Genomic DNA, 72,089 nt, shown 5'->3' on the forward strand with positions numbered 1-72,089 from the left:
CCTTATGATCCAATAACCCCCTTCACAGGAGTAGGAAATGATTTAGCTGTCGCTCCTCTTGATAAATACATACCGGTACTGTACTAAAACGAGGGGGTGGAGGAGGTGGGGGGTTGGGGGGTATGAGACACCTGAAGCAGTGCAACCGAGGAGACAGGTCGACTTGGCGATGCCTCACGTAGCACCTCGTTTATCTGTGCGGAAGTGAGGACAGATCAATCTCAGTTTTTTATGGTGACTCTATCATCGGGAGCAGGAGACAGAGTGATGAATACTATCCCCTATCGCCTGGAACTGGGACCATGGAGTATGGTAGTTACATTTGACCGCTTAGCCACCTCACATTATCCATCAAGAACCAGATATGAAAAGGCTTTGAGTTTAAGAAAATGGAATGTAACTCAGGCTTATCAATAAAATATGCAAAGGGTTCAAATGGTCTTCCATTGCAGATATGCGAGGTCTACAAAAGCCTTAATGTAGAGGAAAGACCAGACTGTGGTGCCCCACAGGGGATGATGCAGTCCAGAATCTTTATTCACCATACAAAAAAGGATAAGATCACAGAGAGTCCTTACAGTAAATCATGATTGATTCATACAGGTCAACCAGGGGGAAGGGAAGACATGGGACCATGTCCATATACTGTAGATAGAGTCCTGTGGCAGCTGCTGAGGGCAGGCTCCCAAAACGTAATTGGACGTGCTAGACAACTGTTATCTGAATTTGCGTAAAACAGAGTGAAAATGAAACATTGTTGCTCTTCTAAATTCGCACACTTTAGCTTGAGAGAAAGGTTGGTTGGAGAATGAGAGAGGTACTTATTCAATTATCAGCCCAAGGCAAGCGCCAAACACAAGGCTAGGCAGTACATCACCATGCAGACTCCAGTTCCTACCTCCAGGCAAACACTGAACGTGCACTATGTCAGCCAGCCTACCTGCACCACTGACAGCTTTAGTGCTGTTAGATATAGTAGTATCTTTCTTAGTTTCCCTGATTAAGATATTACAGATCCCACAAATAACACTGATAACATCGAAACTATCGGAATGATCAGAAACGTATCTTAGATAAAGGACATGTTAGGGGACAAAAGTTGGTAATAACATTGACATTAAAATATGAGACAAAGTGTACATTGTTCACACCTACTACTTGATTCAAATTCAGTGGCAGGTAGTGACTCTTCATACCAACTCCGAAACATGCCAAGATGGGTCTGGATGAAGAAGAGTGGAAGAAGGGTTGTCCATGTGCAGACTGAAGTGACAATCAATAACTGAGTTTGTTTTTAAACATCACTCAACACAAAGGCAAGAGTTCTGAATTTCCCTACAACATGGAACTACCAAGACAATGGAGAGAGAAACCTCTCCTAACCTTTAAAACCTGGCACCAGAACCTGTACCCAAAGCCACACATCACTCAAGACCCATTAAAACAACAACTTCTCTATGTGATGAAATCTTTCTGGCAGAGGCAATGCAGCAGCAGATAACATATTTCATCTCCGATTGTCAGTGATAATTTGATGAATGGATCAGACTTTTTATCAGTTTGCAGTATGTATGCCAGTAAAGTCCTCCGTTTTGATAGGTATCGCTGATAAGAAGAGTTTAAAAACAACAGCCTATAATACTAAATTGTAATTATTTTGTACTATGGCCTATTTATTGCCTTACCTCCATAACTTACTACATTTGCACACACTGTATATAGATTTTCTATTTTCTATTGTGTTATTGACTGTACATTTTTGTTTATTCCATGTAACTCTGTGTTGTTGTTGTTTTTATCGCACTGCTTTGCTTTATCTTGGCCAGGTCGCAGTTGCAAATGAGAACTTGTTCTCAACTGGCTGACCTGGTTAAATAAAGGTGAAATAGATAAATAAAGTGGTGATGTCAGGCATATCCTTCAATGGGAATATTTGATTTTTTCAAGAACAAAACTGGACATAAGCCATTCGGTATAGGAAGTAATAATAATTTAGATGATTTTGAATAAATACTTTCAAATAACTGAATATTCATTTTAACGACGTCGACACATCATCTCACATTTGCAACAGAAGAACACAAACTAATCCAAAAGGACAATTGCGAACGGTGAATGGCGATTGGCCCCATGTTCATCTGATCGGTCCGATGAGACAAGTAATAAAGTGTGGTGAGTGCAGGAAGAGATGATAGCAGGTTCGCTAGGTCGCCTGCCTCTTCCTTCTTCCACAGCAGCAGCTGTCAGCCCCGCATGGCTCATGGTTCTCTTCTCTAGGACAGGGGTTGTCCAGCTGTGGACCCTCCCCCTGTCCCCCCTAGCCCCTGACACAGCAGATGTGGTTGGGGATAAGGACCACCGCGGCGGTGAGGGCCCAATGGCCACATCTGGGTCTGATTACACTCAGACAATCCAGCTTTATCAGACAGCTAGATCCACCATCCACACCACTGGCTGTTCCACTCAGTCCCCCACAGTCAAAATCAAATCAAATCAAACTTTATTTGTCACATGCGCATCGTACAACAATACTTACAGTGTGTCAGACACAGAGCTGCTTTGATGGTGACACATTCTACATTCACTAATACCAGGTTAAGATTATGCTTTACTTTTTACTCAGCCCCGCATGGTTCGTGGTACAGGTTCAGGCTTAATCACCCAACATCAGTGCCCGACCTCACAAATGCTCTTGTGGCTGAATGGAAGCAAGTCCCCGCAGCAATGTTCCAACATCCAGTGGAAAGCCTTCCCAGAAGAGTGGAGGCTGTTATAGCAGCAAAGGGTGGACCAACTCCATATTAATGCCCATGATTTTGGAATGAGATGTTTGATGAGCAGGTGTCCACATACTTTTGGTAATGTGGTGTATTAATATATGTACATTAAATCATTTGAAACCACTTCACTACTGTATAATAGCATGCAATTTGGGTTTACTTTATGTACTATGTTAACTCCAGAGATATAGACATATTTCCCTCCCTCCCTCTGCCTCTTTATTTTGACTGACTCTCTCCTCCAGGGAGAGAGATAAATCCCTGTTTGTCAAAAACATATAATGACAGTCTTAATGATATACTGCAGCTACTTTAACTATGTCCCTGAGGACGACTGGCAAACCTCCATCAGGTGTTTCGCAGGGAACAAAACCAATGTGTGTGTGTGTACACATGTAGACTATGTGTGTGTATGTGTGCATATTGAAACAAAGAAGCCTGTTACAGTATCTGCTTACACAATTACCAGAACATACAATTGCTCTTAGCTCTGCATACGACCACCTAAATTCTTTCTGCAATACACACTTTCACAGTTTATGGGAAAAATGTGGCAGTTGCAGATAAAAATCCTAACATCTATAAACAGGGGAGTTTGAGGAAGGATTACTCTGCACACAAGGATCATTCATCGCAGTTTATTTTCCCAGAGTGCCTCTGGTGTTGTCGTCATCCTACCTAGCCAATGAAATCCCCTTGACACTCTGCGCTCTCGACTCCTGTAGTTACATTAGGATTTCTGCAATCACTTCACACAAACAGATACCAGCAGAGGTGGAATTTCACAAATTAACTCCAAGTCCCCTCTTGAATAACAGATATACAGTACCAGTCAAAAGTTTGGACACACCTACTCATTCAAGGATTTTACTTTATTTTTACGATTTTCTTCATTGTAGAATAATAGTGAAGACATCAAAACTATGAAATAACACATATGGAATCATGGAGTAACCAAAAAAGTGTTAAACAAATCAAATTATATTTTATATTTGAAATTCTTCAAAGTAGCCACCCTTTGCCTTGATGACAGCTTTGCACACTCTTGGCATTCTCTCAACCAGCTGTTACTGTAGGCCTAGATTAAATCAGATCAAGCTTTAAACGGTGATAGCCGATAACTGCATAGCTGATGTTTTGGTGGTGTCAGATGTTTAACTGCGTTGGTGCTGTAAAATTGGTGAGCAGCTACTTTTGTGATCATCACAAAGCCACACCCGTCCCACTCGCGTTAGAAGTTCAGAACGACAAAGCGTAGGCCTAGGCTATAAAAGTAATGACGCTCAAATTGATCAAGATGTAGGCCTAGATTACATCACACATTCCAGTGTTCGAACTTGTAAACACGGCTGCATGAGATTCCTACTAATGCGACTCTGTCCAGCAAATGGCAATGTCCACGATAGCTCTCCCGGTAGCCGTTTGTGGATTTGACAGCTCTAATGGGGTTCCTCCGACACCGCCAAACACCTGCTATGCGGGTGTCCCTTTGATCTATGTGGACCAGCCAATCATATTTCTCTGTTTATATTCTTGTATTATAATCTGATATTTCCCTTTTCAGGGGGATCTGGAAAATTGACTTTTATCTTGCTAAATGTAATGTGAGTGAAAAGGAAAAACTTAGCATGGAAAGCAACAAATACGCCGACATTTACCCCAAACTCCCTTTCCCGATTGCAGCAAAATAATAGTATTAGCCAGAGACAAGTGACAATGTCCCTTAGCTTATCATTTGGGACTAGCCTGTTTGACCTCTAGCCATGGTTCTGAGCTATGTCCCTCAACATTTGCCCTGTGGCTGTGTAGGCCCGCCATGCCATGCTGCTCATCGGATGTGGTCTGGCTGGCTGAGGGTCACTACTATCAGCCCCAGGAGGAAGTGGGCAGGGCCTTCTGTCTGGAGCTGTGTGAGAAGTAAATAAACAGATGTAAATGGCAGCAGATGAGCTCCACACTGCCTCCCATCAACAGTGATAGAGGCTTCTTAGGGGGGAGAGGTCGGGGAGGAGGGGAGGATAGCCTCACCTCTGGTTATTGGCAGTGAAGTGATAACAGACCCAAATGTCATTCCTCACACCAACAGCTCCAAGCCAATAAGCATTGGGGTGTTATTCACTTTATTCACGCTATTTCACACTTCTGCCCAATGCTACAACATGATCTAAGAAGATTCAAGTTTGTTGTTGTGTTAACTGATTAGCATTAGTGATCTAACACAAAAATAACTAAGGTGAATATGTTAATTAGCTTTGATACCAGCAACAGGTTTTTCACTCTGCTTTGAAGGATTAGATAAACTAATGGGGGCTTTCACTTTCAACGCTCACAGATACTGCCAAGGACTTTCACCAGAAGGGTCAATCTCTTCCCAATCTCACACACACACTGTCTGTTGCTTATTGCCCAGTATCATTATAGATTAACCTATCAGTGCTTTACATTTGCATGCCCTGATGAAGTGAAGTGATAACTTATGGAGATGTGAGAGGTGCTCTGCAGATCATTCTCAGAACTAAAAAGTTGAGCAGAACATAAATCCAACCTGTAGCTCCTCATCTCTGTAACGGTATTCTAATGTATTCTAATGGACCAGGGCCTGTAACCTCTCAGAGTAGGAGTGCTGATCTAAAATGAACAACAACCAGGCAAGTTTCACAATGAACAATACTTTATTTGAAAAGGTAGGAAATGTCTCTTCAAAATTGGTAGTCCAAAAATGTGCAATGTCTCTCCTCAAAAAAAGCAACTCCTCTTTAAAAAAAGGCCTCTAGCGTAAAATCCATGAATCAACATTTATCTTTATTTCCAACAGTCAATACTCATCCACATGTAGCCTCTGTAGCTGAGTCTACTTGTGGCATCAGTTCCTCCACTTTTAGTTAAGCCTTTTATCCTTAGCTCTCAATTGAAATTCTTTCCCTCCACAGGTTCCAGTCTCCGTGAAGGTAGGGTTCAGGGCCCGGTTTCCCAAAAGCATCTTAAGGCTAAGTTCATTGTTAGAAACATTAAGCTCAATGGTTCTAACGATGAACTTAGCCTTTAGATAATTTTGGGAAATCGGGCCCTGGTCCGTACTCTGGAAGAAGAAGGCAGTGTCAGTATCTGAGTCAGGTAGGTATCAGTTTCCCAGTATGAATTCCCTTTTACTTCTATATATTCAGCACAATGTTAGCTCACGTCCTGCATAATCATAACTTATCCACAGTGCACGAATTACAGAAGATACATTGACCCTTAGATGATAACTTCGAGGGCGAGAGGAAAAGAGTACAAAACTTTAGTTAGTCATTTATTTGTGTTTGGAGCAACGAATGTTCAGAGACAGGGGTGGATATGGGCTCTGTGCATCTTAGGAGCAGGCAGCCATTGGCGAGCTGTGTGTCCCACCGTCGGATGCGAAGAGAGAGGAATTTGTGGAATTTCTTTCCTTCTTAATGCATTTGAGACAATCAGTTATGTTGTGACAAGGTAAGGGTGGTATGCAGAAGATAGCTCTTTTTGGTAAAAGACCAAGTCCATATTATGGCAAGAACAGCTCAAATAAACAAAGAGAAATGACAGTCCATCATTACTTTAAGACATGAAGGTCAGTCAATCCAGAAAATTTCAAGGAAAGTTTCTACAAGTGCAGTCGCAAAAATCATCAAGTGCTATGATGAAACTGGCTCTCATGAGGACCGCTACAGGAGTTACCTCTGCTGCAGATGATAAGTTCATTAGAGTTAACTGCACCTCAGATTGCAGCCTAAATAAATGCTTCACAGAGTTCAAGTAACAGACACATCTGTCACGTTCGTCGTATCGAGTAGACCAAGGCGCAGCGTGTTGAGCGAACATACTTTATTTAATTAAAGTGCACACACGAATAACAAAACAACAAACGATACCGTGACGTCCTAAGTCTAAACACAACCAACTGGAACAAGATCCCACAAACACTAAGGGAAAACCGACAGTTTAAATATGGCTCCCAATCAGAGACAACCAGCCACAGCTGACACTCGTTGCCTCTGATTGGGAGTCACTCAGGCCAACAAAGAAATAAACAAACTAGAACTCCCAACAAAGAAATACAACACATAGAATGAACACACCCTGGCTCAACATATAGAGTCCCAGAGCCAGGGTGTGACAGTACCCCCCCCCCTAAAGGCGCGGACTGCAACCGCGCCTCAACCAGAGCAAAACAGGGGAGGGCTGGGTGGGCATTCCTCCTCGGCGGCGGTTCTGGCTCCGGGCTTGCCCACCACCCTCCAATAATCCCCCCATAGCGCCCCTGGTCCGTTCTGGCCCCGCTGGCTGGAGCTGAACTGGACGTAGCAGGAGCGGTTAGCTTCAGCTCCGTTGTGGAGCAGTTGACCGGTACCTGATTAGGCACCCGTGACCCAGGCACGGGTTGTGCCGGACTGACGACGCGCACCCCTGGCTTGGTGCGTGGAGCAGCAACGGGCTGGATCGGGCTGACGATACGCACCCTGGCGGTGGGCAGAGGCCACACCTGGCTTGGTGCGTAGAGCAGGAACGGGCCTTACCAGGCTGACGACTCGCACCCCTGGCTTGCGCGTGGAGCAGCAACGGGCCGGACCGGCTGACGATGCGCACCCCTGGCTTGGTGCGTGAGCCGAACGGGCCTCACCGACTGACGACTCGCACCCCTGGCTTGGTGCGTGAGCAGCAACGGGCCGGACCGGCTGACGATGCGCACCCCTGGCTGGTGCGTGGGCCGAACGGGCCTCACCGACTGACGACCGCACCCTGGCTTGGTGCGTGGAGCAGCAACGGGCCGACCGGGCTGACGATCGCACGCCGTGGGCCAAGGGCCTCACCGGACTGCCTCGCACCCCTGGCTTGGTGCGTGGAGCAGCAACGGGCTGGACCGGGCTGACGATGCGCACCCCTGGCTTGGTGCGTGGAGCCGGAATGGGCCTTACCGGGCTGACGACTCGCACCCCTGGCTTGGTGCGTGGAGCCGGAACGGGCTTTACCGGGCTGACGACTCGCACTCCTGGCTTGGTGCGTGGAGCAGCAACGGGCTTTACCAGGCTGAAGACTCGCACCCCTGGCTTGGTGCGAGTAGCAGGAACGGGCTGGACCAGGCTGACGACTCGCACCCCTTGCTTGGTGCGAGTGGCAGGAACAGGCCGGGCCGGGCTGGCGACGCGCACCGTAGGCTTGGTGCGAGTGGCAGGAACAGGCCGGGCCGGGCTGGCGACGCGCACCGTAGGCTTGGTGCGAGGGGCAGGAACAGGCCGGGCCGGGCTGGCGACGCACACCGTAGGCTTGGTGCGAGGGGCAGGAACAGGCCGGGCCGGGCTGGCGACGCACACCGTAGGCTTGGTGCGAGGGGCAGGAACAGGCTGGGCCGGGCTGGCGACGCGCACCGTAGGCTTGGTGCGAGTGGCAGGAACAGGCCGGGCCGGGCTGGCGACGCGCACCGTAGGCTTGGTGCGAGGGGCAGGAACAGGCCGGGCCGGGCTGGCGACGCGCACCGTAGGCTTGGTGCGAGTGGCAGGAACAGGCCGGGCCGGGCTGGCGACGCGCACCGTAGGCTTGGTGCGAGTGGCAGGAACAGGCCGGGCCGGGCTGGCGACGCGCACCGTAGGCTTGGTGCGAGTGGCAGGAACAGGCCGGGCCGGACTGGCGACGCACACCTTAGGCTTGGTGCGAGGGGCAGGAACAGGCCGGGCCGGGCTGGCGACGCGCACCGTAGGCTTGGTGCGAGTGGCAGGAACAGGCCGGGCCGGGCTGGCGACGCGCACCGTAGGCTTGGTGCGAGGGGCAGGAACAGGCCGGGCCGGGCTGGCGACACGCACCGTAGGCTTGGTGCGAGTGGCAGGAACAGGCCGGGCCGGGCTGGCGACGCGCACCGTAGGCTTGGTGCGAGGGGCAGGAACAGGCCGGGCCGGGCTGGCGACGCGCACCGTACACTTAGTGCGGGAAGCAGGAACGGGCCGGACCGGACTGGTGACGCACACCACTTGCTTGGTGTGAGGAGCGGGACTGGGTTTCGTCATAACCCTCCGCTCCCTCAGCTGCCTACCGAGTTCCTCTCGCCGTGCCTCAATTCTCACCCTCTCCCTAATCGCCTCCAATAGCTCCACCCTCTGCAACACTAACTCCTGCTCCCTCTGCGCCAATAGCCCCCTTAACCTGGTGGCCTCCTCCATACGCCCCTTTTCTGCCTCCGTCAGCCCCGTCGTCCATGCCCTGTGCCCCCCCCAAAAAATTTTTTGGGGTTGCCTCTCGTCCGTCCGACGCCGACACTGATTACGCCGTTGCTCCTCTCTCCGTCGCGCTTCTACCGTCTCCTTTCCCGGCGCTTCCTCCCATGTTGTGACAAGGTAAGGGTGGTATGCAGAAGATAGCTCTTTTTGGTAAAAGACCAAGTCCATATTATGGCAAGAACAGCTCAAATAAACAAAGAGAAATGACAGTCCATCATTACTTTAAGACATGAAGGTCAGTCAATCCAGAAAATTTCAAGGAAAGTTTCTACAAGTGCAGTCGCAAAAATCATCAAGTGCTATGATGAAACTGGCTCTCATGAGGACCGCTACAGGAGTTACCTCTGCTGCAGATGATAAGTTCATTAGAGTTAACTGCACCTCAGATTGCAGCCTAAATAAATGCTTCACAGAGTTCAAGTAACAGACACATCTGTCACGTTCGTCGATCGAGTAGACCAAGGCGCAGCGTGTTGAGCGAACATACTTTATTTAATTAAAGTGCACACACGAATAACAAAACAACAAACGATACCGTGACGTCCTAAGTCTAAACACAACCAACTGGAACAAGATCCCACAAACACTAAGGGAAAACCGACAGTTTAAATATGGCTCCCAATCAGAGACAACCAGCCACAGCTGACACTCGTTGCCTCTGATTGGGAGTCACTCAGGCCAACAAAGAAATAAACAAACTAGAACTCCCAACAAAGAAATACAACACATACAATGAACACACCCTGGCTCAACATATAGAGTCCCAGAGCCAGGGTGTGACAGTACCCCCCCCCTAAAGGCGCGGACTGCAACCGCGCCTCAACCAGAGCAAAACAGGGGAGGGCTGGGTGGGCATTCCTCCTCGGCGGCGGTTCTGGCTCCGGGCTTGCCCACCACCCTCCAATAATCCCCCCATAGCGCCCCTGGTCCGTTCTGGCCCCGCTGGCTGGAGCTGAACTGGACGTAGCAGGAGCGGTTAGCTTCAGCTCCGTTGTGGAGCAGTTGACCGGTACCTGATTAGGCACCCGTGACCCAGGCACGGGTTGTGCCGGACTGACGACGCGCACCCCTGGCTTGGTGCGTGGAGCAGCAACGGGCCGGATCGGGCTGACGATACGCACCCCTGGCTTGGTGCGTGGAGCAGGAACGGACCGGACCGGGCTGACGATACGCACACCTGGCTTGGTGCGTAGAGCAGGAACGGGCCTTACCAGGCTGACGACTCGCACCCCTGGCTTGGTGCGTGGAGCAGCAACGGGCCGGACCGGGCTGACGATGCGCACCCCTGGCTTGGTGCGTGGAGCCGGAACGGGCCTCACCGGACTGACGACTCGCACCCCTGGCTTGGTGCGTGGAGCAGCAACGGGCCGGACCGGGCTGACGATGCGCACCCTTGGCTTGGTGCGTGGAGCCGGACGGGCCTCACCGGACTGGACGACTCGCACCCCTGGCTTGTGCGTGGAGCAGCAACGGGCCGGACCGGGCTGACGATGCGCACCCTGGCTTGGTGCGTGGAGCCGGAATGGGCCTTACCGGGCTGACAACTCGCACCCCTGGCTTGGTGCGTGGAGCCGGAACGGGCTTTACCGGGCTGACGACTCGCACTCCTGGCTTGGTGCGTGGAGCAGCAACGGGCTTTACCAGGCTGAAGACTCGCACCCCTGGCTTGGTGCGAGTAGCAGGAACGGGCTGGACCAGGCTGACGACTCGCACCCCTTGCTTGGTGCGAGTGGCAGGAACAGGCCGGGCCGGGCTGGCGACGCGCACCGTAGGCTTGGTGCGAGTGGCAGGAACAGGCCGGGCCGGGCTGGCGACGCGCACCGTAGGCTTGGTGCGAGGGGCAGGAACAGGCCGGGCCGGGCTGGCGACGCACACCGTAGGCTTGGTGCGAGGGGCAGGAACAGGCCGGGCCGGGCTGGCGACGCACACCGTAGGCTTGGTGCGAGGGGCAGGAACAGGCCGGGCCGGGCTGGCGACGCGCACCGTAGGCTTGGTGCGAGGGGCAGGAACAGGCCGGGCCGGGCTGGCGACGCGCACCGTAGGCTTGGTGCGAGTGGCAGGAACAGGCCGGGCCGGGCTGGCGACGCGCACCGTAGGCTTGGTGCGAGTGGCAGGAACGGGCCGGGCTGGCGACGCGCACCGTAGGCTTGGTGCGAGTGGCAGGAACAGGCCGGGCCGGACTGGCGACGCACACCTTAGGCTTGGTGCGAGGGGCAGGAACAGGCCGGGCCGGGCTGGCGACGCGCACCGTAGGCTTGGTGCGAGTGGCAGGAACAGGCCGGGCCGGGCTGGCGACGCGCACCGTAGGCTTGGTGCGAGGGGCAGGAACAGGCCGGGCCGGGCTGGCGACGCGCACCGTACACTTAGTGCGGGAAGCAGGAACGGGCCGGACCGGACTGGTGACGCACACCACTTGCTTGGTGTGAGGAGCGGGACTGGGTTGTGGGATCCCACAAACACTAAGGGAAAACAGACAGTTTAAATATGGCTCCCAATCAGAGACAACCAGCCACAGCTGACACTCGTTGCCTCTGATTGGGAGTCACTCAGGTGGCGAATCGCATCTCTGCATGTCTGGCAGACATATCAGTATGGATGACGGATCACCACCTCAAGCTGAACCCTGGCAAGACGGAGCTGCTCTTCCTCCCGGGGAAGGACTGCCCGTTCCATGATCTCGCCATCACGGTTGACAACTCCGTTGTGTCCTCCTCCCAGAGTGCGAAGAGCCTTGGCATGACCCTGGACAACACCCTGTCGTTCTCCGCTAACATCAAGGCGGTGACCCGATCCTGCAGGTTCATGCTCTACAACATTCGGAGAGTACGACCCTGCCTTACACAGGAAGCGGCACAGGTCCTAATCCAGGCACTTGTCATCTCCCGTCTGGATTACTGCAACTCGCTGTTGGCTGGCCTCCCTGCCTGTGCCATTAAACCCCTACAACTCATCCAGAATGCCGCAGCCCGTCTGGTGTTCAACCTTCCCAAGTTCTCTCGTCACCCCCCTCCTCCGCACACTCCACTGGCTTCCAGTTGAGGCTCGCATCCGTTACAAGACCATGGTGCTTGCCTATGGAGCAGTGAGGGGAACGGCACCTCCGTACCTTCGGGCTCTGATCAGTCCCTACACCCAAACGAGGGCATTGCGTTCATCCACCTCTGGCCTGCTGGCTCCCTTCCTCTGCGGAAGCATAGTTCCCGCTCAGCCCAGTCAAAACTGTTCGCTGCTCTGGCACCCCAATGGTGGAACAAGCTCCCTCACGACGCCAGGACAGCGGAGTCACTCACCACCTTCCGGAAACATTTGAAACCCCACCTCTTTAAAGAATACCTGGGATAGGATAAAGTAATCCTTCCACCACCCCCCCCCAAAAAAAAAAAAAAAAAAAAGTGTAAAGTGGTTATCCCACTGGCTATAGGTTGAATGCACCAATTTGTAAGTCGCTCTGGATAAGAGCGTCTGCTAAATGACGTAAATGTGCCCTTGAGCAAGGCACTTAACCCTAATTGCTCCTGTAAGTCGCTCTGGATAAGAGCGTCTGCTAAATGACTAAAATGTAAATGTAAATGTAAACAAAGAAATAAACAAACTAGAACTCCCAACAAAGAAATACAACACATAGAATGAACACACCCTGGCTCAACATATAGAATCCCAGAGCCAGGGTGTGACAACATCTCAACATCAACTGTTCAGAGAAGACTACATGAATCAGGCATTCATGGTCGAATTGCTGCAAAGAATCCACTTTTAAAGTACACCAATAAGAAGAGACTTGCTTGGGTTAAGAAACAAGAACAATGGACATTAGGCCGGTGGAAATCTGTCCTTTGGTCTGATGAGTCCAAATTTGAGATTTTTGGTTCCAAGCGCCATGTCTTTGTGAGACGCAAGGTGAACAGATGATCTCCGCATGTGTGGTTCCCACCGTGAAGCATGAAGGAGGAGGTGTGATGTTGTGGGGGTGCTTTGCTGGTGATACTGTCAGTGATTTATTTAGAATTAAAGGCACAATTAACCAGCATAGCTACCATAGCATTCTGCAGCGATAAGCCATCCCAGCTGGTTTGCACTTAGTGGGACAATTACATGTTTTTCAATAGGACAATGACCCAAAACACACATCCAGGCTGTGTAAGGGCTATTTAACCAAGGAGAGTGATGGAGTACTGCATCAGATGACCTGGTCTCCACAATCACCCGATCTCAACCCAATTGAGATGGTTTGGGATGAGTTGGACCGCAGAGTGAAGGAAAAGCAGCCAACAAGTGCTCAGCACATGTAGGAACTCCTTCAAGACTGTTGGAAAAGCATTCCTCATGAAGCTGGTTGAGAAAATGCCAAGAGTGTGCAAAGCTGTCGTCAAGGCAAATAGTGGCTACTTTGAAGAATCTAAAATCTAAAATATATTTGGATTTGTTTAACACTTTTTTGGTTACTACATGATTCCATATGTGTTATTTCATAGTTTTGATGTCTTCACTATCATTATACAAGGTAGAAAATAGTACAAATAAAGAAAAACCCTTGAATGAGTAGGTGTGTCCAAGAATTTGACTGGTACTGTATATCATCTTATTCATTACATCTAAAAAGTAAAACTGATTTTAGACTAGCACTCTTACTCTGAGATGCTTTATGAGTCCCGGCTCTGGGCCCGGTTTCTCAAAAGCACCTTAAGGCTAAGTTAATCGTTAGAACATTCGTAGATTTTTGATGTACCGATTCCATGGCATATTGTTTATGAACTGATACACAAAACGACGCCGGATTCAAAACTTAGAATTTTTCAATGTAAATTATTATACAAAATTCTTGCTACCAATATAATGTTATTTATGTGGGGGATACAATCTTCCCAGCTCTGAAGATTTTGCTGCGAAGAGACAGAATCATTAGATCATTTGTTTTGGTACTGTCCAATTGTAGCTTGTTTTTGGTCACAGGTCCAGGAATGGCTGAAGGATTGCAATATTTACCTGGAGCTAACCCTGCAGATAGCACTACTGGGTGATCTGAAAAGTCATAGTCAATCGATCAATAATATAATAACACTTTTAGCAAAAATGTTTATTTTCAATTTACAATCTGTAGAAACAATGAGAATAGAAGGGTTCAGAACCTTTGTGAAACATCACAGCACAGTAAAAAAATATATGGCAAATAAAAATCCAATATGGATGGTGTTAAGAGAAAGATGGGAGGTGTTGAATGGAGCTGAATGATGGGACTAATAACAACTAACAACAACTAATAACAACAAGATAACTAATGTAAAGCATATTGTGTCCATAATAAGTATATAGGTTATAGGTTGAACGCTTTTGTGAAAGAGCACAGTTAGAAAGATATGGCATATAGAAGCAAACCGGATGGATATCATGAAAATGATTGGAGAGGTTGAGGGTAGAGGAAGTTCAGGAGTAAAAACAAACAAAATGTAACTATTGTAAAATTGACTGTGTCCATAAAATATATAAGCTGGAAGTCGATGTCTAAGCGTTGTTGTTCACTAGTTTACTCCAATTAGGGAAGGGGTGGTGGGGTTGGAAAGTAATAAAGGGAAATATATATTTTTTAAAGGATATATATATATATATATATATATATATATATATATATATATATATATATATATATATATATATATATGTATATGTATTTATATGTATGTGTATATGTATGTGTATGTATGTATATGTAATTTATTTGCGAGAAAAAAATAACATATGGGGGATTGGAAGTGATGCAGACAATCACATTGATGGAAGTTACAATCTATCTGTAATATTAAAGCTGATCTACCACCCAACCAAAAAAGAAAAACATTAGTAGGAGCATCGTTAAATCTCCAAGCTGTTTCCTAAAACCATTGTTATTAGCGAAGTGCATCGTTAGATGTAGAAGTATTCAGACCCCTTGACTTTTTCCACATTTTCTTCTGTTACAGCCTTTTTTCTAAAATTGATTAAATAGTTTTTTTCCCCTCATCAATCTACACACAATACCCCATAATGACAAAGCAAAAACAGGTTTCTAGACATTTTTGAAAAGGTATTAAAAATAAAACACTGAAATATTACATTTACATAAGTATTCAGACCCTTTACTCAGTACTTTGTTGAAGCACCTTTGGCAGCGATTACAGCCTTGAGTCTTCTCGGATATGACGCTACAAGTTTGGCACACGTGTTTTTGGGGAGTTTCTGAAATTCTTCTCTGCAAATCCTATCAAGCTCTGTTAGGTTGGACTGCACAGCTTTTTTCAGGTCTCTCCAGAGATGTTAGATCGGGTTGAAGTCCGGGCTCTGGCTGGGCCACTCAAGGACATTCAAAGACTTGTCCCGAAGCCACTCATGTGTTGTCTTGGCTGTGTGCTTTGGGTCGTGTTGGAAGGTGAACCTTCACCCCAGTCTGAGGTCCTGAGCGCTCTGGAGCAGGTTTTCATCAAGAATCTCTCTGTACTTTGCTCCGTTCATCTTTCCTTAGATCCTGACTAGTCTCCCTGCCGCTGAAAAACATCCCCACAGCATGATGCTGCCACCGCCATGCTTCACGGTAGGGATGGTGCCAGGTTTCCTCCAGATGTGACTCTTGGCATTCAGGTTAAAGAGTTCAATCTTGGTTTCATCAGACCAGAGAATCTTGTTTCTTATGGTCAGAGTCCTTTAGGTGCTTTTTGGCAAACTCGAAGCGGGCTGTCATGAGCCTTATACAGAGGAGTGGCTTCCGTCTGGCCACTCTACCATACAGGCCTGATTGGTGGAGTGCTGCAGAGATGGTTGTCCTTCTGGAAGGTTCTCCCATCTCCACAGAGGAACTCTGGAGCTCTGTCAGAGTGACCATCAGATACTTGGTCACCTCCCTGACCAAGGACCTTCTCCCCCGATTGCTCAGTTTGGCCAGGCGGCCAGCTCTAGAAAGACTCTTGGTGGTTCCAAACTTCTTCCATTTAAGAATGATGGAGGCCACAGTGTTCTTGGGGACCTTCAATGCTGCAGAAATTGTTTGGTTCCCTTCCCCAGATCTGTGCCTCGAAAAACGATCCTGTCTCGGAGCTCTACGGACAATTCCTTCGACCTCATGGCTTGTTTTTTGCACATGCACTGTCAACTGTGGGACCTTATATAGACAGGTGTGTGCCTTTCCAAATTATGTCCAATCAATTGAATTTACCACAGGTGGACTCCAATCAAGTTGTAGATACATCTCAAGGATGATCAATGGAAACAGGATGCACCTGAGCTCAATTTCGAGTCTCATAGCAAAGGGTCTGAATACTTATGTAAATAAGGTATTTCTGTTTGATATTTATAATATATTAGCAAAAATGTCAAAAACCTGTTTTCGCTTTGACATTATGGGGTATTGTGTGTAGATTGATGAGGAAAAAAATTAATTGAATCAATTTTACAATAAGGCTGTAACGTAACAAAATGTGGGAAAATGGAAGGGGTCTGAATACTTTCCGAATGCACTGTATACACAAGATCACTGTTAAACATAGAATCACATGGTTCGTCCATCTCTCTGTGACCATCACTAACTTTAGAACAAAGTTGACTACAAATACAAAGTTGCCAATGTCTTTGCAATTGATTCAAACAAGCAAAGTATAAATATATGCTTCAAATGAAAACCAAGCTGACTGCATTAAATTATAAACAGTAAGCTACAAGCCTATTTAACTCAAATACATTTTATATTTAATTAATTGGTTTCAATTTTGCTACTTGTAGGCTACTGTCTGTAATTTGTCTCAACATATTTCATGATGTGTAGCCTAACATGTGCACAATGAACTCGTGATTTAGTGCAATTTCATTGGATAAGCATTTGAATAAGACACCTTAATATTTGCAACCATAGGTGGTAATATCTCTCTAGGAGCTGATCCGTCATTAGTATTGTGAAATAATTATAATGTTAAGGAAAGATTTGAATGGAGAAAGCTGATCCGAGAGCAGCACTCCTATCAGTATCGACAGATGCTCCAACGACTCACTAAGCATGTTACATCTTTGGCTGTTGTAGGAAAGATTCATCCTTAAAACACTCCTAAGCCTAAATTCCATCGCTATTGGGAAACTGGGCCCTGGTCATTTCTACTAAAGCAAACAGATTAGAATAATTCACTCTCTAGACAGGTGAGAATAATTCATCAGGACCTGCTGCTGCCAATTGGCCACTGTAGTCGCTTCTTCACTTCTAAATTTTATCACCAAGGCAACCCAGTTGGTCAGGTTAGCCCTCCCTTCAACATGTTTGTGAGTGTTGTAATAAGGGGGCGGAGTGGTGGAGTTAGGTGTCTGTGGGGGGCAGAGTGAGGAGGTGAGGGGTCTGGGTTGGGGTGTGGTGGGGGGCTAATTAGAAGCCATTCTTCAACTCCAGGGCCAAATGGAGCAATTATCTGGCCCACCTCCTACAGTACCTTCAGAAAGTATTCACACCCCTTGACCTTTTTTTGTGTCACTGGCCTACACACAATACCCCATAATGTCAAAGTGGAATTATGTTTAGAGACTTTTTTACAAATTAATTAAACATGAAAAGCTGAAATGTCTTGAGTCAATAAGTATTCAACCCCTTTGTTATGCCAAGCCTAAATAAGTTCAGGAGTAAAAATGTGCTTAACAAGTCACAGCATTTTCATGGACTCACTCTGTGTGCAATAATAGTGTACCCCACACATACAATTATCTGTAAGATCCCTCAGTCAAGCAGTTAATTTCAAACACAGTTTCAACCACAAAGACCAGGGAGGTTTCCAATGCCTTGCAAAGGGCACCTATTGGTAAATGGGTAAACATTTAAAAAGCTGATGTTGAATATCCCTTTAAGCATGGTGAAGTTATTAAGTACACTTTGGATGGTGTATCAATACACCCAGTCACTACAAAGATACAGGCGTCCTTCCTAACTCAGCTTTTTTTATGATAAAAATAAATGGAATAGAGCTAAGCACAGGCAAAATCCTGAAGGAAAACCTGTTTGTCTGCTTTCCAACAGACACTGGAAGACAAATTTACCTTTCAGCAGGACAATAATCTAAAACACAAGGCCAAATATACACTGGAGTTGCTTACCAAGACAACATTAAATGTTCCTGAGTGGCCTAGTTACAGTTTTGACTTAAATCGGTTTGAAAATCTATGGCAAGACTTGTAAATGGCTGTCTAGTAATGATCAACAACCAACTCGACAGAGCTTGAATAATTTTTTATAGAATGATGTACAAATATTGTACAATGCACGTGTGCAAAGCTGTTAGAGACTTACCCAGAAAGACTCACAGCTGTAATCGCTCCCAATGGTGATACTAACATCTATTGACTCAGGGGTGTGAATACTTATGTAAATGAGATATTTCTGTATTTCATATTCAATAAATTTGCAAAAATTTATAAAAACATGTTTTCACTTTCTCAGTATGTGTATTGTGTGTAGATGGATGATATTTTTTTTAGTTAATCCTTTTTTTATTCAGGCTGTAACGCAACAAAATGTAGAATAAGTAAAGGGGTATAAATACTTTCTGAAGGTGCTGTAGATAGTTCCCCCCATTCATCTTTCACTGTCAGGGTCTCACTCCCAGCCCACCAGGCAGCTAGTCCACCACTGTGGGCTGTGTGGGCTGGTTGAGGTCTGGGGGCTTACACCCCCAACACACACACACAAGTGCGTAACTCACACACAAACACACACACACCACTCTCCTACTCCCTCTCCCTGTGGGCTACTCCCTCCCCATGGTCTCCTAGCAACGACCAACATGGTGGATCACCTGGTCGGGTGGGTGATAACTTCTCCCGTGGCCCACTGACCGTCACATACCGATGCCTCAATGCCTACCAAGACCTTGATTTATGAGCACCAAACTCCAGCTTCAGCTAATGAGTATGTCTGCCTGTAGTGGTGGGAATGATTAATGCCATGGCAAGATAAGTCTCGTAAATGTGCCCCATACCTAAGACTGAAAAAATGTGCTGCAACACACTGTATGGACGGGATGAGCTGAATGAATGAGCTAAACTTGGAGTATCCTGAATATAGATCTAAGTAAAGGAGACAGCTAAATTCATATGAGACTAACAGCATATGCAGGCACCCCTCAGAGTCTGCAAGCCAAGAGTACAGTCCCCCAATATGCATCAGTGCGAAAACACCAGAATAAGTTAATATTTTGGAACGCAATGTGACAGAATGGTGGACTAATGTTTTCTGCACTTATGAAAGGGCATACATGTGTCCAGTCTTATCACATTCCAGTCAACATCCACGGTTGGCGAGAAGTGGCCATTCAGTACAGGTAGACCTCTCGGGGAAGGACCGATCCAGAGAGGGCATCCTTTCAACAGCTCTACCGTGTGTGGAAGTGTGGCGTAAAGAGGACCAAAAGGTACTGTGATGTCACGAGAGGCTGTGTCCTGGAGGGACGTTACATCCCCCTGAGGTGGCTGCAAACCCAGACAGCTATGGCTCCATCTGCTGGTATGGTCGGGAACTCCACCCCTCTATGGCCAATCTTCCCACGCAGCTGAAACAAATGAGGAGCTGATGAGCTGAAGGTTTGGGAAGGGAAGAGACACAGTCTCCAACCTGGGCTCTCGGGAGGACAAGAGTGCTGCACGTCCACTTCCATGAGGAATATAAGGATTTGGAGATACTTACCTTTGGGAAATACTCACCTTTGGATATATGCACCTGTGGAAATACGTGAGAGACATTTGGAAGGACTTTTTGCTGGGTTGGCCACTAGCTGCAACGTGGACTACAGTAAGGCTGGGGAAAAGTTATCTGAGCGAGTGAGAATTATGATTTTGGATGTGGAAGAGACATCCCTGAACTGTTAACCCTTAAAGAGCCACAAGAGAACAGAATTTTGTTATATTTTCGTTAATTTCCCAAGACCTATAATAAAATCCTTGTTTTGTTTGAACCTTGTCTCCTTGCACTACTTGAGCAATCCCGCTGAAAGCTGTGTAGCCTCTCGTGACGTCACAGATGGTGGAGAATACGGGCACGCTCAAGCGTTAATAGTGCATGTCAGAGGAGGATACCGAAGGTTTGATCACCCAGTTTTCCAAGTTGGCCGTAGGCTCCCCGCCGACTGAAATGGAGGACATATTGAAAGCCCTTGTTGCTGGCCAGCAAGCCCAGATGCAAGCAAACGTGGCTCTCTTGGAGGAGCAAAAGAAAGCCAACCTTCTGAAGGCAGAGGAATTGCAGTTGAGAGACAGAGGGTGGTCCAAAATACCCGCCCAATAAAGGCAAGTGACTTTATATCTAAGAAGGGGAGCTACCGATGACATTGAGGCATACCTGCATGCATTTGAGGCCACGGCCACTAGGGAAGCCTGGCCCAAGCAACAGTGGGTTGGTCTGTTAGCCCCCTTTCTAACCGGGGAATCGCTGAATGCTGTCCGGGACCTGGGCCCTGACCAGGTTACTGACTATGATGCCCTGAAGTCTGAGATCCTCAGCAGATATGGACTCACAAAGTTTGGTATGGCCCAGCGCTTTCACAGCTGGACCTTCCAACCAGACCAACCTCCTCGGGCGCAGATGCATGAACTTGTTCGAATCGCAAGGAAATGGCTGGATCCGCAGAGGAATACAGCAGCGGCGGTGGTGGAGGCCGTTGTGGTGGATCGTTACCTCACGCGCCCTGCCTTATGAGGCAAAACGGTTCATCAGTCAACAGGCCTTGACCACGGCTGATCTGACCGTGGAAGCTGTGGAAAAGTACCAGGCCACAGCGGAGATGCTGAATGCTTCCCGAAAAGACCCCAGGAGTGCGGCCCCACCACAAATGGGAAGAACCCGTCCAAAGGACCCCAAGGTCTCGAACCCAGCCACGTCAGGACTTATCCCGGCTCCAGGGGGAGCCAGAAACCAGGCGGGTCCAAGAAGAGTACACCAGGAGGGGGAAACTTCGACAGTGTTACCGGTGTGGGGAGATGGGACATATCTCCTGGCAGTGTGGGAAACCAGCCGAGGAACCTATGCCCACTGCGGAGTCCTCCAGCTCAGCACCCACACACCGTTTTGCCTCGCTCTTGGGAGTCGTAGATGGCGGCCCAGATCGACCCCCCACCTGCCCGGTAACTGTGAATCACCATGATGTGGAGGCCTTACTGGATTCTGGTAGCCGGGCCACCCTGGTGCGTAAGGATTTGGTGGGCCCAACGTGTCTGACCCCGGGGAAAGTCCTCCCAGTTTCCTGTGTCCATGGGGACACCAGAGAATACCCCATTACTGAACTTACAATGACCAGCACACGGGGAACCATACACACGACGGCGGGGTGGTTGATTCCCTCCCCGTCCCTGTCCTAATTGGACGAGACTGCCCAGCCTTTTACCCACTCTGGAGAGAGTCTCAGGAGAGGATAACCCGAGTACCTCGGAAACGGAGAGGCAAGACTCATCCTGGGAAGGCTCCGGTGCAATCCTCCGAGTTACTCACTCCCGCCCGGGCTCTGATAGGGATGGCAGGTGCCCAGACCGACACAGAGACGGAGCTACAGAATCTGGACAAAGAACTGTCTGGTCTGAAGGGGACCGCTGAGAGGTATCGTTTGTTAAAGCAACAGTTAGACATGAAGACAGAAGAGTTAGATATCCTCCAGGCTAAACTCCAACAGAGCTCCTTCCCTAAGCAACAGGAGGAGCTGGAGAGGCTGCGCAGGACCATCGAGGAGTGTGAGGAGACCCTGCGCAGTAGTAAGGAGGTCCAGAAGAAGGCAGAGGAGAAGTACAAGGTGTTGGAGAACAAGATGAAGAATGCGGAGGCAGAGAGAGAGAAGGAACTGAAAGCTGCTCAACAGAAGCTAAACTCTGCTAAAACCAAGGCTGATGCGTTCAGTAAGAAACTCAAGGAGAGACAACAGGAGGCTGAGTCCCTGGTCCTAGAGTTGGAGGAGTTGAAGAGAGAGCAGTCTGGCAAGCACCACGGCAATGCGGACGCCCTCTCCCGGCGTGATGCCTTCTTCGCTGCCTTTACCCGACGAGGACGTCGGTCCCGAGGAGGGGGATGTGTGATGTCACGAGAGGCTGTGTCCTGGAGGGACGTTACATCCCCTGAGGTGGCTGCAAACCCAGACAGCTATGGCTCCATCTGCTGGTATGGTCGGGAACTCCACCCCTCTATGGCCAATCTTCCCACGCAGCTGAAACAAATGAGGAGCTGATGAGCTGAAGGTTTGGGAAGGGAAGAGACACAGTCTCCAACCTGGGCTCTCGGGAGGACAAGAGTGCTGCACGTCCACTTCCATGAGGAATATAAGGATTTGGAGATACTTACCTTTGGGAAATACTCACCTTTGGATATATGCACCTGTGGAAATACGTGAGAGACATTTGGAAGGACTTTTTGCTGGGTTGGCCACTAGCTGCAACGTGGACTACAGTAAGGCTGGGGAAAAGTTATCTGAGCGAGTGAGAATTATGATTTTGGATGTGGAAGAGACATCCCTGAACTGTTAACCCTTAAAGAGCCACAAGAGAACAGAATTTTGTTATATTTTCGTTAATTTCCCAAGACCTATAATAAAATCCTTGTTTTGTTTGAACCTTGTCTCCTTGCACTACTTGAGCAATCCCGCTGAAAGCTGTGTAGCCTCTCGTGACGTCACAGTACCAAGACTGAAAGTGAAAAAAAGAAAGACATTGCTGTATAGTGCTGTACTTGTGTGTGTGTGCCATGCGTACCTGCACGTGTGTGTGTGTGTGTGTGTGCCGTGGATGGAAGCCTGCCGGTATGGGCATAACACGTTGACATAAAAGTTTAAATATTCTGTATTTTCCTGTTCTTTAATATCTTACTTATTGTGCATCCTGGTTTTACCTGTCTGAAGAAATTGTGTATTCCTTACCATTTGATCTAATCTAATCAAAATGGCTTGCAGTGCTGTACAAGACACAGGCCAATTTACTCATGCTACGGTATTTGTCATGGCTTAATGTAGATGGGCCAGAAAAAGTGCTTTTGACATAGATCTTTATCCACACCTAAAGCTTTGGGATTCCCCACGACTTAGTCCTGTTTGCCCATAACAACAGCTTCAGGAGGAACCACAAATGCACTGTCAACAGTTCCTTTACTAAAGGTAAATTATATTGCAATGGCCACGTCAACATACACATTATCCTACAAATATAGCCTGAATATATAGGTTCCCATATTGTACACAATATAGTCTGTGACACAGGAGAGCTGGTGAAGGGGGGCCTTGCTTGGAGATTTAGACTGGATGATGACTGGGCTGGAGTAGGCAGATGCCAGGGTACAGCAGGCTAACTTCAGGCTAAATTTGTCCATTACTCATGTTAGGGGGAATGTGGATGCAGGACACATGCAGTCTGCCAGACATCAGTCTGTTGATAAGGCTAAACCCTGGTTTAATTGAACAGACGTGATGAGTCAGAGGGAAGAGTGAGTGTGGCGCTGTTACTAAACCGTAACCCCGAAACCGAGAAGGAGAGGGAGTGTGTGTGTGCAAAACAGATAGAAACAGAAAGAGAAAGAGAAGAGAGACAGAGACAGAGAGAAATGTAGTTTACGAAAGTTCAGTCAGGAAGGCTGGTCTGAATGCTCGCTTAACTTCATCCAGTAAGCATAAAATAATTAACTTTGTTTTCTATTCTACGGGCATAGTGGGAATGAATGCAAACCTATCATCATCAGCATACAGTGCCTTGCAAAAGTATTCATCCCCCTTGGCATTTTTCCTATTTTGTTGCATTACAACCTGTAATTTAAATGGATTTTTATTTGAATTTCATGTAATGGACATACACAAAATAATCCAAATTGGTGAAGTGAAATGAAAAAAATAACTTCTTTCAAAAAATTCTACAAAATAAATAACGGAAAAGTGGTGCGTGCATATGTATTCACCCCCTTTGCTATGAAGCACCTAAATAAGATCTGGTGCAACCAATTACCTTCAGAAGTCACATAATTAGTTAAATAAAGTCCCCCTGTGTGCAATCTAAGTGTCACATGATCTGTCACATTATCTCAGTATATATACACCTGTTCTGAAAGGCCCCAGAGTCTGCAACACCACTAAGCAAGGGGCACCACCAAGCAAGCGGCACCATGAAGACCAAGGAGCTTTCCAAACAGGTCAGGGAAAAAGTTGTGGAGAAGTACAGATCAGGGTTGGGTTATAAAAATATATATCCGAAATGTTGAACATCCCAAGGAGCACCATTAAATCCATTATTAAAAAATTGAAAGAATATGGCACCACAACAAACCTGCCAAGAGAGGGCTACCCACCAAACCCACGGACCAGGCAAGGAGAGCATTAATCACAGAGGCAACAAAGAGACCAAAGATAACCCTGAAGGAGCTGCAAAGCTCCTCAGCGGAGATTGGAGTATCTATCCATAGGACCACTTTAAGCCGTACACTCCACAGAGCTGGTTTTTACAGAAGATTGGCCAGAAAAAAGCCATTGCTTAAATAAAAAAATAAGCAAACACGTTTTGTGTTCGCGAAAAAGGTATGTGGGACACTCCCCAAACATATGGAAGAAGGTACTCTGGTCAGATGAGACTAAAATTGAGCTTTTTGGCCATCAAGGAAAACGCTATGTCTGGCGCAAACCCAACTCCTCTCATCACCCCGAGAACACCATCCCCACAGTCATGCATGGTGGTGGCAGCATCATGCTGTGGGGATGTTTTTCATCGGCAGGGACTGGGAAACTGGTCAGAATTGAAGGAATGATGAATAGCGCTAAATACAGGGAAATTCTTGACAGAAACCTGTTTCAGTCTTCCAGAGATTTGAGACTGGGACGGACGTTCACCTTCACAACACAACAATTTTAGTCTCAATACTAAGTTACCTGCTACTTCCTATTCTACAGCCTTGCTCGCATCGCAGCCTTCAAACAATGTGGTTTTCCTCTGCATTGATGTTTTTTGCAAGGCTTTTTATTGGTTGTCCTTGGTTTCCTTCTAATGGTGAGTTCACAACTCCTATCACTTTTATGCCTTCATGTGATTTAGGTTTTTCTGATCTGGTCTTTTCACACTAAACACTATAGCATCACTCTTAAGCATTCTAAATCGGGTTCCTTGGGTACTATCATAATAGCTTGCACTTACACTCAATATTACATTCAATCCTGTCTTATACCTGTATATATATCCACAATTGACCCTGCTCTGCTCCTCATTCTCTTTTCATTCTTCCTCTTCAATCCAAATTCTGTTTCACTTCTCTCCTTTCTTAAGTAATATAAAGGTGTTATCTTTTGCCTCAACGCTACACTGGTCACTCGTTCAGAACTGTAGCTGCAACAGCAACAACCAAACCAGGTATAATTCCACCCTCACTCTTCAGTAACTAGGTCACTGGTCATGCTCTGCCTACACCTCATAGGTTAGGCCCATTCAATTGTTCATCCTCTCAGCTCAATGGTCCTTTTACCATAGCTATCAATCGCTACATTAGTTGGTGAGTATTCAATTACACTCATAGCGGTGGTGGTCATCCGTTATTACACCTTCTCATATGAAAGAATGTGAGGCACTCAGCAGGCCAGCATTGGGTCAGACACTCTTTGGCACATGTCCCTATTGCTTCATATTACCGCATGCATGACTGGGTTCGATGCAAAGCAAACGTCTCATTGTATCATACAAATCGCATTATAGTATGTGTGGTTGGGTTATACGTACGCTTGAAAAAGAAAAGGAGAGCCTCATGCTCTAGGAACTCAGAGGCAAAAATTAGGTTATACGTACAAGCATACATAGCATTTCACCTAAACACATCAGCAAATGTTTGATTCTGGAGTTAAGTCACCATGCTTTCTTATTGAAAGATATCGTATAATACTTTCCATTAGAGCATAATCTCACTTTTGTTCAATTCCTTAGCATGCATCTCTTTTACATCTAATTAATAATTGTTTTCAACCTTTAGATCCAATTGTTGCTTCATCGCGTCCCTTCTCCCTGGTAAGTAACTTATATTACTAGCATCCTCGCATAGGGCTACCTGCCATTATATAATCTGGCTCCGAGGATCTTCCCTCAGAGACTAGGCCATTCCCCAATTGATTTAATAAGATTCTGGTCACACTTTATTTGGATAGTCCGGATCATCTGTAGATGCTCTACAGATGGTCATACTATCAACAAACTATCTGTTGATAAGCAACTGCTTGCTAAGGTTATGGTTAAGGTTTAGAATAAAGGTTAGGGTAAGGGTTAAGTTTAGGGCTAGGGTTAGGGTAAGGGTTAAGTTTAGTGTTAGGGTAAGGGTTAAGGTATCATTTCCCAAACTCGGTCCTGGGGACAACATGGGGTGCACATTTTAGTTTTTGCCCTAGCACTACACAGCTGATTCAAATAATCAACGCTTGATGATTAGTTGATTATTTTAACTGTGGAGTGTCAGGGCAAAAAACGAAACGTGCACCCCTTTGGATCACCAGGACCGAGTTTGGGAAACTTTGGGTTAAGGTGAGGCTTAGGTCTAGGGTTAGGGTTAGTTTACAGTTAGTTGAAAAGTTACTGATAGTCTGTAGAGCATCTACAAATGGACTATCCAAATAAAGTGTTACCAAATCTCCATATCTTTGTTGTTCATTTAGTTAAGCCTGTACTCGATTGAAATGTAGTTTACTAAAGATCAATCAGAAAGGCTGGTCTGAATGCACATTTAACTTCATCCAGTAAGAATAACTTTGTTTCCTATTCTATGGGAAAAGTGGCAGGTAGCCTTGCGGTTAAGAGCATTGGGCCAGTAACTGAAAGGTTGCTGGTTTGAATCCCTGAGCTGACTAGGTGAAAAATCTGTCAATGTATCCTTGAGCAAAGCACTTGACCCTAATTGCTCCTGTAAATCACAGATAAGAGTTAGCCTGTAAGTTAGCGGATACGTTTCTACAGAAATGAATACAAACATATCATCCTGTGTCTTCTCCTCTTTCCTATTAGCCATGTGCAGAATGTCATTCACCTATTTACCTTATAGCCTATAAGTATGGCACAATAATGCACATTCGTCACGCTTGCTGTCCTTAAGAGTCCATTGACGCACTCATCCAAAAAAAACTTAAATATTTTCTGATATTTCTTATATCTCCTAGATATAGGACAGACACTTCAAAACCTTATTCCTTATGATTTATTTTTTGACTGTCTTTTTTGTTATTCAATGCGTTTCTATGGGCTATAGTAGTAAAGACCAAATTCAATATTGTATCAAATTATTTTTATATATTTTGGGGGGGATACCTAAAGGGGTCCCCCAAAATTTTGGGATGTATTTATATGTCAATTTACCCATGTTCTCTCACTTGCTGTTTTTCAGCAACAGTTTTCGACAACCATCCACCTCCCCACCACCACCAGCTACAATAACCTTAAGGCCCGTCATTGGAACTCCTTTCCCCTCAGTTAAGCCTGTATTCAACTGAACTAACTGCTGGTTTTAATGGATACTGACTCTGACATGGGCACCACACTTGGTCTTACCACAGTTGACAGGGTCACACCACAGTATGGCCTCTGGCCTCAGATCAGTTTGGAGCTGGTCACAAAATCCTCCAGCAGTGACTGCTGCTGTCCGTCTACAAGCCTGGGGTTAGTTCTAGCTGGCCGTCATGGGAGCTGTGGGGATATAATAGGGAGGGGTCCTGTCAGATCCACTGAAGCTGAACTCCAATTCCTCACATGACAGCTTGATGCATCTTGGATATAGATTAGATATACTGTAGCCTTGACTATTTATGTGCCATGTCCAGCACTTTTTACCAAAAATAAGCAAAACGTAATGCTAGGGAGAACTCCCCAGAGAAACAGAGTGGAAAAGGAAGTGCGCTTTTTTGTTTCTAAACCAAACTTGTCTGGTTCCCTGTTTGGCTGAAAGCTAGCTAGCTATTGTTATTGCTAGCAAGCTCACAATGCTCAGATGAAACCTCCAAAGATAAAATCAACACTCACTAGCAATGGTTAAATATTGTATCCTCGCTATATGGCCCACGTTACAATTCCCACCAAGTGGGTTAACCCTATTGGTGCGATGCCTCGGGTGTTTGCCTTTCATGCCAGCGACCTGGGTTTGCTTACCTGCCCCACTGTTTGCTACACTGGTGTCAGAAGTGGGATGCTGGCTGTGACCCCATCGGAACGCACAGCCTGGACTTGCGAGGGGGCCGAGTCATTGAAGCACGAGGACATGCCTTCCTGTTCGGAGGGGCCAGTGCAGTGATCCTCGCTATATGAGCCACGTTACAATTCCTACCAAGTGGCTTAACCCTATTGATGCGATGCATAGGGTATTTGCCTTTCATGCCAGTGACCCGGGTTAATAAATTAAACTAGCTAAGCTAGCTAACTCAACTACAGGTTGCCTAGCCTGCTTAATGACTGATCAGCTTTAGCTATCTTGTGATTGGTTACTGACCACTGATGACACCAGCAAATTTACCCTCCTAATTTCAATGTAGGTTATAGTGCCCTCCATAAGTATCTGGCCACAGTTAGATTAAAGTTGTTATTTTTGCTATATGCTACTCCAGGAACTTGGGCATGTCCATGGTTGGCCAGCAGCATACCACCCTGAATCCCACTGCTGGCTTGCCTCTGAACATAAGCAGGGTTGGTCCCTGAATGGGAGACCAGATGCTGCTGGAAGTGTTGTTGGAAGGCAAGTAGGAGACACTCTTTGCTCTGGTCTTAAACAATATCCCAAGGCAGTGATTGGGAATTGCCCTGTGTAGTCTTTTGGACGGGACATTAAACGAGTGTCCTGACTCTGTGGTCACTAAAGAGCCCATGGCACTTATTGTAAGAATAGGGGTGTTAACCCCGGTGTCCTGGCAAAATGTCCAATCTGGCCATCATGGCCATCTAACCATCCCCAGCTTCCAGTTGGCTCATTCATCCTTTCCCCTGTAACTAATCCCCAGGTAGTTGATGTAAATGAGAATGTGTTGTCAGTCAACTTACCTGGTTAAATAAACAAAATATATACAGTTGAAGTCGGAAGTTTACATACACTTTAGCCAAATTAATTAAAACTCAGTTTTTCACAATTCCTGACATTTAATCCTAGTAAGAATTCTCTGTTTTAGGTCAGTTAGGATCACCACTTTATTTTAAGAATGTGAAATGTCAGAATAATAGTAGAGATAATGATTTATTTCAGCTTTTATTTCTTTCATCACATTCCCAGTGGGTCAGAAGTTTACATACACTCAATTAGTATTTGGTAGCATTGCTTTTAAATTGTTTAACTTGGGTCAAACATTTCGGGTAGCCTTCTACAAGCTTCCCACAATAAGTTGGGTGCATTTTGGCCCATTCCTCCTGACAGAGCTGGTGTAACTGAGTCAGGTTTGTAGGCCTCCTTGCTCGCACACACTTTTTCAGTTCTGCCCACACATTTTCTATAGGATTGAGGTCAGGGCTTTGTGATGGCCACTCCAATACCTTGACGTTGTTGTCCTTAAGCCATTTTGCCACAACTTTGGAAGTGTGCTTGGGGTCATTGTCCATTTGGGAGACTCATTTGCGAGCAAGCTTTAACTTCCTGACTGATGTCTTGAGATGTTGCTTCAATATATCCACATAATTTTCCTTCGTCATGATGCCATGCATTTTGTGTAGGGCACCAGTCCCTCCTGCAGCAAAGCACCCCCACAGCATGATGCTGCCACCCCCATGCTTCACGGTTGGGATGGTGTTCTTCGGCTTGTAAGCACCCCCTTTTTCCTCCAAACATAACGATGGTCATTATGGCCAAACAGTTCTATTTCTGTTTCATCAGACCAGAGGACATTTCTCCAAAAAGTACCATCTTTGTCCCCATGTGCAGTTGCAAACCGTAGTCTGGCTTTTTTATGGCGGTTTTGGAGCAGTGGCTTCTTCCTTGTTGAGTGGCCTTTCAGGTTATGTCGATATAGGATTCGTTTTACTGTGGATATAGATACTTTTGTACCTGATTCCTCCAGCATCTTCACAATCCGATTTGCCAAAACTATAGTTTGTTAACAAGAAATGTGTGGAGTGGTTGAAAAACAAGTTTTAATGATTCCAACCTAAGTGTATGTAAACTTCCGACTTCAACTGTATATATGGTTGACCTATGGTTTGAAAAGCACCTCCTGTTGACACAGCCCCTTCTTGACAAGGTATGTTTCCTATCCATCGCTATGCCAATTGCAGTGTAGTAGCAAATAATAAGTGAATAATAGTCTCTCTCTCTATATATACAGTATATATTCATAAATGTTACATTGATGCCAATAAAACATATTCATGGAGGGATGAAGGCTGCATTGCATTTGGATTGGGGGATCAAATTAGCATAGGACAAATTATGCTGTGACAATAAAATACAAACTTCCTGAAAACAAAACAGAGCACGTGCGGGACTCACCTTCTCTGGCCTCACAGGGTGATGATGCACTCTATAAGCCCCCTCTGTGTGTGTGTGTGTGTTTGAGTAAGAGTTGTTATTTACTATCAGTAACTCTAAAACAGGCAGGATTACACTCAGTCCTCTGCCAGTAAGGCCTGCAGGAAGCCTTACAAAGGGTGGAAATGCCTCACCAGCAGACACTAATAAATAGATACAATGATTTGCTACATAAGGAATCAATTCAGTTTTGGTTGTTTGTACGGTCAGTTTCGACCGGACCTCCATTCCAAGTAGACCTTTGTAGCTCTCTGCTTCAGTCTTTGCAATAAAACATTGTAAATTGGAACAAATATAGTGAAATAGCAGTATGTGACATGAGCTAGGTTTCAATCCAATTGGCGACAGATTTTCATGCGAATATTCTAAAATACACATAAAAACAATACGCACATTTTCCAATGATGTATATAAACCCTGGATTGCTGATGCTATTTATTGGCCATTGAGAGGCTTTGAAGCCACTGATCAGCCATATTGGCACTCCCCAGTAGGAGCAGTCCTCCATAGGAATGAATGGAATTCGATAGTATTTCAATTAAATGTTTCAAGGACAGAATTACATGCCTTTAAGTATTTTTTTGTTGTACTGGGGACAGTAACATTAGTAATCTAAAAAAATAAAGATAATAATGTTAGATTTTTATTTTTAGCTCACATATTATAATTGAAAAATATGCATTAAGGTGTCTGTAATGGAATAAATGTGGCCAAAACTAATTTAGACATAAATCCATTTCTTTAGCTTCCAAAATATTTTTCAATGGTGAGGGAGTGCCAAGATGGAGGCATGGTGGCTTCAACACAGCGCCCCCTATTAGTAATCTAGTGTATATATATATATATATATATATATATATATATATATATATATATATATATATATATATATAATTGGCATTTTCCACTCAGAGATGTGTTGCCATCAAATTGACTTGTTGCAGTTAAAAGGCTGTGCGTGATGACATAGTGCACATAAAAACAACTTTTGCAGATCAATTCCCATGTACTGAATAAAAGATACAAGTTAAATAGGGTTCCATCACATTTTCAACTGATGGTTTTGTCATCAAAAAATTTGCATTATCTAGCAAATGTGTCCACTCTGGTATTAGCACGTGCTCTCTAGCCAACAGCTCAGATACAGTGAGGGTATAGTCTACATGAGGAGATTGTTATGGATAGACCGAGATTATTTTAATTTGTCAAACGGCAGCCAAGCATCAATCATCATGTCACCAGAATAAGACCCTCAATATTTATTGTAAAGGAGCATCAAGCTCATCACCATGCACTTTCACCACCCTGTGAAGTTCATCATAGCTTATTTAATGTGTAGCGTATTAAACTACAAGCTTTCCCGAGTGGTAGTCGGAGGACCACACAACATGTCATTGCGTCACTCCAAGGTTACTTCAATATGATGGTTATTATAAGAATATTTGTGCATAAAGGCGCTTCAACTGCCATTTCTCGCATAATTTATTTTACAGACTCAAATAGATCTCACCTTGTCTAGCAAATTTTGTTTTGTTGACATTTGGAAAGTTAACGGAAAATGTGCTGTTTCCATCAGGCCTGTCAAGCAATTTTTATATGTACTTTACTGGCATAAAAAGGTTGGATGGAAACCTGGTTATGGTGACTATTGTGCTAGCAAACTGTTTTTTCTTGACCACTCAAAAGCGAAGAGGTATCTGACTATAACAAGGTTATATGTTGCATGACTCCTTGTGACTTTTCTCACACCGGTCTAAATAAAACATCTATTTTGGGTGAGAGCCTCCCTGTCTGTCTCAGGTGGATTGTCCCGGGAACCAGTTAATAGAGGTCATGTGACCTCCTCCGCTGTGTGCTGGGCTTCTGCCACCTGAGAGGGGTCACTGGGAGAGAGAAGTTTAGGAATGTCTGCTGCTGGGCACTACACTGATTAAATACACTATCACCAGAGATGGTGAGAACACAATAGAGCACAGAGCTTCCCACCATTTCAAATACAGTACATTCTCCATCACACTTCTGTGATCTACACTTACAAAACTTTGAGATCTGTCAGGTAATGTAGCATCTCAGCTGGCCCTCTTGTGTCTTGTGTCTGTGTGACTAGAGCTGCTTTTTGAAGCTTTCACATGATGCTTGTCCCCTCTCCCCCCGCTCTTGTCTCCTCTCCCCCTCTCTCTCTCCCTTTCTCTATCCCTCTCCCCCCTCTTGCTCTCTATCTCCAACTCTTCCTACCTTTGTGGCCCAAGAAGGGGAGATGGAGTGAGAGAGAAGAGGGACGGAGACATCCACATGACCTTGGAATTAGTGGAGCTCCTGGGACCAGGCTTGCTGGGTGGGACAACATTGGCAGCTGCTGGATTTTCCCCCTCCCGGGTGTGTAAGATTAATGTGTGTTCTGGGAGTGTCGAGGAGGAGGGGGTTGAGTGTTGGGGAGCAAGGGGAATGAGGCAGAGGGCAGGGGAGCAAGGGGCAGTGGTAGACCCCCCCAATAGTAGCCACAGTACAGTACGTCTAGCCAGGAGAGGTCCGCCTGTGTGTTTCCCTCTGACCGTGGTCGTCCATGTATACATATATTATGGAGGCTCAGGAGGTTGGGGACTGGACAGAGGGATGGAGGGAGGGAGTGAGGGAGGTGGAGGTAGAGGGGGAGGGGTGCGGGGTTTCTGTCTGACCCGTACACCTGCAAATCACCACTGTCTCCTCACTCCTCACTCTATGGCCACACACACACTCACTTGAATGTCCCAAGGCAGAAAGTCCTGAAATGAATCAACCAGACCTGAGAGGTTTTTTTTCTCTCCAAGAACCGGTTCCCTGAACCAATTCCAACCCCTGCTCAAAACTGTCCTGTTTTTCAAGAAACGGTGGCATATCTTACAGTAAAAACAGGTGGTCTGGTAAGAGTTTAATCATAATCACTGAATACCATCAGAGGATAACATCCCATACATGAAAACTCTCACCAGACCACCTGTTTTTACAGTAAGATATGCCACCGTTTGTTGAAAAATAGGACAGTTTTGAGCAGGGGTTGGAACCGGTTCAGGGAACAGAACCGAAAACCGGAAAATAAAGACGTGAACTGTTATTTTAAAAGCATTGGAAACGTTTAATAACATCCTTTTACATTCCGGGCATTTTTTTCAGTCCCCCCAAAAACGCAACAAAGCGCATATGCAAAGCCCTCAGTCTGTCACTCAGAAACTTATTCCAGTGTCTGCCTGCCAGCTGAAAATCTTTGCCTGTGTGTGTGCATGTGTAGGATACCTGCACCCCCCTCCGAAGCATAGGCTACTGTATCCTACTGACGTTACAACCATGATTCAGAAATTAGGGAGATATTTTTAATTAGACAAGAATGGATACACTTTTTCAATGCTAGTTGAGGATACTATAGTTATCAAGTTTCACATTGGATTTATTAACTACAAAAAGGTAACACGTGTTTTTAATTCTGATGCCGCTCTGCACACACAGCTAACTAGCTCTGGTCCAACGTTAAGCCAACTATTGGAAGCTCAAAGACATTCAAAGTTCCTCCATAGAAGCCGCTCCTATGTAGGTATAATTATATGGGCCTAATTCAGATAATGCATGTCATAACAAGATGCAAGACTGCAGAATTTCACCCACAAAATTTACATTTTACATTTTAGTCATTAAGCAGACGCTCTTATCCAGAGCGACTTACAGTGAGTGCATACATTTTTTTATACTGGCCCCCCGTGGCATCTTGCGCCATACACTTGTCTGTCCATCGAGCATGTAAACAACTATAGCTTGCCCGCTCCATAGCAAGCTGCTCTATCCGCAATGGTTGGTGAAGCAAAAAATTCAAAACAATTTTTTTTTCCAGAGGTTTTAAAAGGAACAGAAAGGAACGATATAAACCTGTACTTTTTTGGGTTTGAACCGTTTCAGAACTTTATTTTGCAGGTCGGAACAATGGAACAGAACAAAAAATAAATATGGTTCTGTTCAGAACGAAACTATTTGAAAATGATTTTGAATCCATCCCCTGGTTTTGAGATGCCTGCCCATAGAGAAAAGTTTGAATATTATTGCTCAGAAACTATCTCAGTCTCAGTTGACACAGGTTACCTGACACCACCAGTAACGATTCTTCAGTGGCCCTATTCTCCGAATCCCAACACCCCAAGAGTCACCCTTCCCTCACCCCTGTGACTCTTTGGATGGGGCCTCTACACCGACCATTCTGCTCAGCTGCTGAGATGATCAGGGCTCTCTACCTCACAGAGGAGGAGAACCCTGACCCCACGCTCCATCCCCAGCTAGCTTAACCTCCTGGACACACTGGCCTCTCTGTCTCTGTCTCCCCAATCTCTCTCTCTCTCTCTCTTTCTCTCCCTCACTGTGTCTGATGCATTTTCGCCACTGACAGCCCCTGTGTGTGTGTGTGTGTGTGTGTGTGTGTGTGTGTGTGTGTGTGTGTGTGTGTGTGTGTGTGTGTGTGTGTGTGTATGTGTGTCAAGGACTGCTAGTCTATGCCTACCCTTGCAGTTGTGCCTGAATTAAATGGCCACAGTTTTACAAAAAATAGACAAGGAAATAATTAAATTAAAGGCTTGGACTAAGTCACCTGTCATCGACTGCTTGACTACTGTATGTTTATTCAGGCCACAGATATATCTATTTATTCAACAGTATTTTGATTGGGACAGACAAATGTTAGAAGTTAAATGGTTATTGCTGAACACGACACAAGAGAGTGTGCGTTCCTCAGCATTAGATATATATTTATACTGGCGCTGTAACACACTTTATTACTCTAACCCTGTGGGTTTTCATGTGTAAACACTATCTGAGATGATGTAAAAACATTTAAGGATTATGTAAAGGAGCAATTAGTCAGAAAAGCCCCTGGCTCTCTATCGTACACACACTTGGCTGAGGGTAGGCCTTCTCAACAAGCTCTTTCATCTGGAATTAATTGAACGTTTTATTCAAGTGCATTTTCTCCCTCATGTAGGTTTCCCCCTCCTGACAGGTGTTGAAATAGAAATGCTACCGGGCATCACCAAAAAAATAAAAACCATGTCTGGGTCTGGTACACAGACCAATTGTCCTCTGATTTTTCTCCTTTCTATTTCTCTCTTTCTCTCTGATTTTCTTTATTTGGATTCCCAGTGACCTCATGACAGTGTGGAATCAGCAGGATTAATCAGGATTTAGGCTTGGCTACGTTCCCCAGCGTTCCCCGCCTCTCATCTTTCTGGTGTCTTCAAAGGTGCCCGAACGAACCAAATCCTGGGTTCATTTTTTGATATGAACTCATTTCCTGGCTGTGGTTCCTGGGTTCAGGGCAGTGTAACCTGAGGAGGATTCGGCCCCGAGCCCCCAGGGGATGAAAGCAGCAGAAAGCCTGAGAATTAACCCCCAGGGTCAACAGCATTATCCAGCTCTATTTATAGTTCAACTTACGTCGGGTCACCCGGGAGAGATTTGCAGTTAATTAAATAAATCGAAGAGATTGACTAAAATTGAGGATTTTTTTTCTCGTCTTTTAATATTTCATCCACTTAGTAACATCTTAATTAGATTACATTAATACATTTCACAGCAAGGGTTTGTCACTTTGCCAAGGTTTTCTTCTTCTTTTTATAAAAAGCAAAACAGACAACTTTTTACAACTTTTTATTGCACCAAATATTTTTATTGTGAATGTATACTTATACCTTATACTTTGGCCTACTACAGTGCCTTGCAAAAGTAGTCATCCCCTTTGTTGTTTTTCCTATTTTGTTGCATTACAACCTGTAATTTAAATTGATTTTTTATTTGCATTTCATGTAATGGACATACACAAAATAGTCCAAATTGGTGAAGTGGAATGAAAAAAATAACTTATTTCAAACAACTCTACAATGTAAAAAACGGAAAAGTGGTGCGTGCATATGTATTCACCCCCTTTGCTATGAAGCCCCTAAATAAGATCTGGTGCAATCAAATACCTTCAGAGGTCACATAATTAGTTAAATAAAGTCCACCTGTGTGCAATCTAAGTGTCACATGATCTGTCACATGATCTCAGCATATATACACCTGTTCTGAAAGGCCCCAGAGTCTGCAACACCACTAAGCAAGGGCAACCACCAAGCAAGCGGCACCATGAAGACCAAGGAGCTTTCCAAACAGGTCAGGGACAAAGTTGTGGGATCAGGGTTGGGTTATAAAAAAATATCCGAAACTATGAACATCCCACGGAGCACCATTAAATTGAAAGAATATGGCACCACAACAAACCTGCCAAGAGAGGGCCGCCCACCAAAACTCACGGACCAGGTAAGGAGAGCATTAATCAGAGAGGCAACAAAGAGACCAAAGATAACCCTGAAGGAGCTGCAAAGCTCCACAGCGGAGATTGGAGTATCTGTCCATAGGACCACTTTAAGCCGTACACTCCACAGAGCTGGGCTTTACAGAAGAGTGGCCAGAAAAAAGCCATTGCTTAAAGAAATAAATAAGCAAACACGTTTGGTGTTCGCCAAAAGGCATGTGGGAGACTCCCCAAACATATGGAAGAAGGTACTCTGGTCAGGTGAGACTAAAATTGAGCATTTTGGCCATCAAGGAAAACGCTATGTCTGGCGCAAACCCAACACCTCTCATCACCCCGAGAACACCATCCCCACAGCGAAGCATGGTGGTGGCAGCATCATGCTGTGGGGATGTTTTTCATCAGCAGGGACTGGGAAACTGGTCAGAATTGAAGGAATGATGGATGGCGCTAAATACAGGGAAATTATTGAGGGAAACTTGTTTCAGTCTTCCAGAGATTTGAGACTGGGACGGAGGTTCACCTTCCAGCAGGACAATGACCCTAAGCATACTGCTAAAGCAACACTTGAGTGGTTGAAGGGGAAACATTTCAATGTCTTGGAATGGCCTAGTCAAAGCCCAGACCTCAATCCAATTGAGAATCTGTGGTATGACTTAAAGATTGCTGTACACCAGAGGAACCCATCCAACTTGAAGGAGCTGGAGCAGTTTTGCCTTGATAAATGGGCAAAAATCCCAGTGGCCAGATGTGCCAAGCTTATAGAGACATACCCCAAAAGACTTGCAGCTGTAATTGACTTTGCAGCTGTAATTGACAAAGTATTGACTTTGTGGGGGGGAACTTTAATTCCAAGTTGTAAGGAAACAAAATAGGAATAATGCCAAGGCAGGTGATTCTTTTCACAAGCCACTGTATATATTTATTCATAGGCTTACTGTAGATTACATATCTGGTCTGCCTCCAATCACCCTCCTCTCTCTCCCTCCCTCCCTCTCTCACTAGCCCTCTCCCCACTCACTCTCCCCTCCCTCTCTCTCTGTCTCTCCCTCTCAATGGGCTGGTGCAACACTGGGTTATGGTCAGGGTAGGGACATGTACACAATATCAACAGTAAGTTCCTGAATACAGTACAAAGAGTTGTTTGTTATAAGTGTTAGACCTGTATTACCCTTATGGCTCAATTTCTCATCATCAAATAAAATAAAATGTTATTTGCCACATGCTTCCTAAACAACATGTGTAGACTAACAGTGAAAAAATCTAATTAATATGAATTGCAATTTCTTGTCAAACTGTTTATTTTTTTACCATTGATTTTTAGAACCTAATCATTTTCCAGAGTTTATATTCATTGCCAGTTTAATTTACTTACAAAGCACACGAAAGTGCGTAAAGATCCAGTCATTCCCAGCCTGGAGCCTGCTCTGCAAAGTAGCGGAGTAAAGTGTATAAACAGACAATCTCAGCCACAGTGTTTATGGGGTGAGTCTGGAAGATGGAGGAAACCAGCTGAAATATCCTGACAGCTATTCTCCCAATAATAAACACACTCCGGTAATATTTTAATCTAGAAAGGAGCAATATCTAAATGTCTTTGAACTAGCCCTGGGCTGAAAACAGGGGTCCCCGGCTGTGTTGCACACTCAGCCTCTGAACAGGAAGTAAGACGTCTATCGTGTACTGTATGTATGCTGTTTGTGTTTTATTTGTGGAGGTGTGAGGCTGCTAATGAGTCAATTACTGATAGCAGAATTACTTGGGTAATACCACTTCCATTGGTGCTTATCTTGTCAAGTTATGTCTGTAGTATAACCGTGGGTATATTATTGGGGAATGTGTTGCGGTGCGTGCTTGCTTGCATGTTTGTGTGTGTGTGCAGTGCATACATGCGTGCATGTTTCTCTGGTATTGAACTCAAGTTGGATAGCACAGCTAGGCCAGGACTCCCCAGGCACTTGACCTCCCAATTCAGAGGCATTTCCTCCACACAGTTCCCTGTGCAACTGGCCTGGGAGCAGGAAGGGGGGAACTGGTACAAAACCACAAGAAGCCATCTCACACAGGTCTTAACATACAGTCACGTAAAACACACACATGCACCTATGTACACACAGTGCCTGAGGTACAGTATGGTCTAATGTCATGTCAATGTCAAGTCTAAAAGAAAAGAAGATAGCATATTATTGCTAACTCAATGGTTGTGTTTGTCAAGGATCTGGAGGCCTTACTAATTTTGAGTTTGGGATTCATCCCAGTATAATGAATGGTTACTGACTGGTAAATGAAGACCAGGTGACACCTTGAATGAGAAGATATATGATCGTCTGTTATGGCGTGATAATGACTCAGTGGTAATTGCTCCAACACATACGGATTGCTCACTTCAGTTCGCCCCCCGTCTACCCCCCTGTGGGGTAATGCTAGCCCTTGCCCCGAGCACAAAGGGGGCCTGTGTGTGAGGTGTTCAGGCCCTCCCTCCCTCCCACCTACCCCAGCCCCTCACCTCTTCTTCCCCAGCTGTGTGGCTGATGTGCTCCATTTGCTGGCTGATGGACTGAGCGGGACGAGGCAAAAGTTCACACGCGCACACCTTTCCTGTTCACATGGCAGTGGAGGCCGACGGGGGCCAGCATGACCCCCCTGACCCGTTCGGGGGCCACCTCCTGCGCCTCCGCCACTGAACTGCCACCGGCCCTCCCCCTCTTCCCCTCCTCCTTGCGCCGCAATTTGTCCCCTCATTTAAGGCCAGCCACGCCTCTGTTGTCCTAATGCTGTAAGTGTAAGTCCTTTGTGCTGTGCTCAAGACACTGTTTCCTTGCAATGGGGAAGGAGGGGGGTGTAGAGAGAGAGAGAGAGCTTTGTACAAGGTCAATAGCAGACAGCATGTGAGCATATACTGTATGCATACCCTGATCTATATTTGCATTAACTGAGAAAATATCTTACTTTAATATTATAGTACAGTATATATGTGCTTTTGTATTTTATCTCTCAAACATACAGTATACTCCAGAATCCACAGTCAAAAGATTTGTAGAGGAATTTTCGAAATAATGCATATAAAGCAATCTCAAATTGTGCATTACTGAATCGCAGAAGCACCATCTGCTAGAAAGTACTGCATGACTGTAGTTGTATTTAATCAGTTTGTGCTCAGTGTTTCAGGGTGGGAGGCTGCTCTCTCTAAGCAAAACAAATGGCAGAGCTGCAAAGCTTCCTCTTTTCGCTAAGCTTCCTCTTTTCTCAAAGCTTCCTCTTTTCTCACAATTCAGCTGTCTCAGAGAAAATGGTCTACCTCTCTGTGAGTGACTGAGTCCAAATGGTTTGCCCCCCCACCACCCTACCAGTCTACCAGTTCCTCCCTTTCCCTTATTCGACCCTCATTTACCCCCCACATGTACACATGTACACACACACTCCTCATCTGCCTAAAGGAATTCATTTTCTAAATTTCCTTGACTGAGAAAACAATATGCATGCCTTAACAATCTTGACATCTCTAATGCCTTAAAATGCACTGGTAATGGAGCTTTGATTGGTAGTAAGTGGATACATGGTTACACACACAGAGACCCATTCACTTTACTGTGCTGTTCTGTTCTGACCTGCAGTGGAATAAATTAACTACAGTAGAGAATCACAAAACATGCAAATAATTGTTTGATGTTCAATATATTTATTTTCAAAGTCCTGAGATCAGAAATGTCACACTTCATGACCAATTAGTAGCTGATACAAATTTTGGCTACCTGCCTCCCTGACATACAAACCCACCCCCTGCATCACCCTGTTGCAGTCATTCACACACATTTCTCCTAGGTTATTCACTAACTCTAGAGTGACACCTTCAGACTTTATATGTAAGTTATTTCTAATGCTATAAAGGTCAGATTTGTATTAACTTGAATTGAGTGCTGGAGGGAAGGATATAATTTGCCCTCCAGCTCTCAATTCAATTGAATACAAACTTCCCCCTCAAGAAAGAAGCCCACACTACTAAATCATAATTATATTATTATGTCTATAAATAAGTCTTGATGACTTTATACAGGGACTTTGTCATTCTACATTTGGAGTAGGTTAAATTCCACAGTCATGCCTTCCCACGATAAGGAGTCGTCACCTGACAACACTCATTAACCAGCCTACGTTTCCCATGAACACCTCTGTCTGTTATAAAGGCTAATTGTTAGCCAAGTTAACAGCACTAGTGACAACTTCTCTTCCTCAGCCATGAGATGTATAGTTTCTCGTGACGTTTCACACCTGTACACCTGTCGCATTCCACATGCCACAGAAAATGGTGGTATTGCTTTATGGGTACCTTATCTTCACATTTAATGCCCCTCAGACACATTATTCTAACACCAACGTGTTGCCTACTGTAGATACAGGCCAGAAAACCTTTGCCCTAGATACAGGCCAGAAAACCTTTGCCCTATAATGGTATTGCCTCATGTTCATCAGCATGACATTTGTTTAAGAAACACATTAATCAAATCAAATTGACATCTGACAGTTGTTAAAACGTAAGAGGAAGAAACCGTTTGGGCCAACAAACGGTGACGCATTGGCCCACAGTACTATGCAGTCATATCGGATTCTAAACCTGTGATAACACTGATGGAGTGATAGGCTAAGTGTCTAGCCCTCTTCCTGAGAGGGACCCTTTTGTTCATTGTGCTGTCTTTAAACAACCTCTGAAACAATGTCCCTGATAGTATTACGTTAGTTAGTACCCTCCTGTATGCAAAGCTCACAGCGATTATACAGATACTGTGTGGCAATGGTATGACGTCAGATCAAAAAAAAGTTCCCCCCAATGTTTATTTTCATATTGTGACAGTTCATATGTCCAGAGTGATTGACAGTGTCGTTGTTATCGTCATTGGCTTTGCATGACAGGAGTTCATACGTTGAATAGACAAGTCATCCCATCAAGGAATTACCTCTGCTTGTTCTGACTACTGACCGCATTGAAGCACAAAGGCACATTTTGGAGCATATCTGCAAAAGAACAGGAGAGATATACATTTTTCAAACCCAATTGGTGTATTATAATTTATAGATAGGTAACCAGATCAAGCTCAATGTGGATTATGAGGCTATGATCAAGGGAATATGTAGTCATCTATCATCTGTTTCTTATAGAGCTTATATAGACATCAATATGCTGATGATGGTACAGCATAACCTACTGATACTTTAGCAGTCCCATAGCTAGTGCCACAGCATCATATTGTTGGTGAATGATCAATCCTGGATTGTGGTTTATGCAGACCTTAAGACTAGGGAACATGAGGTAAACTCTGGGTGACTTAAAGGGACTATGTCAGAGAGAAAAGGGTGAGTGGGTGGGTACATCTGGGGGAATAATGAGTGAATGACAAAATTAGTGGATGGATAGACGAGACAGTGGTTGTTGAGTTGAGCATACTTACATTTTCTTCCACGACGGAAGCCAAGAAAACAGCATACACTCTTTATGACCCTCCCTTTGTGTGGGTCTTGGTGACATCTGATGTCTGTCTGATTTGACCTCAGAGAGCTGACATCTCTCAAACCCCTGTCCCCAACACCCTGACCCCATGTCCCCTTGTTCCCCTGCTGTTAGTGTGTCATCAGCTCCAGACCGACCCACCACCACTCACTCCGCCAAGAAAGGCCCAATGAGTGACTTACGCCTGGCCAGACAGCCAGTGAGGCGAGAAGACAGACGGAGAAAGAGTCAGGGAGCTGGGATCTGGGCCAGTATTCATAAAGCATCTCAGAGTAGGAGTGCTGATCTAGGATCAGTTTATCCCTTTAGATCATAATGAATAGGATTAGATGGACAAGGGGGACCAGATCCTAGATCAGCATTCCTACTCTGAGACACTTTATGAATACAGGTCCAGATCCTGGGTGCCTCTGTCAATGGCCCCACATCAGTAAAAAAAAAAAGAAACTTCAGTCATTCCCATGGCTCTTATTCTGGGCAGCGAGCAGAGCTCCAGTGTGTACAGTTTCCCAGGCCCCTACTAAAGATTGACACATTCTCAGGCCTGATGCTTCAGACGGCTCGTAGTACAAAGCTGTGATTATTAGCAGGGCTGACTTTTTTTGTCTGGGTAGTGGGACCGTCCGGGTCTATTTTTAACCAGAAAGTTTGAATGCCCTTCCACCCCTTAAACACACTAGCCACAAAAATCCCAGATTCTGAGCCAGTGAGACAGCACAGCAGCAGCCGTAGCGCTCTCTCACTACACATGACCCCGCCCGCAGTTAGAGCGACCGACGCGAGACATTAAGAAAAGCGATCGACGAGTGATTGAGCGCGTCTCTCTAACAATGACTACATTCATTATTTTTTTATGTTTTGTTTTGTGAAGACGCGTAACTGTCTCTCCCTCTCCCTGTCTCTGTGTTGGTTGGAAGTGAGTGCAACTCACATTCCAAGAAGCTATATTTCCCATACATTCCTTGATGTAGGGGGGAACTGTGTTGCATTGTGGGTTGTCAGGAGTGAGACGTGGATGACAAGCTGGGAATGAGAGCAGAATAAGGGCTGTCAAATATAGACTGTATAGAACATCTGACTGTATAGAACATCTGACTGTATAGGACATCTGACTGTATAGAACATCTGACTGTATAGGACATCTGACTGTATAGGACATCTGACTGTATAGAACATCTGACTGTATAGAACATCTGACTGTATAGAACATCTGACTGTATAGAACATCTGACTGTATAGGACATCTGACTGTATAGAACATCTGACTGTATAGGACATCTGACTGTATAGGACATCTGACTGTATAGGACATCTGACTGTATAGGACATCTGAAAGCAGAGAGGCAGCTTTAGTAGTTGAGATACAAAAATATGTCTTTGTTGCAATAGACAGACAGGAATAATTGTTTTAGGTGTTTGCACTCATTTTGAACCATGAGGTCAACTGGGATTTCTTTTTCAAAGTTTGCTTCTCTCCTTGCAGTTGTTTGTGGTTCTTAAATCAAATTATGCCAGACAGAGGAATCAGCATGTCTGCGGGGGATTGTTGTTGTGTTTGTGATGCTGAACGTTTTGAGGCTGTTCTTGGGCTGGATTGTCTTGATAAGTAAAATGTTCTCAAAGCCACAATCTTTTAAGTTCTCTGTCCCCTAGCTGTGACAACGATACAAATAACTTTTCATCTGACATAGAAGTTATGCATTGCACTTACAGTACATACAGTACACATTTGATTGACCACCCCAGTGGTCCCCCCAGAAATTCTGAAATCTGATAGGTCATCTCTGAATATATTGATCATTTTGACCAAGACACGCACTGACAGCAAGACTCATTAATAACACTGGAGAAAGCATCAGAGTGAGCGAAACAGCTCCCCTCTGTCTTAGTATGTGTAGCCCATGTATCTGATGCTGTTATGCCAAAAAGGGTATGACTAGTCATATTATTTTTGGCCAGACTGCATCAGATACATAGGCTACAGATACTCAGACAGAGGTGCACTGTTTGCCTCTCTCGGATGCTTTCTCTGGTAAAATAGATTCAGCCTCTTGCGAATTAAAGGAAAATTATGAAACACGGATAGACACGAATGAGAAATAATTTTAGACATTTTTTTATTGTTAATTTTAGGAGAAAGCCTGGCTTCCCTTGGTATTCATGATAGACGCCACTTTCTAGGCTGAATGTCATTACACTTATGGTGTTTCTAATAGACGTCCCTTTCCATTCAAATACTCAGAAACGTATTCCAGTGTGAAAATCTTTACCAGTGTGTGTGCGTGTGTAGGCTACCTGAACCTTCCCTTTCGAAGCATAGCTTACTGTAGCCTATTGATGTTACAAGCATGGTTCAGAAATAAGGGAGATATTTTTAATTAGAGAAGAATGGATTAACTTTTTCAATGCTAGATAAGGATACTGTAGTTATCACATTTAATATTGGATTTATTTATTATCAGTTTCACTTAAGGACCAAAGGATTGACAGCCGTCCCATATAGATTGCAAAATAGTTGGGAAGAGATCTTTGACGTACCGATCCCATGGCATAGTGTTTATGAACTGACACGCAAAACGACACCGGATTCAAAAATTAGAATGTTTCAATTTAAATTATTATATAAAATTCTTGCTACCAATAGAATGTTATTTATATGGGGGATACAATCTTCCCAGCTCTGCAGATTTTGCTGTGAAGAGACAGAATCATTAGATCATTTGTTTTGGTTCTGTCCATTTGTAGCTTGTTTTTGGACACAGGTCCAGGAATGGCTAAAGGATTGCAATATTTACCTGGAACTAACCTTGCAGATAGCATTACTGGGTGATCTGAAAAGTCATAGTCAATCAATCAATAATATAATAATACTTTTAGCAAAAATGTTTATTTTTAATTCACAATCTGTAGAAGAAATGAGAATAGAAAGGTTCAGAACTTTTGTAAAACATCACAGAACCGTTGAAATTTATATGGCAAATAGAAATCCTATATGGATGGTGTTAAGAGATAGATGGGAGGTATTGAATAGAGTTGAAGGATGGGACTAATAACAAATAACAACAAATAATAACAAAGATAACTAATAATGTAAGCATAATGTGTCCATAATAAGTATATAGGTTGTATGTTGGGAGCTTTTGGGAAAGAGCACAGTTAGAAAGATATGGCATATAGAAGCAAACCGGATGGACATCATGAAAATGATCGGAGAGGTTGAGAGTAGAAGAAGTTCAGGAGCAAAAAAAAAAATAATAAAAAAAAATATATATATATATATAATATAATTATTGTAAAATTAACTCTGTCCATAAGGTGTAGATAGTAAGTATAGACCGGAAGTAGAGGCCTGGGCATTGTTGTTCACTAATTTACTCCAAGTAGGGAAAGGATGGTGGGGTTGAAAAGTAATAAAGGGGAGTATATATATATATATACATATATATATAAAAAAAACAAAAAAAACATGGAGGATTGGAAGTGATGCAGACAATTACATTGATAGAAGATACAATCTATCTGCAATATTAAGCTGATCCATTCCCCCCACAAAAAAAAAAAAAAAAAAAATATTATAAATAAAAAGAACAATAAAAAACAATAAAAAAAATAAAAAAGAGAAAATTATGGATTTAGTATCTACAAAAAGGTAAGATGTGTTTTTAAGTCTGGTGCCTCTGCACACACAAGCTTGTTAGATAGCTCTGGTCCAACGTTAAGCCAACTCTCAGAAGTTCAAAGACTTCAAAGTTCCTCCATAGAAGCCGCTCCTCCATAGGTATACAGTGGGGGAAAAAGTATTTAGTCAGCCACCAATTGTGCAAGTTCTCCCACTTAAAAAGATGAGAGAGGCCTGTAATTTTCATCATAGGTACACGTCAACTATGACAGACTAATTGAGGAAAAAATTTCCAGAAAATCACATTGTAGGATTTTTAATGAATTTATTTGCAAATTATGGTGGAAAATAAGTATTTGGTCACTTACAAACAAGCAAGATTTCTGGCTCTCACAGACCTGTAACTTCTTCTTTAAGAGGCTCCTCTGTCCTCCACTCGTTACCTGTATTAATGGCACCTGTTTGAACTTGTTATCAGTATAAAAGACACCTGTCCACAACCTCAAACAGTCACACTCCAAACTCCACTATGGCCAAGACAAAAGAGCTGTCAAAGGACACCAGAAACAAAATTGTAGACCTGCACCAGGCTGGGAAGACTGAATCTGCAATAGGTAAGCAGATTGGTTTGAAGAAGTCAACTGTGGGAGCAATTATTAGGAAATGGAAGACATACAAGACCACTGATAATCTCCCTCGATCTGGGGCTCCACGCAAGATCTCACCCCGTGGGGTCAAAATAATCACAAGAACGGTGAGCAAAAATCCCAGAACCACACGGGGGGACCTAGTGAATGACCTGCAGAGAGCTGGGACCAAAGTAACAAAGCCTACCATCAGTAACACACTACGCCGCCAGGGACTCAAATCCTGCAGTGCCAGACGTGTCCCCCTGCTTAAGCCAGTACATGTCCAGGCCCGTCTGAAGTTTGCTAGAGTGCATTTGGATGATCCAGAAGAGAATTGGGAGAATGTCATATGGTCAGATGAAACCAAAATAGAACTTTTTGGTAAAAACTCAACTCGTTGTGTTTGGAGGACAAAGAATGCTGAGTTGCATCCAAAGAACACCATACCTACTGTGAAGCATGGGGGTGGAAACATCATGCTTTGGGGCTGTTTTTCTGCAAAGGGACCAGGACGACTGATCCGTGTAAAGGAAAGAATGAATGGGGCCATGTATCGTGAGATTTTGAGTGAAAACCTCCTTCCATCAGCAAGGGCATTGAAGATGTGGCTTCGTAAGAAGCATTTCAAGGTCCTGGAGTGGCCTAGCCAGTCTCCAGATCTCAACCCCATAGAGAATCTTTGGAGGGAGTTGAAAGTCCGTGTTGCCCAGCGACAGCCCCAAAACATCACTGCTCTAGAGGAGATCTGCATGGAGGAATGGGCCAAAATACCAGCAACAGTGTGTGAAAACCTTGTGAAGACTTACAGAAAACGTTTGACCTGTGTCATTGCCAACAAAGGGTATATAACAAAGTATTGAGAAACTTTTGTTATTGACCAAATACTTATTTTCCACCATAATGTGCATATAAATTCATTACAAATCCTACAATGTGATTTTCTGGATTTTTTTTCCTCATTTTGTCTGTCATAGTTGACGTGTACCTATGATGAAAATTACAGGCCTCTCTCATCTTTTTAAGTGGGAGAACTTGCACAATTGGTGGCTGACTAAATATTTTTTTTTTTCCCCACAGTAATTTTGTGGGCCTAATTCAGATATTGCATGTCATAACAAGATGCCCAGTCCTTCAAGCCAAGACTTCTCCTCCACCCTCTCTCCCCACCTGCAAAATGTCATTCGCATCTCGCGCCCTACACTTGTCTGTCCATGGTGCATGTAAATGTGGCGAGCTTCTCTATCCGCACTGATTGGTGAAGTAATTTAATCTCAAGTTAAATGTATATAAAGAAAATAGATTTCAGAGGTTTATATGTGTCACGATCGTTGAGAGACGGGTCAGACCAAGGTGCAGCGTGGTATGCGAACATGTTTATTAAACTGGATAAACACGTACAAAACAACAAAAGGCAACGAAATGTGACGTCGGAACCCTACACACAAATAAGCCAAACACACCGAAACACAAACAAGATCCCACAACCCAGGCAGGAAAACTGGCTGCCTAAGTATGATCCCCAATCAGAGACAACGAGCGACAGCTGCCTCTGATTGGGAATCACACCCGGCCAAACGTAGAAATAGAAACCTAGATCTAAACATAGATCTACCATAACATCGAACTAAACATGCACACCCTGACCAAACTAACTAGAGTTATATAGGTCAGGGCGTGACAATACGATATAAACCAGTACTTTTTTTGGATTCTAACCGGTTCAGAACTTTATTTTACAGGTCGGAACAGTGGAACAGACCTAAAAAATAATAATGGTTATGTTCAGAACGAAACGATTGGAAAATAATTTTGGTTCCAACCCCTGCATCGATTAAGGTTAAACATTTTATGTCCATTTTATGTCCGCCCCACCTTGGCCACCCATTCAAAATGTTTTGGACACACCACTGCCTACATATAGCCTTTAAAAGCATTATGATTCTGCCCATGGACATTTATCATTGATCAATATGCTATCATTAATCAGAAGAGTTACATAAGGAAAATGTACATTACATTTAATGTGTATTAGATGGGCTAGTTATATTTACCATAGGAGATTGTCCTGTGGCTAGGGAGACTAAGTTGAAACACTAAAGGTTTGTGTGATCAAGGTACAGCAGGGTGTGGGATAGTCGTCCAGTTGTGGTTAGACATACGACTGCGAAGAGCCATTGCAATATATAATTTGAACTGCTATCAGACCTCGGCCAAGTCTGTCTCATCTGTCCTGACCACAGTCTACAGTCTGCAATGCAATAGTTGTCACATGGGGATACACTGACTCTTCCTTTGTCTGCTCTGTGCATCCTGGAAAGCTGACTAGACGGCAGGTACTGTATAAGGACTAACTAATACTAGGAGTATCAATAAACATGTAGCAGTGCATAAATCAATGCCAGTGCGTGTCTCAATCATAAAAAAGGAATCCCACCTCATCACTCCTCCTGTTTTACCCCCAATGTGTTTAACAGGAACGAGAGTATATATATATTTTTAATAGCTTGTTTCTCTGGGAGAATGCGTCCGTTGCTCAGTCCTGTTCCAGATGAGCGAACCCTTCTTGTTCCCTCTCCCTCTCCACGTGGAGCACAGGAGAACATAGCCCCCTTGCCTCCCATCAGTCACTCTCAAGGGGGACCCAGTCAGGAATGCAGCCAGGCTCAGTAGGCCTCTGGGAGGGAGGTGCAAGACGGGCTGGAGGTCCCAGACACCAACATACACAGAGTAAGACACTCACACACACATGCAAGGCAAGGCAGGAGGAGGGTCTGAGAGGGGTGTGATGGATAATGTGAGCACCAAGGTCAAGAGCACACTGCATTTGAAAAAAAAAACTCCTTTGCAGTCCGCAGCTGAAACTTAAAGAGTTTGTTTGGATTCGCTGCACACTCACTTATATGTTCTTAAGAGATGATACATAAACATATAAGGAACAATGGGCGTGTATGCAAAGGTGTTTTGCATGTCCATGTAAAGATATAGTACATATGTTTTTGCCTGTCGTGGTGTGATCACTCATGATGGAAAACTTTGGCTGCATGGGAGGACCCAGAAACATGTCTTACCACACCAAGCATGTAGTTATAAGTCTTCCAGGCCTTCAGACCACCACAGGGGCCCATCACCGTAGCACCGCCGGTGGGTCAGAGGGTTTACTATTTTAGGAGCTGTCTAAAATTATTCCATAAATAATGACAGGAATGTGTGTATAGTCAGTGTGAGTTTATGACTGGATATACTGTATACTCATTACCCTCCCTGATTTACGAGCCTCCCTGTAGTATGTAAGTGTGCATGCTTACCTGTGTGCATGCGTGTTTGTTTGTGTGTGTACAGTATACGTACTGTGTGTGTGAGAGAATGTATGTGCTTTCGTATGAGTGGGATGTATAGGGAAGGGGGGCATGCTGGGTCTCTCCATCTTCATCTCTCTCTCTCTCTCTCTCTCTCTCTCACTCTCTCTCTCTCTCTCTCTCTCCATCCATCCATCTCACTAGGGAGGCAGGTCTCAGAGTTTCTCAGGAATGTTTTCCTCTGGTTGCGTGGGTCGCCAGGGGAACACTGGTAGAGGTCACCATACTCCCTCTCCATCCCTGGAGGCTATCAGCTAACTAAGTTAGCATGAGATATCTCTGTCCCAGCCCTCCCTCTCTTCCATTCCTCCCTCTCTTCCTCCCCCTGGGTTAATGTGAGCGAGAGAGAGAGAGAGAGAGAGGGGGGGGGGCAGAATGTTGGCTTTCAACTTGCCCTCCTTGCCCTCGTTGGCACACACACGCACGCACACACGCACGCACTCACACAGAGAGTCCCCCTTCTTATCCTTCCGAGTGGCGCAGTGGTCTAAGGCACTGCATCGCAGTGCTAGCTGTGCCTCTAGAGATCCTGGTTCGAATCCAGGCTCTGTCGTAGCCGACCGGGAGACCCATGCGGCGGCGCACAATTGGCCCAGGATAGGGGAGGGAATGGCTGGCAGGGATGTAGCTCTGTTTGTAGAGCATGGCGTTTTCAACGCCACGGTTGTGGGTTCGATTCCCACGGGGGGCAGTATAAAAAATAATGTATGCACTAACTGTAAGTCGCTCTGGATAAGAGTGTCTGCTAAATGAGTAAAATGTCATCCCTGGCCGGGCCCAATGAAAACAGGTGCCTCTGGGAATATTTTAGATGTCACCATTGTCTTAAAGATCACATTCAATTAAATGCGAAGTGTGCGTGTGTGCGTGCATACGTGCGTGTGTGTGTCTGCAGAGTTAGTAGAGGAATCAGTAACACAATATACTGAAACCTCCTGTCCTTGCAGGCGATGTTCAGTTACTTAATGCCAACATGCAGCGAAGCATGCACCACAAGGGTCACCCTGACCAACTTCACCCCATGATATCTTACTGCCCCCTTACAATACCACCTCCAACTGAAGAAGAGGCCAGCTTACCAAGAGACTATTACCTACAACTGAGGATGGATTTTTTACTCAAAAGCTCTTTTGCATTTTATGGCAATATAATCTCTTTCTCTCTTTCCCTCTTCATCCTCCCTTCTCTGTCCCTGCCATCGAAGGCCAGATTTACTGCCGAGGTAACGTGGTTCTCTGTAAAAAAGGTCATCTATCAACCACAGAGTGTCAGGGTCTCAGAGAGTAGTCCTAGTTAAAGCATTCTACCCCTGCGACAAATCCACTTTATTGGCATTGCAGACAGGATCCAGTGAGAGCTGGGACTGGAGCCAGGACTGGAGCCCCCCCCCCCCAATCCCCTTTAGGTGCAAGGGTTAAGGCTGTGCGTCATGGATGGCTGGGTTTCAGCAGAGTAGAAATTACAAATGTCATATCATGCTGTATTTCATTTAAACTGCAGAGAGCTCTGGAACTTTTAACATTTAATTCCCAGAAGGACCACAACATATAGCCATTAGGAGAAAAGCCATTAGAAAAGCAGAACTGATGATGAGGATGGAAATATTGGAGTAGTTTTTGTCAATCATGACGATGTTGAGGATTATGAAATATTACAGTAGTTATTGATGAATGTTATTGATTGATGATGATTTTGATGATGATGATGAAGATGATGATTTTGATGACAATTATGCCTTTGTCACCTGTATTTAATTAGATTCTGTCCTGGGTATATGTCCTGCATTGAGGCATCCAGAATAAGAAACAGCCAGGCAGCCAACACCCTGAGGCTACCCATAGCGGTCTGCCTGACCCTGGGTAAAGAATCTACCCAGGGTCCCTCCCTCTCCACGCCTATAGGCTGTGACCCCAGATCTATTGATGTAGGGACCCATCATAATGGGGGCCACACCACGCCACGGCTGGTTCTGTTTGCTGTTTGTTGTGTGTTTGCTTAGTCATACTTGTTGCTCTATGAGGTCAGTGACCTTTGGAGTTTCTCCCACACAGTGGTTAGTGGTTAGCGTCTCCCCTCCTCTCTCTGTCACTGCATGGTCCACCTCTGGACTCTCCCTCACCCCTTTTTTAGCCACTCGATTAGCCTGAGGTGGTGGCTGAACTTAGGGACACACTCTGTCCCTCTATGGGAGAACTGGGAACAGGGAGGAAATGGGTCATTTTCCCAAGGATGGGACAGGATTGGCAGGGATGGATACAACATGAGGGTTGGCTTAGAGAGGAAACATGGGGATTACTGGTACTCTCCCCTATAAGAGTGAAACATCCTTTTACATCACGTGTCATACTGAGAGAAGAGTAAAATAGATAAGAGGAAACATGAATTAATGTATTTTAGTCTCAATTGATAAATGTAATTTCACATTTTGTCGCCTTTATAATACAATAAAAAAAGTAATAAGGGGATGTTTTAGTGGCATGTTTGCAATGGTCTCTTTAAATGGCTTGAGGCTATAGCAGAGGAATTTCATTTTGAGGTCAAAGGTTAGATAGAGGACTTCAAAACCAGGACCCGATCTGGCTTGAGTTTTTCCTTTGCCTAGTTAATTTCATCAGGTGCCCACTACATCCCTACAACTTACTCATTTGAAACAGCAGCAGTAACATTTCTGAGCACTTCTACACTAAAACCAAAACCCAAAAGACCTGCCATTATTAGTTATTTGCTATTTCCGTTCTCTGGGCTGCAAAATAACAGAGCAACGGTCTAGCCCTGTTCCTTGGCTAAAAATGAAACCGTGCAACTTCCATCCCTCCTAAATTAAATAGCTGCTTAAGGACGGATATTACTCATGACTCCGACCACTGCCAAGTCCTGCTCCGAGGGCCATTAAGGTGTTTTAAAGACAGCCGTTCATATTTGTGCTGGATCGCCTTTCACTAGTTTAAATATTCCCTAGAAACATTTTAATATAAATGTATACCCACGGTCATATTCTGCATAGTGCTATACCATCCAACATCGTTGTGCATCATTCAACACCTTCTATATTATATTACCTGGTTATATTACCTGGTTATACCTCAGGGTTCATGTGGGATTTATTTGGAACAGTCCCCAAAATTGGTGGCCTCTGTGTGATTCACAATGTATGCTGCCTCCAACGTAGGCTGTTCCACCAAGCCTCATTTTACCCTGTTTTACACCATTAATCCCATTCCAGAATATCTAACCCTATTCTGCTACAGCAGCAGTCCTTCACGAGCTCACCCTCTACCAACATAACTAGGTGTCACGAACAGAAGAGGACCCAAGAGCGCAAGTTCAAATTCAGAGCTCTTTATTCAAGGTTACAGGCGGGAAGAGGAGTCCCAGGGGTGTCAGGGGTCTTTCAGGGTCCTCCTGTGGGTACCTGTGCTCCGGGGTCACCAAATGTCCGGGGTGTCCAGTCCAAGTGCTTAGTGTGTGTTCCCCAGTGATGGAGCGGCGTATCGGGCTGAGGGTGGTGAATCGTCTGGGCACGCTCATCTGGTGGTCGGAGACCTGGGGGAACACACACACACAACAGCAATATGAATGGCAGGCAGAAGTACAGATCAGGGCTGGGCAAATATCGTGGTGAGAGACAGAAGGCAGAAACGAGTTACCGGAGGGGCTGAAGATCGGAGAGTAGTCGAGGTCCAGAAGGCAGGTTGGGATAGACGGGGCAGTAGAACAAGGAGGCAGTCAAGAAAGGATCGGTATCACAAACAGGGAGTCAGAGCGCAGACAGGCAGGTTACTGGTCCGGGTTTGAAGACGATCTGACAGGGGCTTGGCTGAAAACCAGGGCTTGATATACTGGGAGAGGTAGTGGGGAAATGCAGTTCAGCTGGCAGAGTAATTAGAACAGAGTGAGGCAAGGTGAGGATGGTGAGTGGGAAATGCAGTGCAGCTGGCCAGGTAACAAGAGCAGAGCAGGGCAGGTGGAGCTAGTTAGGCTGAGTAGAGAGAGGGAGGTGAGCAGAGTGGAAGATAATTGAATGCAATTAATGTTGCTACCAGGGAGAGAGAGTGCTCATGACAGGACCCCCTCCAAGGGACGGCCCCAGAAGTCCCAAGAACAACATCATGCCGGGAGGTGGAGGGGAGCAGGCGCGGGTCAGAACTCCTCCGAGTGGTCCGAGTGAATCTCCTCATCCTCAGAAGGAGCTGGAGGGTCACGGTCGGGAGACAGGACAGGCACTGAGACAGGAGCAGGCGGGCCGGACGGCTAGGGAACCCCTCTTGGGACGGCCCCCTACCGATTGCAGGCTGATCAGGATGTAGTCGGTGGAAGTCAGTGATAAGGGTCCGGTCCACTATCCTCCTGGCCGGGATCCAGGTCCTCTCCTCTGGACCATATCCCTCCCAATCAACGAGGTACTGGAGACCCCCTACCCCTTCGCCTAGAGCGGAGCAGCCGCGGACGGTGAAGACAGGACCGCCATCTACGGCGCGGAGGAGGTGGCGCCGGAGCTGCAGGGACCAGGGGACTTTCATGGACCGGCTTGACCTTGGAGACGTGGAAGGTGGGGTGGACCAGGAAGCGGGCAACTGAAGTCGGACCGCCGTTGGACTGATGACTTTCTGCACAGGAAAAGGACCAATGAAGCGAGGGCCAGCTTTCGTGATACAACCCGCAGCGGCAGATCCGGGCAGACAGCCAGACCTTCTGACCAACCCGGTAAGTAGGTGCTGGGGTCCTCCGTCGGTTGGCACCGACGGGCGTAGCTGGTTCCAGACTTCAGGAGCACAGTGCGAGCCTGGGCCCAAGTGCGGCGGCAGCGGTGGGCATACGCAAGAGCAGACGGACAGGTGGCATCCGCCTCCTGGCTGGCAAACAGTGGAGGTTGATACCCGTAGACACACTGAAAGGGGGAGAGCCCGGTGGAGGAACTGGTGAGTGAATTATGGGCATATTCCACCCAGAGCAGGTGTTGAGCCCAGGCCCGGGGATTTTGGGAAGCCACACACCTCAGTGCCTTCTCCAGCTCCTGGTTCATGCGTTCAGTCTGGCCGTTTGACTGCGGGTGGAATCCAGACGATAGGCTGGCGGTGGCCCCAAGGAGATGACAGAACTCCTTCCAAAAGGTTGCTGAGAATTGCGGGCCCCGGGTCTGACACTATATCCTGGGGTAGGCCATGGATACGAAACACATGTTCCAGGACCACCTGGGAGGTCTCTTTAGCAGAGGGTAGTTTGGGAAGGGGCACGAAGTGGGTCATCTTACTAAAGCGGTCAACAATGGTAAGGATGACTGTGTGTCCGTCAGAGGGCGGAAGGCCCGTAACAAAGTCCAGTGAAACGTGGGACCAGGGCCTCTTGGGTATGAGTAGGGGTTGCAGCAACCCAGCAGGAGGCTGGTTGGGAGTCTTGTTTCGGTTACAAGTGGGACAAGCTCGGGATGAATTCTCGGACATCCCGTCTCATCCCCCGGCCACCAGAACCGCTAGCGGACCAGATGAAGGGTGCGAGTGATGCCGGGATGACAGGCCAGACGGGATTCGTGCCCCCCACTGAATCACAGGTGACCTGAGATTTGCTGGAACAAACAGACGGTTGGGGGCGCTGGTGCTTGGACCTGGCTGGTCCCGAAGAGCCTCCATGACCTGCTTCTCGATCTCCCAGGTGAGGGCCGCTACGACCAAGTGGCTGGGAAGAATGGGAGCTGTCATGGCGGTGGTCTCGTCCTTTCTGAAACATCCGGGAAAGAGCATCAGGTTTGATGTTGCGAGATCCCGGGCGGTAGGAGAGCGTGAAATTGAGCGCGTAAAGAACAGAGACCACCGCTGTTGACGGAGTTCAGCCTCCTGGCTGTTTGGATATACTCCAGGTTCTTGTGGTCTGTCCACACTACGAATGGTTCCTTTGACCCCTCTAACCAGTGCCGCCATTCTTCAAGGGCGAGCTTGACAGCCAACAGCTCGCGGTTCCCAATGTCGTAGTTGCATTCGGCAGGGGTTAGCCGACGGGAGTAGAAGGCACAGGGGTGCATCTTGCCATCCTCAGCTGCTCTTTGAGAAAGCACTGCACCACTCCCACGTCCGAAGCATCTACCTCCACCACAAACTGCCTTGCTGCATCTGGCATCTGGAGGATGGGAGCAGAAGTGAAACATGTCTTGAGGATATTGGAAGGCCTTATCAGCAGCTGATGTCCATTGGTACGGTTGTTTAGTGCTGGTTAGCGCCGTGAGGGGTGCAGCCACTGTGCTATAGTTTCTGATGAATCTCCTATAAAAGTTGGCAAAGCCCAGGAACTGTTGCAACTTCTTCCGAGACTCAGGAACTGGCCAGGAAGTGACAGCCGACACCTTCGTGAGATCCATCTGAATGCTGCCCTCGGTCACCACATACCCCAGGAATGAAACGGTCTTGGCATGGAACTCGCACTTCTCTGCCTTCACGAAAAGAGAGTTCTCAGCAGGCGCGCAGGACCAACCGGACGTGGTGCGTGTGTTCTGACAGAGTCTTTGAGAATATTAAAATATCGTCAAGGTACACAAATACGAACGTATTTAGCATGTCCCTGAGGATATCATTCACTAGGGCTTGAAAAACTGCTGGGGCATTGGTGAGGCCGAAGGGCATGACGAGATATTCATAGTGGCCGGTTGGTGTGTTGAACGCTGTCTTCCATTCGTCTCCCTCCTCATCCGCACCAGATGGTAGGCATTGCGAAGGTCCAGCTTAGTGAATACAGTGGCTCCCTGCAGCAGTTCGAAGGCAGACGAAAGTAAGGGCAGTGGGTAGCGATTCTTAACCGTGATGTCGTTCAGACCCCGGTAATCTATGCATGGACGAAGAGAACCGTCCTTCTTGCCGACAAAGAAGAATCCCGCTCCTGCGGGGGAAGACGACGGTCTAATTATCCCGGAGGCAAGAGAGTCATTAATGTAGTCCTCCATGGCCTTTCTTTCCGGGGCTGACAGTGAATACAGACGACCCTTGGGAGGTGCTGTGCCAGGCAGGAGATCAATCGCGCAGTCATAGGGTCTGTGTGGGGGTAGAGATGTCGCCTTGGATTTGTTGAACACCTCTTTCAGGCTGTGGTAACAGGCCGGAACATTGGATATGTCGGAGGTAGCGCTAGATCCTTCCCCGGTGAACGGGCAGGGTGGCCCCCTTAAACAGGTCTGGTGACAACTCCTTCCCCACTCACGGACTGTTCCTGTCTCCCAGTCGATGTGGGGGTTGTGCTGACGGAGCCACGGGTATCCAAGAATGAGTGGTTGGCCAGGTGAGTGTAGGAGGTGAAACTGGATGGACTCCTGGTGGTTTCCTGACAGCAGGATTGTCACAGGGGCGGAGATATGAGTGACAGTGCCAAGATGATGCCCATCCAGGGCTCGTGCAGGAATGGGTTGTGTCAGTTGATGATGGTTCACGCCCAGTTGCTGTGCAAGCTCAGGGTCCATGATGTTTGCTTCGGCTCGGAATCCACAAGGGCGGCCAATGTATGAGTCTTGTCAGAAAGCTGAAGGCGGAGATGAAGCAGGGTCTTTCGGATGGAGGGAGACTGAAGGCTTGTTGAGCTCACCCGGATCTCCCCTACACCTGGTGAGCTGCGGCTTTTGCCGGACAAGTAGCGACACGGTGATTCTCGCCACCACAGTAGAGGCAAAGGTTGGAGCTTAGGCCGGCGCCGACGCTCCTCGGGAGTCAGAGAGGCACGGCCAATCTCCATGGGCTCAGGCTGATTGAGTTGGCTATGGGACTTGACAGGCAGGGGGCTGGACAGAAGCGGATCGACCCGGGTACGGATGGCAGGTTGACTGAGACGGCCCTTCTCCCTCCTCCGGGTCTGTATACGGCGGTCAATGCGAACGGCAAGGTCAATGGCGGCATCAAGCGTTGAGGGCGGGTCATGGGAAACAAGCTCGTCCTTGATATAGTCCGCCAGGCTATGGAGGAAGGCTTGCACCAGTGCCTCTGGGTTAAACGAGCTTTGACTGGCCAGGGTACGAAAGTCAATGGAGAAGTCTGCCACTGTCCGATTGCCCTGACGGATGGTGAGCAGAGCTTGTGACGCTCGGCTGTTGGCGAGCCTAGGTCAAAGACCTTTAACATCTCCTCCTCAAAGGCACTGAAGGAGGCACAGGCTGGGGTTTGCCGGTCGAATTCCGCCGTTCCCCACAACCGAGCTCGACCGGTGAGATGTGTGATGACATACCCCACCTTGGCTCCCTCTGTTGAGAAAGTCCTGGGCTGTAGTGCAAACTGGATTCGGCAGCTGCTCAAGAATGGTCTTACTTGCTTCTGGTTGCCATCAAAACGTTCCGGGTTCCCAATCCTTGGTTCAGGAGCGTGGGGATCTGGTGGCAGCACTGCCGGGCCTGCAGCATTGGGACCTCCAGCGGAGGGATGAAGGAGTATCGGTGGTACAGGAACAAAAGGACCAGGGGGGTGCAGGTGGAGTAGCCGGGCTTGAGAGTAGTTGCAGGGCTTGGGCTAGCTGTTGTTGCTGCAGTTGGAACTGTTGTTGCTGCTGGTTGAATAGCTGGAGAAGGGAAGCGATGTCGCCAGCCATCCGATTTATGTCTCCCTCAGAGCGTTCCAGTCGCTGTAGGGCAGTCCTCTCTGGCTCTTCCTCCATCGTGGTCAGGAGTGCGCTGGGTCCATGATGGTCAGATCGTTCTGTCGCGAACAGAAGAGGACCCAAGAGCGCAAGTTCAAATTCAGAGCTCTTTATTCAAGGTTACAGGCGGGAAGAGGAGTCCCAGGGGTGTCAGGGGGTCTTTCAGGGTCCTCCTGTGGTACCTGTGCTCCGGGGGTCACCAAATGTCCGGGGTGTCCAGTCCAAGTGCTTAGTGTGTGTTTCCCCAGTGATGGAGCGGCGTATCGGGCTGAGGGTGGTGAAACGTCTGGGCACGCTCATCTGGTGGTCGGAGACCTGGGGATACACACACACAACAGCAATATGAATGGCAGGCAGAAGTACAGATCAGGGCTGGGCAAATATCGTGGTGAGAGACAGAAGGCAGAAACGAGTTACCGGAGGGGGCTGAAGATCGGAGAGTAGTCGAGGTCCAGAAGGCAGGTTGGGATAGACGGGGCAGTAGAACAAGGAGGCAGTCAAGAAAGGATCGGTATCACAAACAGGAGTCAGAGCGCAGACAGGCAGGTTACTGGTCCGGGTTTGAAGACGATCTGACAGGGCTTGGCTGAAAACCAGGGCTTGATATACTGGGAGAGGTAGTGGGGAAATGCAGTTCAGCTGGCAGAGTAATTAGAACAGAGTGAGGCAAGGTGAGGATGGTGAGTGGGAAATGCAGTGCAGCTGGCCAGGTAACAAGAGCAGAGCAGGGCAGGTGGAGCTAGTTAGGCTGAGTAGAGAGAGGGAGGTGAGCAGAGTGGAAGATAATTGAATGCAATTAATGTTGCTACCAGGGAGAGAGAGTGCTCATGACACTAGGGGGTCTGAGATTCTGTCTAGAATGATGATTTTGGGACCACGGTATATAGGAAAACCTCTATTTAAACTGGGATGTACACTCTTAGAAAAAAGGGTTCCAAAAAGGTTATTCGTCTGTCCCCATACGAGAACCCTTTTTGGTTCCAGGTAGAACTCTTTTGGGTTCCATGTAGAACCCTCTGTGTAAAGGGTTCTACATGGAACTCAAAAGGGTTCTACCTGGAACCAAAAGGGTTCTACCTGGAACCAAAAGGTAGAACCAAAAGGGGTTCTTCAAAAGGTTATCCTATGGGGACAGCCGAAGAACCCTTCTAGGTTCTAGATAGCGCCTTTATTTCTAAGAGTGTATGTTTCTTGGGAGAACCGACCGAACAGTGCTGCCCTGGCCTGCATTCCTGTGGAAGTTCAATAAAGGATTATGTTAAACTGGCTGTTCTGTACTGCTTGTGCAGAAAGGCCCCTTGGGGGTCCTTTACCCTGGAAGACTCTTTATTCGAGGGGCGAGGGAGCCGTCCATGCGGCTAGGGTTACACCGGGACCCAGCGACCTTAGGGGTCACAGGGCCAAACGCAAAAGTGACAATGTGGATAATTGCCTGCAAAAGATAATGGACTGCTGATTGAGATCAATTACTTTCTCAAAGACAGAGCAGGGAAGGGGGTGAAAAGCGTTGAATGAACTCTGGACTAAAACGTCTGGAAGCAGTGGAACAATGAGAAAGCTGAGAGTAATGGAGACGCTCAGTTAACACGAAATGTGTTGATAGAAGGCTTTCAAAACACAAGTGTCAATCCCAACACACACACACACACATGCATAGATGTGCACACACACTCACACAAACTTGCATCCACGCAGACACACACGCACGCAGGAATGGAGGCACACACACACACAAACAAACACACCCAGGCAGAAGTGTGGGACTGATATAAACAGTGTAGCTTATGAAACTGCCTCTGAGTGAGACATCATAATGGCGATATGTATGTAAAGTTAATTCAAATGGAACATGACTGAGTGAGTGGGACAACAGAGGAGGTTCCTTGTGAGAGAGACTATAAAATCAGTGTCCTTCTGCATATGTCTGAAAACAAATCAACAAACACACACATGCATACAAACATGGTGAAAACAAAACTCTCTAATGCTCACAGTATTGGAATAATGATTTATTTTGCACTATAAAATACATATATTCCCACAGAGTCTATTGGTCAAATAGAGCAGATACATTTCAGTCATTTAGCAGACACTCTTATCCAGAGTGACTTACAGTAGTGAGTTCACCCAATAAAACATTCAAATTGAAGACATGTGCCGGTGATGCAATCAAACAATGACGCTTTCTCCCCAGCAAAGACACAAAGCCTATTTTACATGAATGAGAGAGAAAAATATCTTAATAAATGTTAAATATTAAAATGATTTTATTGCTGAAATAACCATTTACAGTCATACAAAATATGAACTACATATGCACACCATATGTATGTACGTGCATATGCACGTTCACGCACACACACACACACACACACACACACACACACACACACACACAACCTGGGGGCTCGGGTTTTAGTGGTACATATACAGTATCTGCCAGTCAAGGCGTTGTGCTTTAATTCCTCACACCATTTTCCTCTGCGAGGCACAGCCTTTTGTCACACAGCTCTGTAGTGGTCCTCCTGGATCAGAGAAATACCCTTTAACTGGAATGGAATGTACACATAGGGCTTATGAATACCTTTATCGCAAGAACTTACAAAATCATTGGAATGTGAGAAATGTATTTATTTGTTGTACTGGATCAGTGATGTACAGAGCAAATTCAATATAATTTCACTTGCTTCTCTAACAACTGGCTATACTGACCAATAGCCACTGAAATTACCATTCCCGTGAAACCTGAAACACAAGTTGGAGAGCATATGAAATGAGACCTGGGGTTCGGAGGGAATTTACTGCAGACACATTGCAATATCATTTCTGGTAGTTTCTCTCTACAAACAGAGTGATGTCTGCAGCACGTTGAAGACTCAAAGCAGCAAAGTGAGAGATAGGGAGAGAGAGAGAGAGAGAAATAAGACATGAGGACAGCAGCAGCGAGGGGGGGAGTGAAATAGAGAAAATTAAATACGTAGGCTGACACACAGTGAACTGTTTAACCCATCCCTCTGACACAGATTCTTCCTCCCTGGAGGCTGCCTGTTATTTGGAGGCCAACCACAGGCCCCAGTTCTCAGAGCATGGACCCGTACGTGACAGTCTGCGGGATCCATCAATCCTCATCACACACTGCTCTCTCTCAGCCCACTCAGCCAGGGAGCAGATAGCTGGCTCCAAACAAAGCACCAAGAAAGGGGAATGGACCCTGATTAGGACTAATGTATGGCAGGAAAGCACCACTGACAGCTAGAGTAGGCCAGAGCCATGCCTGTGTGAGACTGTGCTGGGGAGTGTGGGGGGTCGAGTGGTGTGGGTATGGGTATGGTTGCAGGGCTCTGGGGCTTTGATGTAAACAAGATGAATATCTGCCATGTTTACGCTTTAATTTGGTGCCCAATTGTGAGAAGATTGGTTACAAATTGAAAAATGAAGATCAGGTGCAGGGCCCGGGAGCAAACCCACAGCCCCCTTTGCCCCCCTCCACACACTCACCCACAAACGCACGCACACACTCTCACACATCTCCTTTCCCCTCAGTTTACCCCAAAACCCCACCGATACATGGCATGGCCCCCACCATTAGAATCCCTAAGCGCTCCCCTGCCCTGCCTTTCCCCCTCCTCTCTTCTTCCCCACAGGTGGAAGTACAACATTACACAACCACTTTTATTTCCACCAGCCAAAAGTGTGCCCATAAACTTCCTTTTATGCATTTTTGTCACATATTTAAGAAAGTCGTAAGAGTATTTATAGAGCAGTCGTAATGGTGAGGAGGGGTGAGGAGGGGGGAGAAGGTGAGAGAAGGGGGAAGGAGGTTGTACGCTAACTCGAGCTGCACTGCTGCTGCACTCCTGGATCCTGGGAGAACTGAACATCTTGATTTCATTACAGGGGGTCAGGGGTGGTGGGCAGCAGGGGAGGGGTTTGACTGTGTGTTTCAGTGTGTGTGTGTGCACGTGTGTATGTGCCTTGCTTATACGTGTGCATGCTTGTGCACGTACGTGCATGTGTGTGGTGGGGGGTGTCCCCAATCATCTATAGAATCCATCATGCCATAGTCCCATCCAGGTGGGGGAGAAATGGCCCAGCAGCAGACAGCAGACAGGAGCATTATAGGGAGTCTGTCTCTAGGTGGACTGGGACAAAATAAGAACCTGATGACATCTAGCTGACCCAAATATCCCTCTTTACACAGCCCATCTCTGCCTCTTAAACAAGACCTGTCTGCAGTGCAGTGCAGCGATGACAATGTATTTAGCTCACTATTGACAGCAAAGGTTTAGGAACTTACATTCAACTGTTTTCTGTTAGCAAAATGTCACAATATAATTCAACTGTGCATGTAGAAGTGTATTCTAATGTATTTATCAGTGTTTTCATCCAGGGAATATTGGCTAAGAGTGTGACTTTTCAAGTAATGTAACACCATACCAACCACCCCTGACCGCCACGCACACGCACACATACACACACACACACACACACACACACACACACACACACACACACACACACACACACACACACACACACACACACACACACACACACACACACACACACACACACACACATACACTGTTCGAATGGGAGAGGCTTCTGTTGGGGCTTAATGCAGCTGAGGCTGTCCTGGCTACCTTCCTGCCGTCACTCAGAAACTGCTGACCCTTGTCTGGGTCGTGTTCCCACAGAGTTCACACTCTCTAGATGTACGTACACACACACACACACACACACAACCCCACAATTCCATCTCTGCTTCACAGCTAACACAAAGACTACACGAGGCAACAAAAGCATAACATATCTCAGCAAACAAAGATCCATCACCACGTCTTACTTTATACAATGAGAGTTTAACCGGAGAGAAACAGATAGCTAGTACTAATACAGCATTAGAGACTCAAATCAAACAGTTAATACACTGTTTTTAAATTAATATACCATTAGCTTTATGCTTTATTTATCGTCAGATGTATATTATTTGTACAATATGTTAAAATCTTAAAAACATTTATTTGATGCTGTGTCCTGTAAAAAAAATACATTAAAATGATAATTTTCAAATGTGTCAATGCAGCATACAGGGATCAATCAAATGGCTATCTCCTGCATTGTTCTGAATCACAGGTGTTATTGTGTCGTAGATACGGCAGCACTGACAGATAAAACACTGTGTCACATCAACCCAGTGTTAAATCCAGGGGCCTGTGAAAACACCCACCCAAAAACAAACACACACCCCTCCACTGAATCCCCCAGCCACCAACTCTATGATAACACATCTCTCTCCTATGGGCTCTGTGTTATTTCATAACCTTTATGTTTTAATGACTATTATCTGGCCTTACAGCAGGAGGGATGTGTCGGGACACAGAGATACAGCCCCATCTTCCTGAAAATGTTTATTTTCCATCCTTATCACACCTACCTCTCTCTGTCACAACTACTGTAGCTCCTGTCCCTCTCCAACACCCCTCTCATCATTAAAGATAATGTGCCGTGCAAGCTTGTAATGTCTGTTTTCAAAAGAGAGGGTCATATAATTGCGCAGTAAAGATAAAATGTGTCCATTGTTATTACGTAGATGCTACAGTCAGTGATAACTAACCATTTGCAAACGTAACAAAGTAGTCATAAAATCATCAGTCTGGGTGCACCTCAATATCTGTCAATCTGGGTGCACATCAATATCTGTCAATCTGGGTGCACATCAATATCTGTCAATCTGGGACTAAGTCGATAAACATCAGACTGTAGTGTCACATCACGATGCATAACTCAAGTTGAGATGTACAGTATAACTCAATTTCCACACTCAGAAAAACATGACTTACATGGCTGATTATGTATTTTCATAGTAGTTAAATACATAGACGCTGTGCAATTACAGTGAAAGTAAATATTGTTATATGGTACTTATTGCGTAACTACACATTGCACATTTTTCATGAATTTGTTAACCAAACTCATAACTACCGAATATGCTATTCATAAGGCAATATCCATTAATGAACCTAGCGGATATGCCGTTTAGGATCATTGATGAAAACATCAGTGTGAGATCTGGCTGTGTGTAGGCGAGATGTCTTTTGTCTCTGTTCTGAGAATGCTCTTTGAACGCAGCAGCAAGAACGTGTTGTGGAAGTGTAGAAAACAGGTGCTTTGTGGTTCAGGCAGGCCGCTCTCTCTGTTTGATGTCCTTTATAAGAAACAGACGGTAAGAGCTGGGCCGGGGGTGTCCAGAAACAGAGTGGGCTAGAGCCAGAGCCAGCAGGGGACTACAATCTGTCTGTCAATCCTATAGAAGACCCTTAGACATAGAGAGATTAGGGTTTTTCAATTAAATATAACTTTTTTTATCATGTAATATCTAACTCCTATTTATGCATTTTAAACTACATCACTAATCAAAACTGATGTGAGCAAGGCTGATAGGTCTGGTAGGCAAAGCTTAAAGCAAACTGTTATATCTTCTCTGTTCTTCACACACTGCTTGGTAGAGAGGTGGCCAGAATTGACGTAGTATAATTTCCAGGTAGTTAATTAGATCCCACAAAAGTCTACATTAACCTGACTTACTGTAAAAGTAATAACTACATTACCCAGGTCTGAGACCATCCATGTTCCTAGGAGCTACTGTATGTACATGGCCCCAGTCACAGTCCTTATAATATCTGTCCACAAAGGGAAACCCACTCACAGACAGATTCATCACAGCTCAACTAGCTCCTCAAGCTCTCCCCAGAGAGAGGGCATGGCCAACACCCAGCACTAACATGGTTGACCTCGGCCCAAACGGAACAAAGCAGACACAATCAAAATAAACCGCATCATGATGATGTGATAATCCGCTTTGACAAAGCGTCTCGAGTCTGAATTAAGATGTCATTTTTTATCTCCAGACTGACACCTGTTTATAATAGCAGGTCTGAAGTGACTTATGGACCTGTTATTCTTGGCTGCAGCCGGAATGTGGTCCTCTGTAGCTCAATTGGTAGAGCATGAAGCTTGTAACGCCAGGGTAGTGGGTTCGATCTCCGGGACCACCCATACGTAAAAATATATGCACGCATGACTGTAAGTCGCTTTGGATAAAAGAGTCTGCTAAATGGCATATTATAAAAAATAAAAAGTTGGTATACGATGTATACCTGCTTATACCCTCCACAATGTCACTACACACACACACACCCCTCTAGCCTGGAATGATCAGAATCAGCTGTGTAGCTGAAAGCCTCGACTCTGCTGCTGTCAGACAAAACTGTGGAAAGGCAGAGCAGTGTGAGCCAAGATGTCCACCGTTCAGCCAAATCAGATTGATTACAGCTTTTTTCAATCACTTTGGCGCAATTTTCACAAGTATGAGGTAGATTTACACAACTCTAAGCAGAACAGATCATCAAAATGGCTCATGTTTCAAACCTCTAAGCTAATTTTCAAATTGACTGAGTACAACAAATTCACAAAGTCACTTGTTTGCACCAAATTGCTCTTTCAATTTGGATAAATATTCAATCTAAGCACAGTACCTTCAGAAAGTATTCAAACCCCTTGACTTCTTCCACATATAGTTGTGTTAGCGCCCAAATTTAAAATGGATTAAATTGAGATTTTCTGTCACTGGCCTACACACAATATATGTTTTTCTAAATGTTTAGAAATTCATTAAAAATGAAAAGCAGAAATGTCTTGAGTAGGTATTCAACTTTTGTTATGGCATGCCTAAATAAGTGCTAGAGTAAAAATGTGTCACATAATAAGTTGCATGGACAATAATAGTGATTAACTTGATTTTTTAACGACTACCTCATATCATACCCCACACATACAAGTATCTGTAAGGTCTCTTAGTCGAGCAGTGAATTATAAACACAGTTTCAACCACAAAGACCAGAGAGGTTTTCCAATGCCTCACAAAGAAAGGCACCAATTGGTAGATGGGTAAAAAAGAGAGAGAAAAAAATAAAAGCAGACATTGAATATCCCTTTGACCATGGTGAAGTTATTAATTACACTTTGGATGGTGTATCCATATACAGTTTAAGTCAAAAGTTTACATACACCTTAGCCAAATACATTTAAACTCAGTTTTTTCACAATTCCTGACATTTAATCCTAGTAAAAATTCCCTGTCTTAGGTCAGTTAGGATCACCACTTTGTTTTATGAATGTGAACTGTCAGAATAATAGTAGAGAGAAAGATTTATTTAAGTTTTTATTTATTTCATCACATTCCCAGTGGGTCAGAAGTTTACACACACTCAATTAGTATTTGGTAGCATTGCCTTTAAATTGTATAACTTGGGTAACGGTTGGGATGGTGTTCTTCGGCTTGCAAGTCACCCCCGTTTTCCTCCAAACATAACAATGATCATTATGGCCAAACAGTTCTATTTTTGTTTCATCAGACCAGAGGACATTTCTCCAAAAAGTACGATCTTTGTCTCCATGTGCAGTTGCAAACCGTGGTCTGGCTTTTTTATGGCAGTTTTGGAGCAGTGGCTTCTTCCTTGCTGAGCGGCCTTTCGGGTTATGTCGATACAGGACACGTTTTACTGTGGATATAGATACTTTTGTACCTGTCTCCTCCAGCATCTTCACAAGGTCCTTTGCTGTTGTTCTGGGATTGATTTGCACTTTTCGCACCAAAGTACGTTCATCTCTAGGAGACAGAATGCGTCTCCTTCCTGAGTGGTATGATGGCTGCGTGGTCCCATGGTGTTTATACATGCGTACTATTGTTTGTACAGATGAACGTGGTACCTTCAGGCATTTGGATATGGCTCCCAAGGATGAACCAGACTTGTGGAGGTCTACAGTTTTTTTATGAGGTCTTGGCTGATTTCTTTTGATTTTCCGATGATGTCAAGCAAAGAGGCTCCAATTGACCTCCAATTGACTCAAATGATGTCAATTAGCCTATCAGAAGCTTCTAAAGCCATGACATCATTTTCTGGAATTTTCCAAGCTGTTTAAAGGCACAGTGAACTTAGTGTATGTAAACTTCTGACCCACTGCAATTGTGATACAGTGAATTATAAGTGAAATAATCTGTCTGTAAACAATTGTTGGAAAAATTAGATGTGTCATGCACAAAGTAGATGTCCTAACCGACTTGCCAAAACTATAGTTTGTTAACAACAAATCTGTGGAGTGGTTGAAAAACACGTTTTAATGACTCCAACCTAAGTGTATGTAAACTTCCGACTTCAACTGCAAGTACGTTATTTACCTTCAGAGGTGAATGTATCAAACCAGTTGCCGTGATCATTTTTTATTGTTGTTGTGCACTCTCCTCAAACAATAGCATGGTATTTTGTCACTGTTATAGCTACTGTAAATTGGACAGTGCAGTTAGATTAACAATAATTTAAGCGTTCTGCCCATATAAGACATGTCTATGTCCTGAAAAGTTTGCTGTTACTTACAACAGTCATGATAATCACATTAGCACACGTTAGCTCAACCGTCCCGTATACGGGACACCGATCCCGTAGAGGTTAAAGGAAGTTAGGTTAGTGAGCAAGCAGCTCAATGGACAGCCAAATCATATTTAGCTCACGTTGATTGGAATAAATTGTTTTGGGTATCTTTTAGTTGTCACTGTATTAGACTAAGCATAGGTGATTTGATGATGTTGAAATGTTGAAGTTGATATGGTGCTGGAATAGTGAAGGCAGACCCTTTTTTCTTTGCGACTTGCGGTAACTCTCCGTGGTTCTAAATCAGTAGTTGTTTAGTAGTCCGAAAATGTTGGAAACATTGACTTGCTTGACCAAGCTGTAGGTCATGTAACTGTTTGATACATGCAATATGCTTTGCGGACTTCACCGGATAGAGGTTGCTCTCCGGTTTTGTGATGAAACAAAGGTGTGGTTGAGTTTTTTCTGCCACTGTGTCTTCTCATTGTCTTGGCCTTAGGCCTATATATCATGGTCGCAAGGCATATGAACCAACAGCTTATAGCGCAAACAATGGAATTATCACAACACATAGGTTTTAATATGGCATTTCATTCTCGCTTGGCTTCTCCAGGGATTTTACCCACGCACCGCTACTGGATGTTCATCCATGTACCTCAAATGTCAAATTTCGAAGTTGTTTCAAACGTCAAATTTCGAAGTGTTTGGTTACTTCTCTGTATCGTTCCAAGGCTAAGTTTAGGCAATAACTCCGAATTCTTAAGGTTTGGGATAGGCTTAAAACAAAAATATAAAAAACAACTTTCTATCGCTCTATTCGAACATGCAGCCTTCGTAACCAGAGGCAGATGCTTACACCCATCTGTCATCCAAATCCACAACTCCTTAGCAAAACCAAAGCCTACTTGAAAGCACTCACTGTTGCCCCTAGTGGCCAGTTTCCACGTCATCTCCCGACATCCTCAGACATGGATGTACGTCAAATACTGACTTGTATCACGGGTGACCTGCCTGGAAATACCTGGCAGAGCGACAGGCGATACAGTATCAGTTGACAAGTCACGTAGAAAAGGTGATCTTGCACAATGTTGCATGGGGCAGAAACGGCATACAACACCGTGCTAGGTTTTTAAAGTAGCCAACTGCTTTACAATATCCTGATTATTTTCCTATGCATGTACTGTATAAGGATAATGAAACTATAAGACTGACATATTTCTCAACATGCTCACAACCTGCCATTGGAAACAAATTATTTAAAAAAATTAAAGTAATAACATTAAAATAGTTCATTAAAACAGAATAATATTCCCCACCAACATTACAACTATACAAAAAACCCAAATCTAAATAGCTGACATAAGTAAATTAAATCAATGAAAGAATAGTCAGATTAATTTATCATGGAAATAGCAGTGCAGATGGCACTCTTGTTAAGTGCAGCGTTGTATTATAGCTAATGAATGTGTAGGGGAGGTTGTGGCACAGCAGAAAGGTCAACATATTCCAAATCCAGAGGTTGTGACTTCAAATCCCAGGTGGGGTTACATTGAAAAGTCAGTACTAATGGACTGTATGTTATTTATAATGAGGCATACCTGTAGAAAATCAGACCTCTCTGAAATGAAATTGGATGGCCCTCCCTTCAGTAAAATATAATTTCACCCGATCCTCTCTGAAAGCTTGAAAAAAACAAGTGACCCTCCCCTTTACCCAAAATATTAAAAATATAAAGTGGACAGCAGAGAACATGCCAACCGTTTACCCTCACTCCTAGGACAGACCAGAGCCTTAGATATGCAGTTTTAGAAACTGTTCTTCGTTTTGTAAGCCTACATGGCAAAGTAGCCAGAAGGTTGTGGATTCACATTCCACTGCGGAAAAGGGTAAGGGTGAAAAGAGCTCCATTACAATAAAATCACTGCATTAATCTATCATCTTATTTGCAGTCAGAAAAAAAAAATGCCTTTTAGAAATGCATTTCATGAAATTCTACATTTTACATGACTGGAGACAAGCAGAATATTTAAATACCACAACAGAGCACGACAATGAATGAGCGCATGCTGCAGCACCAGAGAGATTTTGATTTCTATACAGGCTATTGTTAAAAAATGTCAGTGTTTGCTGTAGGTGGGTGTGGTGTTGGAATCAGGCGCAGGACGCAGGAAATAAGTCCAAAAGACTTTAGTAAATGCACAAACTGAAACACGAAGAAAAGCCCTGAGGCGAGAACTCCGCTCGCAGGCGTAAAACAAACGGGCGCACTAAACATGTGCGAATAAACTCTCCTAAACAGAGGAGAACAGCTCAACCGAGCAAACCGTATCTGATAGCGCAAATGCACGACAGTGAAAACAATCACACACAACACCTGACAAACACAACGAGAACTTATAGGACACTAATGACACTAAACGACAACAGGTGTACAATACCAGACAAGACCAAACGAACATAGAAACATACAACGGTGGCAGCTAGTATTCCGGAGACGACGAACGCCGAAGCCTGCCCGAGCAAGGAAGAGAGGCAGCCTCGGCCGAAACCGTGACAGTACCCCCCCTTGACGCGCGGCTCCAGACGTGCGCCGACTCCGGCCTCGGGACGACCAGGAGGACGCGGAGCAGGGCGCGTCGGGTGACTACGATGGAATTCCGTCAGGAGAGACGGGTCCAAAATGTCTCCCCTCGGCACCCAGCACCGTTCCTCCGGGCGTACCCCCTCCCACTCCACCAGATATTGGAGACCCCCCCATCCGACGTCTCGAATCCAAGATGGACCGCACGGAGTACGCCGGTGCCCCTCGATGTCCAATGGGGCGGAGGAGTCTCCCTGATCTCATTTTCTTGGAGTGGGCCAGCTACCACCGGCCTGAGAAGAGACACATGGAACGAGGGGTTAATACATTTATACTCAACAGGTAGTTGTAATCTGTAACACACCTCGTTCAATCTTCTCAGGTCTTTAAATGGCCCCACAAACCGCCGACCCAGTTTCCGACAGGGCAGGCGGAGGGGCAGGTTTCTGGTAGAGAGCCAGACTCGATCACCAGGTGCGTACACCGGTCCCTCACTGCGGTGGAGATCGGCGCTCGCCTTTTTGACGACGGAGGGCCCGCTGCAGGTGGACGTGTGCAGCGTTCCACGTCTCCTCCGAGCGCCGCACCCACTCATCCACCGCAGGAGCCTCGATCTGGCTCTGCTGCCAAGGTGCCAGAACCGGCTGGTAACCTAACACACATTGGAAAGGGGGTTAGGTTAGTGGAGGAATGGCGTAGGGAATTCTGGGCCATTTCTGCCCAGGAACGTACCGTGCCCACTCCTCCGGCCGGTCCTGGCAGTATGATCTAAGAAACCTACCCACATCCTGGTTCACACGTTCCACCTGCCCATTACTCTCCGGATGGTAACCCGAGGTGAGGCTCACCGAGACCCCCAACCGCTCCATAAAGGCTCTCCAGACTCTGGAGGTAAATTGGGGACCTCGATCAGACACAATATCCTCGGGTACCCCGTAGTGCCGGAAAACATGGGTGAATAGCGCTTCGGCGGTCTGTAGGGCAGTAGGAAGGCCCGGCATAGGGAGCAAACGACAGGCCTTAGAGAACCGGTCCACAACGACCAGTATAGTAGTATTCCCCTGTGAGGGAGGAAGGTCAGTGATGAAATCCACCGAGAGGTGAGACCATGGTCGTTGTGGAACGGGCAGGGGTAGTAACTTACCCCTAGGCAGATGTCTAGGCGGCTTACACTGGGCGCACACCGAGCAGGAGGAGACATAAACCCTCACATCCCTCGCCAACGTGGGCCACCAGTACTTAGCACTAAGGCAGTGCACTGTCCGGCCGATACCAGGATGTCCAGAGGAGGGTGACGTGTGAGCCCAATAGATCAATCGATCCCGAACCTCGAGCGGAACGTACTTCCGACCCTCCGGGCATTGAGGTGGACTAGGGTCGGTGCGCAACGCCCGCTCGAGTTCAGCATCGACCTCCCACACTACCGGTGCCACCAGACAAGACTCCGGCAGTATGGGAGTGGGCTCCACGGACCTCTCCTCCGTGTCATACCGCCGAGACAGCGCGTCTGCCTTACCGTTCTGTGACCCAGGGATGTACGTGATCTTAAATACGAACCGGGTCAAAAACATATTCCACCGCGCCTGGCGAGGGTTTAGTCTCCTAGC

The sequence above is a fragment of the Coregonus clupeaformis genome, chromosome 21 (assembly GCF_020615455.1).
Source record: "Coregonus clupeaformis isolate EN_2021a chromosome 21, ASM2061545v1, whole genome shotgun sequence".
NCBI classification, from domain to species: domain Eukaryota; kingdom Metazoa; phylum Chordata; class Actinopteri; order Salmoniformes; family Salmonidae; genus Coregonus; species Coregonus clupeaformis.